The sequence below is a fragment of the Conger conger genome, chromosome 5 (assembly GCF_963514075.1).
Source record: "Conger conger chromosome 5, fConCon1.1, whole genome shotgun sequence".
NCBI lineage: Eukaryota > Metazoa > Chordata > Actinopteri > Anguilliformes > Congridae > Conger > Conger conger.
The window spans coordinates 50139235-50211323 of record NC_083764.1 but is presented as its reverse complement, the minus strand read 5'-3'; the positions used below and the strand labels follow the sequence as shown (position 1 = coordinate 50211323).

General features: G+C 38.8%; 1 protein-coding gene across 1 annotated transcript; it reads right to left on the bottom strand.

Moving 5' to 3' along the window:
• Positions 1-34562: 34562 nt before the first annotated feature.
• plppr5a (phospholipid phosphatase related 5a) lies at positions 34563-71528 on the bottom strand. Its single transcript, XM_061243277.1, has 6 exons — positions 71123-71528; positions 54437-54569; positions 50851-51101; positions 44983-45159; positions 38621-38755; positions 34563-35233 (listed from the first exon to the last, which is right to left on the bottom strand). The coding sequence occupies exons 1-6, from the start codon at positions 71324-71326 to the stop codon at positions 35204-35206; spliced, it is 930 nt and encodes a 309-aa protein (XP_061099261.1). The 5' UTR covers positions 71327-71528; the 3' UTR covers positions 34563-35203.
• Positions 71529-72089: the final 561 nt, after the last annotated feature.

Genomic DNA, 72089 nt, shown 5'->3' with positions numbered 1-72089 from the left:
CAGGCTTGGCAGGAGACGAGGTCTGTCACGCCTCGCGTTTCGGGGGGTGCGGTGTGTTCCGCACCGGGTGTCATCAAATTCGTAATGTTGGATGAGCTGTTCGCCGTCTTCGCCTTTTTTTCACATAGACAGACAGATACTCAGAGATCTTTTCAAACTAACCAACAGTTGATTTTTTGTAGTTTTGTGTTGTGAGCTTCAACAAAGGCTAATCACACCTCCCCCCCAAAGATGATATTCTTGCTATACACAAGTTTGTTCCATGATATTAGTCAAAATATATCTGAAATTGAAAAGAAATATGAAAAGCCTCAAGCATAAAAGCTCTTGTATAAATGCCTCAAAGACAAAGGCTTGTTGCAGACAGACCGTGAAAAGTTTTCACTGAGGTTACTGAGAATCACACCCACATGCCATCAGTCAACAATCGTCCATGTTAAATTCTACCAAACAAAGTAGGGACTAATAGGTGAAAAAATCTGCACCAGAGAAATCAGCTTTACTACGGTATATATTTGCGTTCTGTTTTAGCTATGCATACATATGATTAGTGTCTGTCCTGACATTCCTGGGCTCTCTTTCTTTTCTTTTCAGAAGAACTCCAGTCTGCTATAATGATGGCTACTCATTACAGCTGCAGCGCTGCAAAGCTGGTATATTTATGATATCCTTCAACACAAATGCTCGGAATGCCACTCAGTTACCAACCTGCACAGCAAATCTGTCTCCCGCAGCATTCGACACAAGCTCTGGGTCACTGAGTTCACCAGAGTTGTAAACAAGAATTGGGAAGCTGCCCTGAACCACCCTGTGTGTGTGTGCGTCTGTGTGTGTATGTGTGTGTGTGCGGGGGGGATTAATATACATCCGTTTTTAGCCTTAAATACAAGGACAGGATAACGGTTAAAGCAAGTTTTGCTCAGCATTATACACACAGACCCATATGGGTTGTTGTCGAAATATGCATTCAAATTACTTTACTTATTATGGAGTCATCGCAATGCCGTTATTGTGGGCTTATACTATATAGCTGGATTTCAATTAAACAACAGGAAGAAACCCTGATAATAGTTTGTATGTATTTTATGAAAATGGTCCCTTCAATGACAAATAACACTGAACTTTCAGTCTTTATTTTCTGTCAGGCAGGACAGAACAGAACCTTGTATGTGTCCATTGCAGCCTGAAGTAGGTGATTAACGAATATAATGTATTTTATTGGTATTTTACATTTTGTGTGGCCACATTCCCCTCGCTAAACAGTCTGTCAGTGAAAACTCCTCTTGTGCACAACCTAGAAGGATATGCTTCAAATACATTTCACACATTTACTTTTCTCTGCTAATGAGCAAAATCATTTCCTATCCAAATGCGCCAGATAGGGCCACCTGATGCACCACTAGCTTATATTAATTTTGAATTCAACAGAGCAGAGTTCTGCATGCCCGTTTGCTGTTATCTCCACCATTCAGCAGTGTTGCTTGGCTTTCTGTTTTAATTTCTCTTATTTCTGGCTGATTAGCTCGTAATGTTGCGTCATGTTTGTTTCTTCTCGAGACTTAATTGGATTTCTCAGGTTAAAGGTCCACACACTGAAAGTTACAGATAATAAGTGGTTGTTATTCTTTTTTATGGGAAACTTACAATCCCTGCATATGATTGCTGTCATTGACATTTTGATAGAAAGTGGAAAGTTCCCGAGATAGAGTGCTGATGGAAATAATCATTAGTGGAGTGAGAAAAAATATGTGTTGTGTGTGTGTGTGTGTGTGTGTGTGTGTTAAGGTTACGGCTGTCAAACCACAAAAATGCACTTTTCATAACACTTTCCAAAAGCACTAGAATATATTTTAAGTAATTAAGGCTGTCGCAAAAAAAATTAAAAGCTGTCTTGAAAATATAATGAAAATAAATCATCCAAATTAACATCTGTCATAAACAGCTCTCAGTACAGTTGACTGTTTGTTTACAGAAGCAGGTATTAGAGGAGTGAGAAAGCTTCCCAAGTGTGCAAAACCGGCTTGAATCTCAAATATCCGTGAGAGTTGTATTAATGCAAGGCATGACTGTAAACTGTGTGGATGCAGCAGCTGTGAACGTGTTTTTCTCTATTATTGATGATGATGCATTCGCTGCAGTACTTATTTCTATTGAAAATGCTATTGCCTTTGGCTGCTTAACTGTTGACTGTGTTTCTAATAAGCAAGAACCTGACCTCTTTGTAGGTCATTTCTAATATCAATGTTATTACAGATTTATTTCCATGCTAGTGTACTGTGTTGTGATTGTGTTGTATAATCAGGTATGTGTTTCTGAGAAATTAAGCCTATTCAGTCATACAGTACATAGGTAATTACATGTTCACACTTCAATGATTGAGGTCACATTTCTTTCTAATTCTTATTCAATGATACACATATTAATAGACCCTTATAGCATATCATTTTAGAAGGAATACACGCACAGTCATCACATTGACAGTTGTGCTGCTGGGATTACGAGGGCGACCAGAAAACTTTTTCGTTTTCATATGTGAAAATTGATGTTGACGTTTGAAAAAGTCAAATTCAAATGTTGAATTTCTTGTGATTTCATGGCACAATTTTTTTTTGCTGGTGGAAAATTTAATTCACGTTAAATCATAGATGGATGGATGTGAGAATTTGCATGTTCATTTTCTTTTCACGTGAATAATTTAATAATGTGAATATTGAAAAAAATTTGAAGTAACATGTCAAATTGTGATTTTTACTTGTGAAAGGTTCATTTCACATGATCTTTTTCATGAGGTTGGAACCACATTCAAAGCATGTGACCAGAATTAAGTTCAAGAGAACAAAATGCAATCAAACTGATCCAAAACTGGAATGTGTACCAAATTGGTAAAGACATCCTATTTTCACATGAAAGCTACACTTAGTGAGCACTTTATTAGGTTCTGCACTTTGTTGTACATCGCTCTGGATAAGAGCGTCTGCTAAATGCTTTGTAATGTAATGTAATATATTTATTTTACTCATTTTTCTTTACTTATTAAGTCCTCTGCTGCTGTAGCCTATCCACTTAGAAGTTTGACATGTTGTATGTGCAGAGATGCTCTTCTGCATACCACTGTTGTAACGTGTGGTTATTTGCTTTACTGTCACCCTTGACCCTTCCCCACTGACCTCTCATTAACAAGGCATTGAGTGTATATTGTACTGAAACAGAGACCACTGATGAAGATGCTGAAAACCGTTTGCAGTTTGGATGTTTATCGCACTAATCTGACAGTACTAATGGCACAGAGTCTGATCTGAAATGTAGTGTCTATAGCTTACCTACATGCCCCACATGCTCCAGATGCACAACTTCTGTTCATACAGTAAGATTATGAATAGACTCATGCGCAGCTCAGGGTTATTTTAAGATCTCACTTGCTTCTTATAGCAAAGAGCCTATGGTCTTTACAGTTTTCCTCAGATTTCAATTTCAATGCTAGACGATGTCAATGCATTGGTTCATGTAGCTCTTTGGGTCAGGTCTAAATTTTACATTTTATTTTTAAACAAGAGTGCAAGGTGCCCCTGCAAGACTGTGAGAAGTCTCGCTGTTTGCTTGCCATTAGTTTTGATATTATCCCAGATTATTTTTATATTAACCCAAAGCCAGAATGTAATATATAATATTATTATCTGGAGGGAGACTGCCAGTAAAATTATCCGGTGAAATTGGCAGGGAGATTGATTACAATGAGTGACATAACTGTATCCAGTATCCAGACTGTATGGTAGCAAAACATGAACTCATCATCAATAAGATCCACCACAATATGAATATGAATATGAATACAAATATGAAACTGTGTTGTTCACACTGAAATTTGCCACCAGTGTCAAGTACAATGTCAAGTGGGAATGTTTTAAAAGCCTAAGATACCTTAGAAGACTGTGATTTGCTGCTATACTCATTCCCCTCCGGTCAGCATGTCTTTTTTCCAAATAAGATATCCATATCTCTGAGTTTCTATTTAGAGATATGAAGAAGGGCTGCTAGCTTCAGCCAAGCTGTTCTTTTTCACAGTGGTTTCTTCAAAACATGCTCTTAGCTGAACTGCTTCTTTTCTCCTTTTCCGTGTTTTTTGTAAATCATTGAAGTTTTGTGAAAAGCAAAGCCCGTCTTTTTCCTTTGTCTCGCTGCAAACGCTTTCTACGTGTTGTGTGACCTTTGTAGGCTTTGAAATGTTAATGCTCCTGCTTCCCAGGAAAACACCGCATTTCCTAATTTCCTATAATCCACGTGAGCGAATCTCACCCTTGCCGAGGAACATCAAATGCAGATCGTCAAGTTTCCTGCAGTACCTGTGCAGTGCAAACTCGGAGATGCCTTACTTCCACGTTTCCATGGTAACCAACAGCTGACTGCCAAAGCAGAGTGAATATTAGTGTGGCTCCGGAGAGAGGGCTAGATATGACGGGAAATGGGAATGAAAGAGCCGGGATCACAGAGGGGATTAAGTGAATATGATCACATGAAATGAACTGAGAGATTTAAGAGGAAAACTAGTGCAGAGAGAGGGACAGGGCTGAATGAAAAGAAGAATATAGGAGGACATACATCGCATGTGGCAGTGTTCTACTTTTCTGTAGGCTGCATCGAATGTCATGATATCTGCAGGCTATAACCATTGAAGAGAAGAAGATGTGTGACTAATGTTGACCAATTTCTCATCCTGGTCATGCAAGCAGATGTACTGTATATAGGCTAGTAAGTGGACAGTAGGCCCAACGGCAGTGTGGATCTAATTGTGGCTATTTGAATTTAAACCACCAACCTTGCGTGTCCCAGTCATGTACCTTAACCACTACGCTACAGGCCACCCCTTTGCGGTTTATTTACAACAGTCTGAACATTTTGAGGGCTGCTATAGTCGGGGCACATGTAGAGGCGGGGGGATTTCACGAGGGTACAGGGCAAGTACTCCACAATTAAACGGCACGGTCAGTGGCAACAACACGAGCATGTCACCCTTTCCAGTTCAGGAGTCTGCATTGGAAAAAAAACAGCTGCTGTAGCAAGTTTTTTTTCTTTCAGAAAGGCAGCCTGGTTTGCAACTCTAATGGATATAACAGGGAGGAAATGTAATTTGGAAGTAGGGCTGATCTATGTAACCTATTGTTGAACGGAGCAGCGCTGATCCGATTATGAGCTGTCAGTGATGGAGCAGCGGTAGGCCTCACCCTCGGGCCAGACAGGGGGACTCGGTGCCGGGCCGCAGGACGGAACAAGAGGGCGGGATACACGGCTTCCCCGCCCGGTATTGGCATGTGCAGCTCCACTGTCCGGGGCGCGTCCGTCTCAGTGTCGTTTGACGTGAATTTATTACGATGTCAAAGCGTCCCCGGGGAAGACGATTTCCATCCATTTCCAGCTTATTAGGGAAATTCGTTTTGGAAGGGATTTTCCGGCGGAATTTATGAGGTGCCAAATGAAAGCCGACCCCCGTCTTAAATCAAAGGTGATACAAATGATGGCATTGCTAAAGCAAATTGTCCACCCAGCCTGCGCGACATGGGTTTTATAATAGTTTCACAGCCCAAAGGTCCCCCTTCTGTCTGTGGATGTCATCATCGCTTGCTTGGTACCGACCAGTGAGTGGTTCTTAAGGGGTTTGGTCCTGAATTAAGGCCCTGTATTTCTGTAGCAATTTTTAAAAAGTAAAAAAAACTCTTGATCTCTCATCACCATTCATGTAACACTGGTCAAGAAACAACAGTATTTACGTAGTGATCACTAGATTTTTAATCTGATTTTTTTATTCCCATGTTTACATTTTTTTTTACCAATAGTTTCAAGCAAAGTAAGCTGAATTGTTCAAGTAAGTGTCCAGTTAAATGAAAATTGATAATATAGCAAATAGACATTTTCAACTCACCTATACAATGTCTGTTTGACAATTAATACTAAATTATGATTTACATCTCCCTCCTTTATGGAAAAGAAAACTTTTGATATATAAAGTTTAAATATATCAGGCAAACATTCTATTATAAGGCAGTAAGATTACATGATTTGGCTGAAGTGACCTTTTCTGCATTCTGTGGCTCTCCAATTTGGAATGCAGTCAGTATAAGACCTGACCTTTGTAGAATTATAATAATACTGACTGATCTGAAATGCAGCAGAACATGTTCTCCACCTTGTATCAAAGGTCACACCATCCGCATGATAATGAAAATATGTGATGGGTTTTTACATGCATGGATCCAAGTCAAACAGGGGCACGTTTTCAAGTGGCATCGTTATATATATATAACTTGTTATATATATATATATATAACAAAGAATGTCTTTATGGAGTCAGTTTCGTCTCTACTTCACCATTTCAATGAAAATATTTACTGGAGACAAGTTTCACTCAGTACATCATTTTAAAAATGCCAAAATACGTGGAATGTAATTTACTTCTGGTTATTACCTTACATGGGCTTAAATAATATTAATGTTTAATGTCAGTACCCAGCAATAAGGAAGCCAATTTAATTGGAATTATGAGTTTAAATTTACATCCTTAAAAAAGTAAAAATACCCTTTATCCACATTCACTCAAATTTTCACTACCACAGTATCGAGTGTTCATATAACTGAATAAATAAGTTTAAAATTTGTATAGATTAATCTTATTTGATTAGACATGTGGGTTGAAATTCATTTTTAAAGTGATGTAAGACAGGATTTTGAAACTTCAGGTGGGCTTATTCTGTACCATAGCTGTTTCCATAATTACTCATTTAATTATCTGAATTTCTTTATTTTTTTACATATATAAACAAAAGATTAGTCATCTGATGTTTGACATTTGTGGGATAGATGTATGAGGGTGCAGTAATTATGAGGTATTTTTAGATGCACACAAAATCTCATTTTGGCATCTCACCAGGAAGTACTGGTAAGTAGATTTTTGGGCAACAGTGACATCTACAGGTTCATATTGAATGCTTATATTGAATTTGGTGGTTTTGTTCTGCTAAACTAATACATATTTTGATAATAATCGATTCATTTGATTTATATATTCTATCGAATGAACCTGACTTCATTGATACACCTTTTTGATTTTCATGCTTCCTGTGGTTTCAAATATTGCCTATGAGCTGATACCTCAAGTTTTTTTAGATTGCATGTACAGCTACAACTTTCAGGTCAAAATCTTTGGAGGATTTTTTTTTTTTCTTTTTTGTATTTTGTAGAATCCTGAACATTTGGAACACAATGTTATTGTTGCCATTGTTTGACATTCTCAGTCCAGGAGAAGCATGCATAGCAGGAAGTGTGAAGAGAGATAATTGGGTCTCCACTGAGTAGGCAGGAAGGTTGCTTTCCAAACCTCCTTCTAAAAACTGTCTTAATGTTCTCATCAGGGTCATTTCATTCTCACCCTCAGTGGGACCAGTGTCCGAGGCTTCACTGGTGTGAGAGACTGGCCAAACCAGCGCGAGTGCTGTCCCTGTCATCCTACTCAGATGTATGGTAGATACAAAGCATCCCAACTGAAAGAAAAATGAACAGTTTTAGGTTTGTTAAAATGAATCTTGAATTTTTCATTTGGGAAAACCTAAAAATATAGGTGTAACCAACTCATGTCAAAAATGTTTGCTTTATCCAATGAAGGATTTCTTTTAGTGTATAGTTCAATTAAATTCAGTTGCATTGAATTTCATTAATTCTTGCATTGAACCAGATGTTATGAATGTTGAATGACTAAATTGAACTTTATAATAGCTAACCAGCCAACAGTGGAGGCATCTATAATGGGAGTTGTCTTTTATCACCATGGCCTGTAACTGGTTCCGTTAAAGGTTTCTGACTATCGAACAGGGTATCAGTTGGAATATGACAGTAAGTAAATATCCAGCAGTATACAGTAAAGCTGATGACGTGTGTGTGTATACACATACACATATGGGGAGATGTTGACTTTGATCTTGAGTGTAGAGTGCGTTGTAAATGTTAAAATGAAAACATTTGTTTTTAGATAGATAATTACATTTCTATAGTGCTTTTCTGGACACTCAAAGCACTAACAGTGATGAGGGGTAAGCTCACCTCAACCACCACCGATGTGTAGCACTCACCTGGGTGATGTACTGCTGCCATTTTGCACTGCGTCACGGGATCTTTAATGACCACAGTGAGTCAGGCCCTCAGTTTAACGTATCAGCAGAAAGATGGCATCTCCTATAGCACATGGCAGGCTGGGGATAATTTGACCAAAAGGAAGATCACCCCCTACTGGCCCACCAATAACACTTCCTGCAGCAACTTAGTTTTCCCAGGAGGTCTCCCATCCAAATACTAATCACGCCTAGCAATACTAGCTTCAGCCAGGGGGGGTCCCTCCCTGTGTTCCCTCATAGTTCTCCAGTAGTGCAGGCATTTTAAAGACATATTTTTCAATCATTATTTATGAGCGGAACAGTGTTCATAGAGCTAAGTGGGTGGAAGAGTTTATTCCCAATGAGGAAACGGCAGTTGAGCGAGGCTTGGTTAAACATTCCGCAGTGCAGGACTGTGCGCTCCTTCTTTTATTCACTTTCCCATTAAAACAGCCATTCAGTGCAAGTTTTTAGTGTCAGGAAATAATGCAGCAAACATGTTTAATGCAGAATTACACAGAAGCACACATCTACATTGCTGTGAAAATATTTGCCGCCTTCGTGATTTTCTGTATTATTGTATATTCGTCACACTGAATGTGAAAATATAATGTGACCCAGCACAAGCTTCAGATACATGTCTTACAGTCAGCCATTTCACAGAGGAGGTGAAAAACTTTACAAAATCACTATCCGGTCAAAATTGAGTTAATACCAGAATACCAGAATATTAGACAAAGACACAAAACAATTTTTTACCATTATTTCATTTATTTCATGAAAAAAGTTATCGAACACCCATATCACCGATGTGAAAAAGTAAATAAGTATTCAGTATTAAGTGTGTCAATTTATGCAATAGTGTTGCCTTTATTGCAGCTTTCATTCTTTATAAACAAATATACATGCAGGGATATTTTTCCATGCTTGTAAACACAGTATCAGACATTCAGCCTCAAAAGTTGGTTCCATTTTCTGTTTCTGTGGAACCCCAACTTGATCTTCTTAGTAATGTGCTTGTGGTCATTATATTGGTGGAGGATGAATTTGCTCCCACACCCAAATAAATCCAAGTGTCACATATTTGCATTTTGTCAATTAGAGCTGAGGACAAATGTTGATTGATTAAAAAGTTGTGTAAGAAATGAAAAAATGTTGCATCCTCAAATAACAAAATTACAGTTGCCAACTCTCACACTTTTGGAACAAGATACTTTCAGGCTGTGTCTCACACCATCACATTGTGAATTTTTGTACATAGAGGGCAATGCATCTCACGCTAAAAATACGATTTATTTCAGAGCAGAGTGTTTAATCTCACGCCAAGACAGCTCTGAAAGTTGCCAACTCTGCAAAGTAATCAGACATACTCGGACGTATTAATGAGGAACCTGGGTCATTTTTGTTTGTTATTCATTCTAAACCATCATCATACTTTTTACGCAATGTTTGCGTAATGCTGAGTTTAGCTGTGACTGGTGACATTTAGGCCTGGAGTGTGTGATGGGGTGGCAGGCTTCCAGCATCTGGCCGCACAAATTCTCCGTGGTTCAGACTTAATGAGCTGTGGCGGAAGCCTTTGTCAGAGCCCTGTGGTGACTCTTCCCAGGATGCCGAGCCATGGAGTCGCTGATGTGCCTTGTGTGGGCACCAGAGAGTTTTATCAGAGAGAAGTAAAAAAGTGTTAAAATATTAGTTATTCGTCATTAGTCATCCCAAGCTTTCCTCACTATAGTTTAGTACTGTAATGTGAAATGTGGCTTTAGCCATCCTTACAATTGTTTAATTGCCATAAACAGTACCGTTCTCTTTTGGGGCAGCGGTTCTGTGTACATCTGTATTGGTACGGTATTCATTTGATTAAAAAATGCTAGATCATGAAATTAGTATGTTTGAAGCAATTACTGCAAGGGTCCAACTGTCGGGTGTCGGACAGGCAACATAGTTCTTGTTGAGAACAAATCGAATGCTATCATCAACAGGAACAGTACTGGGGAATCAAGCAGCTCTATGAAAACATATTGCACCTTGTACATGTGGGTACTAGGCTATGTACAATGCATTTACATAAAAGTAATTGAAGCCCAACCGCAAAAGTCACTCTACAATCAGTAACCTTCCTGGCAAACGAATATGGTGGTAAGGAACATCCAGCAAGCAACTCACAATCAATTCAACAGAACTGGTAAAAACAAGCCTCCCACAGATATGAACTAGAAATTCTTAAATTATAGTTCACAAAAGTTCAGAAATGAACTATGCCATCTGCTTTCATGTACTGTACTCTCTGGCACATGCCAATACATGAATTGGGCAGATAACGGCCTGTTGGGAATAAAGCAGTGATCTTGAACGAGGGCATGTCTTTGTGTGGGTTTCTTTCCAGTGACCAGTTAGGTGGGCTTAATTACTGTGTCGATCGAAGGCTTAAAGACTGCGTTAGCTCCATCACAGAGTTCAACCAGAGAGACCTTTGGTGTCTTTATCATTGAACCATTGCTATGAAGAGGTGTTGACATTTGAGTGAGCTTTCAGTTTTCTCAGAGCATGAAATGGTTCATTCAAGCAGAGAGAGATGGCAAAAGTGAGGCTCAGACAAACTTGATGGTGAGCTAAGTAAAGTATTGACTCTATCATCACTCCTTTAAACTGTCTGATGCTCCTGAGTAATTTAATTGAGATTATTAGCTTATAAACCTCTTTATAGCCCTGAGATTCACTTTAATTTTAAGGAAATCCATTTTTAGTCCGGCACGACATTTTGCGATATTGGAAAATGTATTTTCCCTGAAAAATCTAAATATGTAGAGATAACAGCAATACCTTGTGAGTTTTCATCATCTTCATTAAATCAAATGGAGGCTGGTTATGACATATTGAAATTGCAGGGGTAGTAGAAGTTTCTGAGTTCAGTGAACATATGAGTTTTGGGGCAAAGCTGGCAGCATATGCAATATTGGGAACCACACTGCAAGCTTTATGAAAGCTTCTAGTTTTCCTAGCTTCTAGAATCCTCCAAGATAAATTAATTGCAAACGGAGATGCACTGTGCACTAGTAGAAAATAGGTAATTCATGTTTCCTTATCTCTTGAAAAAAGATGCCATGTTTAGGTATTTTATATTAATTACTTGTCTGCTGTTTGGTAGGCAAAAGGCCTCAACCAACATTGGACTGTACACTTTACACGTTTTTCTATTTGCGTTCATTGATTTCAGTGTTTAACAGCTGTGTTTAACTCAGGGAACTGAAGTTGTTAGGACAGAAATAATTAACTCATTATTTTGCGAGTTAATGCTGGTGGTTGCTGTACTCACCTATCAAACTGTTTATGCAGAAGAAATATCGTAATGTCGTGATATCGTCATGTTATGACATCACCAACTGCATCATTATTCCTTGGGCCTGAGTAAGAGTGAGAGTAAAACCCAGAGCAGTTCTTTTTACTCAGTCCAGTTAGCCAGCTAACTAAGTCATCCTGCCAGTAATGTAATTATTGCCATGGATACCCCAAAATAACCAATGTTGGAATTTGTTTTGGAAAGAATTCACAAGCCATGTTGCCCTAACAGAAGTTTAAGATTCATGGTAGTTAAATGAACAGATTGAGAGTGCATTTGGAGGACAGCCTTTGAGTTCATTTGTTCACAGTAATTTGTTATCCTCTGTTTGAGGGTGAGCAGTCCTTTGAGTAGATCTGATCCCAGCAGAAATGTGAAAATAGGGAGGTCGTAGTCATCCTCTCTCTTGATGGAAAGCCTGTGACGGCTGGATTTCGGAAAAGCCACCATCTGCCTTAATTCTTGCAGTTCCATTCTCATTAAGATCACTCACAGCCTGAGTGATCTAACGTCCACATAAAACACTTCCGTTAACTTTTTATGCCTGTTGTAACTCACGGAGCTTAAAGGTCACTTTTTCAAAGCAGTCCGCTGTACTTGATTGGTTACGGCCTGCCTTTGATGAAATTAGTAACACAACTTTAATGTCACAGTATAAACACGTATTAACTTCTGACATCAATTATGATTCAGATTTTCCTCTTTTAATGAGTGACACAATGGCAATTCGTACTGTCACAACAACTAGAAGAATCTCTATATAGAAAAAAATAATTAGAAATACAAAGCTGTAAGAATGATGTTTAAACCAGATATTACATATTAAATAAGATGGGAACGAAACTGCAGAGCCCTCTGTCCTCTCTGGGGAATGTCACCTTGATGTGGTTAAGAGGCTTGTGTGTTCCTGAGATATGGAGAGAAATGCCACCCGGAATATTAAAACTCTTGGTCAGGTCTCGCGTGTCGTCGAGTTCGAGTGGGAGGTTCCTGGCGAAGTATGATTCCAGAAAGATCTCAAGGGAGACAGTGGGAAATAGGCGGGCAGTCTGAAGCAGTGTATGCAAAAGTACAACAGCTGTGAAAGGAGATTAAGGCAGTCTTGGTTTACATGCCAGTGGACTCAGTCCTCTCTCTGTCAAGGATTGTGCGGTGCTTGTCTGTACATTTAAATACAACTTAAATACATTAGCTACAACCTGAAACATTTCAAATTTCTCATTTCTAATAAACTTGGTAAATAAAATAGATATGTAAACTAAAAAAATTTTCACATGGTTTTCACATGGTTGAAAAATGTTAATTATCTTATATTTCAAGACATAATGGTGATTGACTCTAGCTTTCAATAACAATATCAGAATAATATGTTTTTTCTAAATATGTTTAACATAATGTGATTTTCAGTGCCTTCCGGTGGGTTTATCACAAATGCAACAAAAATCTTCCCAAATTCCCCTCAAACCATAGAATTCAATCCTTAATGCTGTATTTATCTAGAAAATCCATTGTCATTTAGAAAATTGTGAATGTAATTTGGAAAATTATAAATATTGGTTTTCTATCAGACAATTTGAGTTCAATCTCCACCATTTAACACAATACATCATTTAAAAATGTGCAGGCTTGTTACAAACTCTACGCTTGAATATTCCTAATAATGATCAGGGCAAATATAACTGTTACTGAATCTTATGCACAAAAACAATATCAGGGAAGAAAGTAAAAGCAGTTGGGCATAGAGTGTTTCAGTATTTTTTCTTTTTTTCTTTAGCTTTTTTTATGCTGTTGAAATATGTATTCTGAAAGTCAACATAGAGAAAGGTAATTGCCTTCTAATTAACCTCCACATTTGTTGTGACATTAGCTGTGTATCATTTTGGCACCTGCATAAAACAATTTCACCAGTGAAGACAGTGTGCCCACACATTTTAAAGTTTCTGACCGTAGCTTAAATGAATGCAGAGCTTTTATGTTTTTATGGTATTAAGTGTTAGGAATGCAGAGAATTTATAGACCTGAATTGAGTCTGGAAAAGGAGCCCTTTAATCAGTAATAATCATGCATAACTTTTATTAAAGTGCCTATGAAGGGGGATCATTTCTATAAACATGACCCCTATCTCTCTGGAGAGAGAGAGAAAGAGGGAGAGAGATGCTGGATAGATATACGTACATCTTGGGTGATTATAGTTTTACAGAGTTCTGCTTTGGCCACATACTTCACCACCTGATTGAAGTAATCATCTACATGAGAGTTTCAAGTTTGAGCATGTATACTTCAAGTGAATTTTATTTTTAAGTTTTATTAGCTTTTTTCAAATTTAGCCTAAAAAGTGTTTGGGTTGCTTGGTTTGCTATTCAAATCCAAGTATGTCTATCGGTTTTAAAGGTAAACTAAAAGGAACCTGAACATAATTCAAATAAGCCTACATCCCTGAAAATTAATTCTGAAATTTCTATACTGTATGTTACTAATATTTTAATGTATTCTGCCATATGTTCCACTACATTCTAAACATATTTGAAAATATGTCTCTGAATATATTTAACAACTTCAAATTTAACATTACCTCATATATTTAAAAAATCTGAATTCCATTCCTCTTTATTTGGTGGAACAAGTATTTGGAAAGAGTTTAATTATTTTCCACCATATTGTAGCCTACATCTTTTTTCTATGATGTTCTCACAAGCATGCCTGGCACTGTTTTCAAGAGTATTACCCCTGGGCCTATGGATATGCCAAAACAATGTACAAGTACACCTATTTTGCTCATTATATATAAGCAAAGCCATGCATGTAAAAGTATATTATACATTCTTACACAATTAAAATGAGTCTTTTATTTCCATTTTCATGGCAAGAGCATACCAGCAGTATGACCCTTTTTCCAGTATCTCCAATAGATGGCAGTAATGTCACAGAAAAGAAATAATTCTCTCAGAATTATTTAAATTATCAATAAATGTGTGTCTGTTCTCAGTTTCATGTCACACAGACACACACACACACATACATGCACACATACAGTGCAGTCTGTATTTAGACTGTAACATATGTATTGATTTATATCCCTTATAATACATAGTCCCTCCATTTTAGGGGAAAAAAAAAAATTGAACAGTTGGCTTCTCAGCTGTTTCTGGTGAGACAGGTGTATTCAATCGTTTCCTCAGTGTAGGTATGAAAAAGCTTTCAGTTTTGTAAGTCTTTTATTGGCATTTAAGGACCAGCGTTGTCCCAATGAAAGTTAAGGAAGCCATTATAAGGCTGAGAAATAATTAGAAAACGTATTTCTAAGTAAACACATTCTTCAATAAAAGCCTAGAATCTGCACTTTAACCACAATTTGGGACTACATTGTCCTATATTTATAGGGGTGGGGAGGTGGGGCTAGACTAGAATATTCCCCCTCCGTATTATTGATGTTGGTACTGTCTTTAGGGGCATTCTATCCAGCATGCTTAGATTAGTCACTTAAAATATTGGCATTTGGCAAAGCCTTCCTGGATGTGTTTAGGAACGACAGCAAGACGCAGCCACTGTTACTAATGAGCTGCCCTGAGTGTCACCCAGAGAGATGGCAGACGTGCTCAGTGACTGATCGCTGCTGCAAGGCCTTGTAGCAGCAGGGTCCTTCCCTTCGGTCGTCATGGCAGTGTGACATCATCACCTCAGCTGCGATGTGCAGAGAGCCAGGAGTCAAACCGAGAGGAAATGAGAACATGCATGAACACTCACATACATATTCACACACGCATGTATATACATGTAAACACACTCAGGCATACATGCATGCACACACATATGCTCACACACTCATGCACGCTCACAAGCACACGTGTGTGTTAGTCAAAGTATTATAAAAAAGATTATAAAATCAGACCATTCGTCTTTCAGATATATGTGTGCCCACATGAAATAATGAATTCTAACGGCAGGAGTTCTTGCCTTGATCCTTTAAGGGAAATCCATATGAAGTTCTTCATCCAGTAAGGTTCCAGTGTTTGGCCTGATTCATGTTTGACTCCTGACTCCAAACAGCTGGAGACAGAATTTAAAGTTTGTGAGATTTCCTGAGATCTTGGTTTTACCAAGTTCTACTCAATGTTACTTAAGAGGTCTTTTACTGAGATGGCTTGAATCACCACATTCCTTTTGAACTGCAACTACTCAAGAACATGATTCGTTATTAAAGCATATTAGTAACAAGTTAATCTTTTGTATGGATTGGCCATGTTTCCAACGCAACTGAAAGACTTTGGAAAGGCCTACACCTATGAATTTCCATGTAGAGCTTTAAAAAGAGTGATCCTTCACAAATACTGGGTCTGTATATTCAGTTATCTTCCTTCTTTCCTGGGGCGAAATTGGCTCAGGAGGTAAGGCTCTTCTCAAGTTCATTGGGCAGATAGAGGGTTGCCGGTTCGATCCCGCCCTGGGTGTGTCGAAGTGTCTCTGAGCAAGACACCTACCCCCCAATTGCTCCTGACGAGCTGGTTGATGCCTTGCATGGCAGCTAATTGCTGTTGATGTGTGAATGTGAATGGGTGAATGAGAAACATCAATTGTACAGCGCTTTGGATGAAGGCACTATATAAATGCAGACCGTTTACCATTTACCATTCCTCCTAGATCGTCTCCAGGGATTGATTATTCATTTTCATTATTTTCATGAGGAAACTTTTATCCACACACTGTTGATATGCATAAAACAGAAATGTACAGGTTTACTTGTCATAGATAAAAATGTAATACCTGAACATACATAAATCAAATTTTTATAAATAATAGAATGAGAACATTTAGGAATGAGAAAGGTCACATTTGTTCTGCTCTGCATTTAAAAATGAAAAAGTATTTTAAGGTCATTCTCATGCCTCAACTTTCAGTACAATGAAAGTGAAATGTTGCTTTCACTCTTTAACTCTGATTTAATCTAATGGTTGGCATGAATATTGGCATTATTCTTTCCATAATCAACATATACTAACAGATGGTCTACATGGCAACTATTGTTTTCATCAGGGATCTTTGACTTCTGTCTGATATGCGCAGTTTCAAATAGCCAAAAGAAATGGGAGTGAAAATCAAATGCACCAGAAAATCAAAGGGTTGGGTATAAATCCAAGTGTCTTAATCAGGTTCATGACCTTACACTGATAGAGATAATCTTATAATGACATTTAGATGACCATTTCAATAATCAAAGTATTGCCATTATCAGATCAGAGTATTAGTGTGCATGTAAACAAACCATAGATAAATACGTCTCAACTTGATCTTACTCCAAAACAAAGATTGGCTAGTAAGGGATTACTGAACCTGCAAAGCTGTGTTTGTGAAAGGAAAATAATACTTTGCATGAGTGTTTTTGCTCTCACAAGGCAACATTGAGGACTCTGTTGACGGACATTAATACACTATTTGTACACTACATTTTTAAATGGCTGGCATTTCATTGCAAACAAGTTAAATTCTATGACTTCACATATCCATTCCATTTCAACTAATGGGCAGCACAGTCATTTATATGGGGCAGATTACCATTACTTAAACTGTCAATATGATTAATCATGAAAATGCAATTTATATGTTTCTAATGATAAGGGTTTATCATGTTATGTTTTCTCAATAGAGTGTCCAGAGGGGGTGTATGTTGCCACTTATTGTATCAGAACTTTCTGATATAAGCTTGGCTCAATAACTAGGCATCTTAGTATGGCACATATATAGCCTGTGCTCTGCATTTGGCCTCTTAATATGTAGATAATTTGGAGAACAAGGGTTAAATGTATTTTATATGAGACCACTAGTCCGGCCTTCCCAGGTGGTGAAACTTCAAACGTATACCACTAGGCCGCTGAAATCTGGAGCAGCTGTTCTTAATCTTGCAGATTGAGAGCAGCCAATTAGGAACGGTTTTCAGTGGTCTAGTTTTTAAAAAAACTCAAGGCTTAAACCCCAGCTAACGTGACTGCAACTGAACAAGCCTGTTTCCGTGGAGGCTGGTACTGTTGCGTCAGATTGTCCAATTCAAATAGTGTCCAATAGGGGGAGCCAAACTCTGAACAACAGGCTGGGCTGTGTGAAAGTGTCATCCTCACAATCATAAATGACCCTTTGCCAGACCCCCCTGTGTAGTCAGCAGAAACATGGTCCAATAAAGCTTCACCATGCTCCAGTTAGTACATCCAGGGCTGAAACAGGACATTATTATTTATATAATCTTCCACTGGTGCCTAATGGATCCAGAAGAAGACCACTGACTTTTCCTTCCAGAAGATAGTCAGCATCTTGCATGCAGGACTGTGACACGTGTACATTAATTCAAAGGAAAAAATATGTATAAATATATGAAACCGGGGAAAAGAATGGCCTATTTTTGATGTTATTGCAGCTTGATAGTTAATGTCTTGGGAGAGTGTGAACATCTTACTTTTGATATTGACATAATTCATGCACATCATTACAATACATCACTCCAGCGCACTGCAAAAGCACCCTTTCATTTTCTGAAGAAAGAAATGAGCCAGATGTGATAATATAGAGCAGGCCAGACAGAGCACAAAGAACATATTCATCAAGGCGCATAAATAAAATAAGATACTCATCTCTGAGATCCTGCCATGCTATGGGAATAACACGTTTTGTTTCTTTAAGTAGTAATGCGTGTTGTATTGTACAATGCAGTACAATGTTGTGTTGTACAATGTTGTTTCAGATAAATCCTCATTTTGCCAAGCCAGTGTCCTTCATGCACATGAAAACAAGCATAGCATATGCTTCCACTCTACGATGGCATATGCTACTGCCATTCCTCTCCCTCTCTGTATTCACCTCACTTTCCATGCTGCATTTTCCATTTCTTTCAATCTATTTGTCATTAATCCATTATGGACTAAGGCGCCCTATAGAAAACTCATAGAAAGGCCAAGGAATCACAATGCATTTCAATGAAAAACAGTCAAATGATCAAATATAATGCTGGCGTCGTATCCGTCTGTTAAGGGAGATGTAACACACAGGTCGCATCCATCTGTTAAGGGAGATGTAACGTGCAGGTCACATCCGTCTGTTAAGGGAGATGTAACACACATGTCACATCCGTCTGTTAAGGGAGATGTAACACACTGGTCACATCCATCTGTTAAGGGAGATGTAACACACAGGTTGCATCCATCTGTTAAGGGAGATGTAACGAGCAGGTCGCATTTGTCTGTTTAGGGAGATGTAACACGCAGGTCGGATCCGTCTGTTAAGGGATTAAAGTTTTTAATGCCAAACATGAGGAATCCTTCCCAAATTCAGATGTATCAATGTTGTAAATCTGCAGTATGTAGAACAAAGTAATTAAACACTTGTCACTGCATATTAGAGTGATGTGCCACAAGGAACAAAGGTATCTATTTTTTACACTATGTTAATTTGGTGCATATGCTATATTAGGACATCCCCAGGTATCAGGGAGCAAGCACTTACTGGATGAGGTGTGAAGGTTTCTGAAATAGTGATCGGCTGGATTTAATGACATTCCTTGAGCCAGTATCTTTTTGGCTGAGGATTGAGGGCTGATAGCTGATACTGGAGAATGCATGGGGGATTAGAATCACTGTCGGAGGTACCCTAGGTGCCCTAAACCACAGCAACAGCTGGAGATGCTTAATGATTTAGGGCTTTATTATCTGCCCCTAATAAAATAAAGAAATAATCAGCTTGTTTGGAAGCATGAAATATCTATTGGTTTGCTTTTTAACAACCATCAAACCCAAAGAGGAAGTACAATAATAAGGTGAAAAGGAACACAGGGTGAGGGAACACAGCACTTCCTGTTTGACCAAAAGCAGAGTGCAAGTGTGATGAGTGCCACTGGAAACATTTTTATGCCAAGCTTTCAGTTAGCAATCCTCTCAACACCTGGTATGCCCTAACAGTTATCTGTGTGCCTTGTCTTTACACCTGTTGTGATTTTAAAACAAACAGTTGGCTTCATCCCCCCAAAAATCCAGTTGATTGACACATTATTTCAAAGAAGTGTGAGCGTAGCAGATCCAATTTACGGCTATAAATGTGCATTACAGCTGTCAGTGCTCAAAACTGGTTTGGTGTTGTTTCTCAACGCCGAGACTTAGTTTGTTTCTTCTGAAAGCTAGACAAATCTTTTCAATCTCTCTGCACCTCAATGAACCACTCCCACAAGCTACAGGCGTATAATGAAACAATGCAAATCTTTTATCTGTTGTTGCTCCCTCATAACCAATATACATTACACTATATGATACAATTTTCAGGGGATTGCCATGGAGACTCCATAGCAACAAGCAACAGTGCTAAAAGAGGGGAATTTCCAAAATAAAAAATTAATTAAAGAAGATCATCATCATTAACTGAAGGCTTTATAGACTAATTTCATACTCTAGCTATATGAGGCAGGGTTTAAAGTAGAGAAGCAAAAGGTCTCACTATGCAAGTGCAATTTACTTTTAATTGTACTTTCTCAAATTAAGTGTGTGTGGGAAGAGTGTGTATGTGTTTGGGGGCATGAGCTCAATTTTCAGCAAATGAGACCCGGCTTAATGTAATTAATTTCCTTCAGAAAATGTCTTCTTTTCTTCTCTTTTATATTTAATCATTGAGCAGCCCTCATGGTGGGTGACAGCTGTTTGTCTGTGACAATCCAAGGAGAGGACACTGTGCATGCATCCAGGCAAAAGGCACTGCTGTAGATGTCAATTCATAGACCATACCAGCTAGCCAGCACTGTGGCAGGTTGGTCAAGATGTTGAACTTACAGAGTGAAGCTATGGCTTAGGCAGAGATTCAATCTATAATCGCAATAGAGTTAGTCTATAGCTTTGAGTCACGGAAATTAAGCATTTTAGATGTCACTATACTAATAAGAGATGTAGTCTTTGTATTTTTATTTAATATGAAGCTAAAGCTTTAGCAGCTGTTTCTCTGTATCATACACTGCTTCTAATTTCTATACTATGTATGTTTTCATTTACAGTCTGGCAGTTGCTAAAATGAGTAAAGAGTGAGAAATGCAATGCAAGGCTGCTGTTTAGTGGCTTGTCCTGCAAAACGTTGGTGCTGACATGGTCCCCAGTCTGATACTGAATCGAGGCAGATCTACTGTAGGGTGGGAGTGCACAGCAGGGGAGATCGGGGTATGTTATAACACAGGGTTGCTTGTTACACAATGTTTTCTGAGCACGAAACTGGTCTGTTGAAATCCAAGGCGAAAGAGGATATGTCTGGGGGTGTGCAATGTGATTTATAGCAGGCTAGCTTGTTTCTGATCAGGCAAATAAACATTGGGTAACAATGGACCCCGTGTCACAACAGACCAGGATCTCCCCTAATGGTTTGGGAACTGGGCTTGCAACCCCAAGGATGCATGGTGGATTCCCATAAATTGCTGAGATATTAAGTGCAAAAACAAAACTTAGGACACTTTTACTCAACAGAATAATGTTTAATGCATTACTCAGATTCAGTAAAAAGCACATTGAAATTGTGTTCAATATATTGACTCCTCAGTACGGAGCTTAATATTTTTTTGGGGAAAATACGGAGACTTTCTGTTTAAGATGCTGTGCATGCACCGAGGCATTATGAGTCTGCAGAAGCTCAGCGCATTCCTTCAGTGTGTCTCTGTCCCATATTGATTCAAAACACATTTTCCCTGTCTGTTGTAGGAATTATCTTGTCATAGGCTCGTCAGAAATTCTTTCTGTTGACTTTGAGAAAATGATGTTGTTCCTAACACTTTTTACATTCCAGAAAACAGAAAAACACTCAGATCACATCCATTTTACTGTCAGAGCACAAACAGTGAAGGTGAGGCCCTACATCAGACCTAGACATGCTCTAATATGCGCTCAGTTTTTAAAGGCTGGGAAAAGAAAGATAAACAACTTAAAACACATTTTTTTATTTCTTTTATTGAATTAATTATGTTTCAGATGTGGCATCAATTTTAATAGAAACATCTGATAATTAAGAGAACTCCAAGGGCTTGAATTAGCGCCATGAAAGTAATGTTTTTTTCACCAAAGTATTTTTAGAAAAACTGATGATATGTTACTGCCACAGAATCCAAATATACGTAATTTAAATCGCTGTCTTTTGGGTTATGAAAATGTATAGATTCAACACATATCACGCGCAAGCAGAAACTGTGAGTACAACTAATGCAGCCAGGGCATGTTGGAACACTGTGTTCCAACATGCTCCCGCCTGTTATAAATGCATCAGCCACAATAACGTTGTATATTCCATGAAGACCATGCATTTATTTTGTATGATTTAGCTCTCGATCTTATCAAATTCTTCTAAGACATCAATTTCATATAAATGGTAATATGCGGTTAGTACAGACAACATTATACACAATTCCTACGAGACAATTTTCAGATGAAAAATAGAAAAGGTAAGAAATGTTGGATTCATGAGTTTTTGCCTTATATTAAAACAGAGCTTTTTCCAGTTCGTTTCCTGACATTTTGGATGCTGTGTTAAACTTGCCCCAGAACTGTTTAAACTTGCCCCCTAGCCGGGTTGGATCAGTTTCACTCCCGCCCGCTACTTTTGACCAATCTGTAATCGCCAGGAATTTGCTAGAACTGTACCGATGGTCAATAGTCATAGCAAGGACATGTATCTTCTTTCTGGATGAAGAATATTTGCTCTAATGTGTGCATATACACTCACTGACAACCTAATTATTCATGAGACTATCTAATCAGCCAATCGTGTGGCAGCAGTGCAAATTTAAGCGAAAACTGTTTAATAAAGTGTTTTAATTGTTCTCCGGTCTCCCCTACTGTAAAACCAGACCGATAAGTCCGTTTAGTGATCAGCTCAGCTGTGCATACATACAGATGTACAGGTGGCCCCCATTTAGATGTACTCCCTGGCTTCCCATCTCAACTTTAGGCTACTAAAACATAGACATAGACTTCAAGTCATCACTTTGGCTTTCCACGACAGTCAATATGAATTAATCGGTTGTCAGAGGGCACAGCTGAAGTCCTTCACAATCAGCCAAGCAAACCATTCATGTGCTATATTTCATATTATTTTTATGTAGTGTTAGTAATGCGTTATTTTGTTTCGCGTCTTATGTTAGCTCTGATGTTTAGCGGAAACATATAGACAAGGTAGGCTACTGTATATCAGCGTCTGTCAGAAGTACATGCTGCAGGGTTACTGTGCTGTCATGTCATGCATGGAGGCATAGCTCATTAGACTAGGCGCAGTCAGATTAGGCATATGTGCCTTGTTCCAGATCTCATCTCAGCAGCTCAGATCTAATTTCCACCTGAGCAGGAGTCCGCGAACTAATCCCCTCACTCAAACGAAAATGAACCGGAGGAAGCACGCTTCCTTGTGTTTTACACAGCGGTAATGCTGTTAAAGTTCCGTCGATGTGAAGAATGTAAACCAGTTAAGACTTTTCTGTGCGTCATTCACTTTTAATGAGATGAGGTGCAATGAGGAACCCGGTCAATTCTCTCAATAATACGATTAGACAGTTATTTTCTGTAAACAGATTATGAGGGTGTGCATATGGATAGAATAGCCTTTCCCCAGGAATAAAACAAAAACAACTACAACAAAAAAGTATGGTTTAACAGACAGCTTGAGGTTTATAGCAATTAATGTATCTTGTAGCAAGTTTGTGTACAAGCACATCCCATAGCATGGCAGGTGCAAAGATGGTGGTTACCAGTTGTACAATTTGTTGTTCTGGTCTATAGGCAAACAACGTAGTAACCACTTGGACATGTTGGACTCATTGTAAAAATCCAGCTTTCTGAAATTGAATAATTATGTACGAGTACCTGCTTTTGAAGTGTTTGAAAAAAAACATTTGGTATTTGGTGGGGGGTGAATGAGTGTGTAGGTGGTTTTGCTGGCGTCCAAAACCCCATGGATCCACCCCTACTACACAGTATATTGTATACACACAAGACGCTTCCCTGCGCAATGTGCCATGGTTACCAATCTTTGGGGCTTTTATTTGTCATGGAATTGCAAGTGAACCTAAAAATCAATAAGGTGCTTTCATGCCTTGTTCCTGGAGTCCAAAATAAATAAATAATCTTATTTGAAACACACTGACTGCAAAACAATAATGCAGCTACAGTACCTCTAAGAATGACACCAGAGTAATTAGGATAATCGATAAAGAAGGGAAAGCTCTCAGACCTTATTGTCACCTCCTGGTGATTGCCCAGTGCATGGGATTGCTTATACATTACCTAAGTAGCATAATATTAGAAAGTTTGCGAGATTGCAATGAAAATAGTATGAAACAATGAGGTAAACAGTTATCCAACATGGATTAGAACAATATATACTGAACTGTAATTAATGATGTGACATGAGTTGGCCTACAACCTAATGAACATAAGAAAATCCAAAGAGACTCTGCACACTCAGTGCATTATGGAGAGTGTCCGAGTCATTGCAGGATGGTTGCTTTGTCCCTGATTATGCTTGAGAAAAGCCCTAGATACTACTCAGTGGCAATGGTGAGAGAGAGAGAGCGAGCTCTCTAATGTTAGCCACAGGGTAAAAATGTACTTTCATACCAGCTGTGTATTTCTAAGGCTTTCACACCATTTCCTTAGGGATCAACCTATTCATTTTGCTCGGCTTGAGGAAACGCTTACGCCTGGAAGTATCTGCGTATCTGCTTTCATGAACCGTTATGAGATGTTTTCATTTTTTGTTAATAGGTAAATAAAGCGATGAAGAAAAGTTTATACATTTTGGGTCAATCTGGTTCTGCTGAGTTTTATAAATAAAGAAATATGTGAAAATGTCAAGTAGCTCATATTTCAGTAATTACAACTTTTTAAATGTGGGAACATTTTAAAACATTTTCTCTCAGATACGTTACTGTTGTTTACCACATTAACAGAGTTTGGAAATAATATGAGGATCATGCATGGATAAACATGGAAAGGTGACACAATTAAACTGCATGTAACACGTAAATTAAAGCTTTCTTTATTTGTTTCTGTTCACCTTCAACTGTATTTTGTCAACAATAAATATGATAAGAAATGTAGAATATTTATCCAAAGAAAATATTTAGAAAACAGCTGAAATATTGGGCCAGTTTGAGTCAGAGTCTGTGTCCCATGCCTAACCTTTTGTACAGTAATTGATGTTTACCACAGACCCACTAAAATAACATAATTCAATAATATGGATCATCTTGTAGCCAGAGGGTCCCTGTGTTAATAAGATCTTGCATCAGAAATAGACATTATATTACATTTCTTGTCTATATTTATCCTTAATGTAATGATATTGTTAATTTGCAAAATTGCAGACAAATATTGCAGAGACAGACAGTTTTGTTACATCTGCCCACTGAACTGTCTGTCTACAAGGACTCAACAGATCCTGTATGACGGAAGCCTCTGTGCTGTCTTATAGGGTCATCTCTGGAAAGAAGTACAAGGTAATACGACCACATCATCACAGTCACAAATTAAGACAGTCTAACAGATGACTTTGAAAGCCAATAGATGGTAGGAATTTCATATCAAATAACTGGGTGACGATGAGGTGGCATTGCCTATACAGTATACCGTAGCCATTTGAACAATCCCTTTGATTATAATGGTCTTTTTAAGTATGCAGTTAAGCTGGACTGTATTGTGCATTGAAAGAGCCTGATGACAGATCTTCGTTCGCACTGTGCTGCACACCTGGTTCATTGTACAGTTCTTGAGCAACTATCCATGATTTTGGCCTTCTGTGATCACAGGTTTTTTTTGCAGATTGTAAAGCCGTTGTGATTTACAAAGCTATTGTGTTGCATATTTTATTCAAAATTATTCTGTGGTGGGTACCTGCCTTATTACAATCAAGCTTAACCAGTCAGGGCAGCCCTGACTATTTCATCCAGATTTCTGCAGAGAAGCCAATGGCATGTGCCTCCTGAATGTGGCGCTCCATAAGGACTGCATATTCTTATAACATCTGCTGCATCAAGCATCGACAGCAATATGCTTGAAATAACAGACAAATTAAAGAAATTGTGGATGAATTTGGTAAGCAAAAAAATGAAAGCTCAAGCATATACGTGCTCCTAGATCATGCCATTTCTTAGTTAAAGTTTTCATGACTAATGCAGTATTGCAAGGCTCTTGGTACCATGGAAGACAAGCAAATTGAAAATGAATTGAATTGCAAATTGTAAATGTTTATGAGTAATTACCAGATAATGTGACATTGAAAAATTGGTACTGTTATTCGTAGAAAGTTATTATAATTACGATATTGGAAAACCTAATGTAGAGGGACTTAATTAAAAAGCATTTCACCACTAATGAAGTTACAAGTGTAGCTTTGTATGTGCTGTAGAAACCTCTCTTTCCTCATGTGACCCTTTGTAGAATGCTTTGACATTGTAGCCATTCATTTTTATTGTTTTTCATTAAGATTTAATTTTATATAACCATTGGATAATTCAAAATAATAACACCTTTCTTTTTCTTTTTTTTTGCAGTATCTCTTAGAAAACAAAACATTTGTATGCATACCCAAGCGCCATAGCATCAGAACATAAAATAGTATGTTCAGATTTTGGATGTTAGGCTGATGAGGATTAAAACCTCACTGTTATCCGGCATCCCAGTAAACCTCAGATGTAGTGTAACCGAGGCACACTGGAGATGAAATGAGCACTGCTGTTGGAGGGCCACTGGAAAATTGGAAATTGAGAAGCTAGGAACTGTCCAAAAACGTTATAAAAAATAGCTCAGAGGCACTTGGAAACCATTCAGCTGCACAGTACATGGCTGTTCAGTTGCCTTAGGTCTATTTGTTATGTTTTTCAGGCTGAGCTTAAACACATGGGCTTATAGCATTGCAGAAATTACAAACATCACAGAGCACAAACTGCAGTTGTTTCCAACAGTGATCTGTGATGTCTGTCATTTCTGCTATGTTATAAACCCATTACCTTCCCCATTTTCATGTGAGCAATTGAATAATTATGTCATGGGAAAACAACATCTTAAACTCAAGGGTTAAATAATTACTGTTTGACCTCAATACTCTTAATTGACAGTTGCCATTCCCAGGCAAATAACAATAACGATCTCCCCAAATGGTTTCAGCTGTGAGAAATGTCAGTGTTTCTAACAACCCTATCAGTTGTACATTTACTTAATGATGTTTTGCTTTCAATTTGATTTCCGATTTTGCACAGACAAATACATCCTCTAGTCCAAGGCTGGAATATTATCTTACCCTTAAAACTGATATTTGAGAATAAATATATCAAAGGTAAGGTACCTTGTCGCTTTTTAAATGTAGTGGCCTTTTGGCGTCTGCACAAACTAAAATAAAAAGGTTCCATCCTACACTCTTTTTTCCGTGTTGAACACATACAGTCTTAATAAATAGGACAAGGAAGAAAAGGCTATCCATCAGGTTTTTGGATCCATGCCATAGCAACTCTGTTGCCAAGGTGACTCAGTTGTCTGGCCACAGGGCTCTGTGCCTGTCATAAGGACTATCGATCTGCTGGTAATCACTGAAGGAAAGAAGCCTCCTTGATTGAGCTGCTGATATGGAATGCATATAGTAAATGCCATCCAATATGGCCATTAAAAGAAGATAACTTTGTGCTGGCTGTGCAAGACAGCCCCAAAACTGGCTTATCAAGCCCCACTCAGGGTCTGATTTGAAAGTTAAGGGGGCCATTTTGTGGCGCAGGGAACTCATGCAAATCGCTCACCAATTCATACTTTCAGACTGCACTTGTTCAAGGGTCGCTAGCGAAAAGCTGGACATGCCTCAGGAAGTCTCGGTACTACAGACTGCCATGGGCATGTGACCCAGCTTCCATCAGCATTATTTTTACAGGGCAAAATATGGGGACAGCTCCATCGACTGTAAAGGAGCACTCACTGTTAACTTTCTATGCTCAGGCAAGGAGGCTGAAACCATGGCACCATGGCATAGGAAATTATTCATCCAACTACGGAGTATATACGTATATTTGGTGACATTTACATAGGCCAAGGAACATTTTTATATTTTATACTTTATCCAGCACACAAGGCTTTTAAAGGTAATTTTTTGTGATTCTATGAGGGGGGAAATAGATACAAAGGAAAGGGTAGGACAGAAAGATTTAAAACTCAAATCATTAGGGAGTTTGGGGGCCTTGGGGTGTGTATGGCCAATCCAGTGAAACACTTATTTTGGTTCATTTTTTTTAACTTTTTTAATTTCATAGATACAAATTAGAATCAAGCTGGTATGGTTACATTTTTCACAATAATGTGGTGGAGTCCAGAGTCAAAAGAACAGAAATTGTACCACTGTCCAAATACTTATGGACTGCACTGTATCTCGGACTCAACAGCTTCACACAATGAAAGGTGCTGCAGTAAGGTACAGTACATCATAAACAATTAAGTCTTATCAGTCTCCAGTTTATGTTTTCAAAATTAAGTCTTTCAGACTTAAATGCCGCAGAGGGGATTGGAAGCTAATATAGGATTAACCCTAGCACAGCCCCCCTTGATTGGTCAATTATTCTACAGTATTTATAGCAAAACTATAATTTTCATATACGTGGAAACATTCTGTCGGTCATCAGTGTTCAGCACCACTTACATGAATAAAGAAAAAATAAATGCTACTTTTGCAAATGTATCAGGCATGACGTTGGCAGGACTATTGTTTATCCCAGAAAAGTGGCTAACAAACAGTATATAATTAGAGGCTTACTTTGTGTTTTGTGCACAAAAAGAATCATTAGAAATAGAAAGACGAATAGAAACAGAAAATCTTCTTGGCAACCAAACAAGCATAAAAACCTGGCTCAGAAAGGAGGCTTTTCTCTGTATTGGCTTGAGTCTCATTCATTTACTACATTGTTTCTACTGTCAGATATTGCTAAAGGCATTGGAGCTCCGCCATATTTCCACCGTCTACAAAAGCAGTCTGTATTACCTGTGGGTTAAATGTCAGGTTCCTTACAGGATCAGGGACACACTCAAAGGGGTAATGGAACATTTTGCCCAGAGCTTGAAACTGTATTTGAAAAGCTATAGACTCCAATTCTCTTTATCCCCTTGGGTAGCTTTGCTAAGTGAATACACTATTTTTGTTATCATCCTTTTGGTATTATCCACGGATGTGTTCTACAGGCAAAATATTCTGTGCTCCTGCTGAGTAAACATTTCCAAAGCTTGAATGGTTCTCAGATTGTATTTATTCGTTTTATTTAATTAAATCTCTTTTTATACCCTTCTGCTTAACAGCAGCATATCACAACAAAAGCAGGATGTGCACATGCACTGCTCTGGTAGTATCTGGCATTCCATCAAGAGGTAAAAACAGGTCTTTCTGTTGCCGTGGTGACAACCTGTAACTTGGAAAAGAAAAGGGGAACAAATCTGAATTTGGATTACACACAGGTCTTTGGAGAGAAGAATGGTATTTAGCTGATTGTAGTGCACACATTATTTTTTAGAGGGTGGCAAAGTGAACTGGTTGGCAGGCACAGAGCCTTATAGGATGGAGGACATTTCAACAAGAGTACATTGTGATTTATTTTTGGGTTCTGAATGTAACCAGACCATTTGTATTGTTACAGAGCCTAACGGTCTGCTTCTTTTTAGCCTTGTGGGACACAGGGATGTGCATTGTGTGCTTTTACAGAAAGAAAAGCTTGTATCTGTACTGATGAAATGAGCCTGTGGAGGCAGGAAATTCAAAACTGTGAAGTACACTTCACAAACCTGGACCACGGATGTGTGCTTCCCTTCAATGCCTTTAGTATGGGGCGACATGGCTCAGGCAGTAAGAGCAATCATCTGGTGGTCGGGGGGTTGCCGGTTTGATCCCCCGCCCGTGCCGTGTCAAAGTATCCCTGAGCAAGACACCTAACCCCCAAATGCTCCTGACGAGCTGGTCGGTGCCTTGGCAGCCAATCGCCATTGGTGTGTGAGTGTGTGTATGAATGGGTGAATGAGAAGCATCAATTGTACAGTGCTTTGGATAAAGGCGCTATATTAATGCCAACCATTTACCATTTAGTAAAATTGTGTTTCACTAAGAAAATTGGAATTTGACTCAACCTTGGTCCACGAAAACCATGAACTGAAAAGGAAGCATAACATTTTCATGTGTTTTGTTTGCTTTTACAGTCAGACAATGCAAACTTGTTGCTGTTCATTTTCATTTTTATTCAAAGATGTTTCAGGTTGTATGGTTTTTTGGGGGGGGGGGTTTTCCAATTCTGGTCCTCTACAATGTAAAATGTGATGTATATACAGCTAATAAAGAAATGGGAAGATGTACAAAGATTGTGAAAGTCCAAATAAAGATTATTCAATAATGAATAATTCAATTCATACCGGGTAGAACTCACACAAAGTATATGGCCAAAACACTTGCATGGGCAATGTCTTTTCAGCACTGCCAAAAAAAAGTACAAAGGGAAAACTTTATTAAAAAAAAAAAACATTTTTGCAAATAAATACAGATTAATATTTCCCCTTTACATGAGTGTAGGCAAGTATAATTATCTGCAAAACCATAAGGACATTTGACAAGAAATTAAATCTCAAGGACAGTATATTTGTATGTTTTAACTTCGGAAATAATACAAATGTAAACAGTATGAATACTAATTGACATCAACATTTTTCATAATTCATCATAATAGATTATTTTTGTTATTTATCTTGGGTATTTAGTAGCCATATGTACTCATCTACTCATCAGTATGAGTAACATACTGTATATTGATGTGAAATGTAATCATAATAAAAAAGTATTTTGTATTTCCACCGTACAAATCAATACATTTGTCGTGTGAGCTGAAACCAAAGATTGTATTTCATGGGGAGGTGTTGCATGTGTTACACACACACTGCAGTTACTTTGATAAAGTACATTACACAGGCTTTGCTGCTGTAAACAAGAGCAAAACTTCAATCTTATGCTTAAAATAGCACAATTATATGAAAAGACAAAGTTAATCCAGAATTATGTCATACCGCTTGAAAAATTAGGACTACCTGTCCTTACATAAGTTATATTTTATGAGCAGGGAGTCAGCAATCATCAATATTATAAAAAAATGTGTGAAGCTATATTTGGTTTTATGCTATGCTATGCTTTTTACATTCCGGACAACTGTGCTACTTTTTCCTCATAAGAAGCATATTGGACTGTAATTAATAATTGGCTTTCTGCTCAGTGTTATGTCTTTAATGAGAGGTAATAATTTATTTGAGAGACTGGAGAATGGAGATTGCTATTTCCTGCTATTGATTAAGCCCACAGGGCATACAGTATATCAAATGGCCAGGGTAGTTATTGCTTTATAAATTGCTTTTGGGAAATATAGTGAAATCTTCATTGTGAAAATTTAAATTTGGAATACTGTTTGAGATTTGGATTGCAATGGTGAAATAAATTTAATATAATTGCAGTCCACAGGCATGCTACATACAGGTATATATCAATTAATATTGCATCTACATACGCAACCACACTGCTTCATATATTACACTAACCTTTTCAGAGATTTCTAATTCCACACTCAAATTCAGTTTCAGGTAATGTTGATGTAACTCTCTGCATTATTAAAAACTGCAATCCATCTTTAATCCTGATCTAATACTTCATATTTTACATATGAAGCTACATACTCTTGAGCTCTTTTGAAAATCTGCTACTTAACAGGTAAGGTGCATACTTATTGCCCCAGGCATTTCACATCTTTAAATAATTCCTTTAAGAGAATGAAAAAAATCATGCATAAACTCTTTTGATTCAAAAAGATCTCAATGCTAACCTGTGTTCCTGTTAAAAAAATAAAAAATAAAAAAATCCTCCAGAGACCTGAAAAGGAAAGTTTCAGCATTTTAATTTTGGTCATAATACAAGTGTCTTGGATGACAAAAACATGTAATTTCATGTCACAATGAAAATATTTTCAAAAATATTATTTATTTTATTTCCATAGAATGTCCCTTGTAGTGTACATTTCATCAGGGTTAAATATACAGTTCTTGAGATTAAGACCAGAGACTCAATGAATTGCTGGATCTCAGGAGGATATATAGTGGAGTGTGGGCACCCCTGGTTTAAATGTCTGTTACAATTAATCTGTGAGATAGAAAGCAAACCTGAACTCTAAATGATATGTCAAACATGAGACCTTTCTGCAAATTGTAAAGCAATTTTTTTTTAAACTGTTTTTAAATTATAAAAAGGGCAAAAGTTTGGGAACGCTTTTGGATTATTCTTTGTTACCTTTTAATAAGATGATTAATAAGGCCCAGACTCAGCTAGCGCTTCAATGAGTTAGTTGAGTGTAATTCCAGAGCTGAACATTTTATTCTGAAGTAACCTTCTAAAGTATCCAACTGCAGTAACTGTCTGGTGTCAATAACCATCTAAACAGTTATTAAAGGATTTCAGAATGAAGATGGTTAATTTCCACCAAGAAGGCTACAAAAACTCTCTCAATGATTTAAATTACCTATATGCACTGTTAGAAACATTATTAGAAAATGGAAGATGAATGGAACAGTTGAAGTCAAGGCAAGGTCTGGAAGAAGAACTGCAGAAAAGAGTAGGAAACACAGGTTTAGCTGTTCACAGGACAACAATTCAACTTACTTTAAACAACAAGAGCTACATGGCATAGTTGCCAGAAAGAACAATCTCAACACAAAGTACGAAGTACGCAAAATAAAATGTTGAGAAGCCTGAAGTCTTTGGGAACAATGTGCTTTGGACTGACAAAACCAAAATTGAACTTTTTGGCCACCACCAACGAAGGTATGTTTGGAGAAAAAAGGGTGAAGCCTTTGTAGATAAGAACACCTTGCCAATTGCTTTTGGTTTGTGTGGCAGCTGGGGGCACAGGAAATGTTGTGCGAGTGGAAGGTGAAATGGATTCCACCAAATATCAATACATTCTAGAGGCTAAAATCAGTCCAGACATTGAAGTTGAAGAGAGGTTGGGTATTTCAGCAAGACAATGATCCAAAGCATACCTCCAGGAAAGATGGTTGAAGGCTTTGGAATGGCCGCCACAGTCCCCACACTTGAATATTATTGAAAATCTGCAGAGAAATCTCAAAAATACCAAACATGCAAGGAAGCCAAATAATATTTCTGAGTTAGACGTGTTCTGCTGGGAAGAATGCAGAAAAATGTAAAGGCCCTTAGCTGGCTAGAGGAAGCATTTACAAGCTGTTATAGTTGCCAGAGAAGTTACAAAGTACTAACTGACAGGTTTCCCAAACATTTTTTATTATTTTGAAACTGTAAAAAGTTTAAATAAAATGAATCTTGCAAGAAATGTGTCATGTTTACTGTTGCACCACTTAGAGATCAGGTTCACTTCTGTTCAATTAGATATTAATTGCAGAAGGCTTTTTGACCAGGGGTGCCCACATTTTTGTAGACTACTATACTTCAGTAAAACATATCATCCATCAACCATATTCAATAAACAGAGAGCAAAACACATCTGAAGTATAGTCATTACACAACAAAGACACCAGGACTGGAATAGGAATGACAAATAAAGCTATCCCTGCATGTTTTGCATGGGAATGGTAATCAATACCACATCTTAAACTCAATTTAACCTTCCTCTACACAGTCCACTTTCGTTCACTTGTCATCTGCTGGAATTCCCTAGAATTCCCTCAGAACTGTTGATTGTCTGGTGCATTTAACCCATTCTCCATCTGCATCAAATATGCCAGAGATTGGAGCCTTGTCTTGTCTTGCCCCACTTTTCTGCATACTGTGTGCCTCTCACTCACACATTATGCCATAGGAAATCTTTCAAATGAAATTCAAATATCACAGTATTTGGAAACCCTAAAAGCTAATAACACCAGGGGAAAGGAATAACACCATTTAATCTACAATCTTTAAAAAAAAACAAAAAAACATGTTTATTGGAATTTGCTTTTGTTTAAAGGTTCACTTAGTTCACGCTAAACAAAAATTAGACTTCAATTTTAGCTTGAGTGTAATTAGATTTATCTCATAAATCTGTACAAGAAAACAAAATAGCCATAGCAAGTATTAAGCACTGTGCCATTTTCTTTATAATTAATAAAGAATGTGTCAGGGGTTTACTCTAAAACATTTTTGCAGAGGGCAAATTTTAAAAAGTATAACTGCAATTATTAAGCAAAACTGAAATAACTACCACATTTCTGGGGTTTTAATTTGTACATGAGGATAAGTATATTATTTATACAGCCATTCAAGCACTGATTAAGTTAATTCATCTCGCCTGGTTTCTTGTCTAAACTGGTTTCAGAGGTTTGAGCTGAAAAGACCCAGCAGTCAATGTGGCTTTCCAGGACCATGGTTATTTCCCAAGAGAAATCCAAAATGAGTTGAGCAAGGGAGCTTAGCATTCAGGATGTCACAGCCTTAACCCTCCTATTAAGTTTTACCAGTTAACCTTTGTTCCATTGATACTGTGTGATTTTTCTAATTTGGTGGGACTAAATAGTAAAAATGCAATAGATATAATGCTATGCAAAGGCCTGTACCAACCAATTCACAAATCTCAGAGTTCTGTCTGAATGATTCTGGGGACATATTCCCATACATGTGCTTACTATTCCTTAGGCTCTAAAATGAGATGTTTCTCACAGATGTTTCCGATTCGCAATTTGGAAGACAATACAAAGGTGACACACAAAACGTCGACATTTTTCTATTACAATATCTTTGTGTTTATTTCAGCTGTTGGGCTCAATTTGACTCCAAATGTAAAAGCGGTCATAAAATCTCTACATAATAGCTGGGTTAAATGGCTTCCTGGACCAATCAGCCTCTTCTCATCCAACCACTTTTCCAGAGTGAACAAGAGTGAATAAGGGTCTCCACACAGGCAGTGCTTTAATCTACTGGCAATCCAAAAAACACCACATCCCCTCCACTGGCATATCAATAACGCATTTATGTATAATGATGACTTACCCTCTAGAGCGCTCCTCACAGAATTTCAGTCAATTCATTAAAAGCTACTGGTGGGAATGTCCGAGCAAACCATCATTTTATGTAGAAATCAAAAATATAAAACAGAAAAACATCTCCAGAATGCCATTTACAGAATAAATAAAATGGAGCGTGCATTCTTCCTGGTTGAGTTCTAAACTAAATAAGACAGTGATTTTCATATTTTTACCTCTTCATTTTCATAAATTCTACAGCACATTGGTATAAATAAGTGCATATAAAAATAAAATAACACGTAAACACCCATGGTGAAATGCATGAACTTCAACAAAAAGTAAAACTTTGGAAAGACTTCACAATGTTTCTTTGCCGGTGCAGTCAACTACATTTAAATCCACTTATTTTGCCCACGAAACACAATGTGCAGGGATAAGCCATGAGAAGGTGTTTTTTTTAGTTTAGTTTAGTTTTTTTTTGTATAAAAATAGGGTCTTTGTGGGTATCCCAGTCTTGGACATGATCCATGTAATAAATGGGGGAAGAAGCAGGTGCTGTCACGGCGATGCATCATATTTCCTGCACAGAGGACGTGTAACACTGATGTGGTCAGATATACTGTACTGCAATGAAAATGTCAAACGACGGGATTAGCGCTGCACTCCAACTACGGGGACCGGACGGAGGAGAGCGATGGCGTCCGCAGTGCCGGGGCTTATCGCTGTCATGTGACCTCGGCGAAGGTGATGGGAGTCTGAGGAGAGGAGGGAGGGCGGGTCAGTGTCCTTCTTTTAATGCACAAACACACTTTCCTGGGTTCAGCAATCATGAAAAATATAAGAGTTAAGTCAAAGTTAAAGGTAGAATAGGTCATTTCAACTGTTAACGGTCAAGAGAGGAATTGCAACGAACACCCTCAAACCACAACACTGTTTATCCCTCCCCCTTCTCTGTGAACGCGCCGTCGGTGAACCCACACAATTGGCTGTGGCAATTGTGTCCAATCTCAAACCAATTAGCTTGAATTATTGTACAGCTTTTTTGCTTTAATACAGAGTGTGGGTCCGTCAACTGTATATTTTGAAACCCGAATTTAAGGACTAAGAACACAGGTAGATGGTGAGTCAACACATCAGTGAGCCCTTTTCAATGATATGAAGGGATTTAAAATGGTCTTGTAACAATGTTTTAGCACAAACATCTTACCTATTGTACCATTAAGGACAAATATTGCCTGAATCCTTGCTTTAGCTCTGTTCATTAACATGAACAACACTGCTAAGCTATGGGTCCTTATACAGTACGTGTGCCTTTAAGGAGGAGACCTAGCACCACAAGATTAATGATTCAGCCTTGAAATGACGTATAACAGCAATAGAGGCAGCCATGCATTACAGGAATGTCTTTCCAGCATGCTTATTGCCATATAACCCTTATCAGATCTCCTCATAAGAAAAAACAAATTCGCTCTCCCAAATCATTTGTCAAATCAATATGGGTGCCCTTCGAAAAACGTGAATTGTGTTGGGGAGGCAGTGGCAGAGGCAGGTTGACTTCAGGTTCCCAAAATGTCGGCCTGCATTCAATCAACATCTGTACATGACTGTATTCAATCAATATTTGTCATTGACAAGCACACAATTAAATTAATATGTCAAGACACTGTCTAGAGAGAAAAGCAGTCTATCACAGGGTGGTTTCCCTTAAATTAATAGATACCCCTATAATGGATACCCCTATATGACCCGGATCAATCCAAATTTTAAAATTCCAGGGCAAAATGTTTTTTTTTAACCCAAATTGAATATGGTTTTATTATAAATCAAGGCTCTTTTATCTTAAGACACTGACACAAGTCCATCCAATTACGTATAAATCTATGAATTGTATTGGTGGCATGGGATTTTTGACATAAAAGATATAGCATATGGAAATCCAATCGGGCATTATGGGAAAACACTGCATGTCTTATAGCCTTCAAAGCACAACTTGTACTTCTTTGAGGAAAGACTGAAATAGCTGAAATGAAGAGCTGAAAACTAATATAAATTGTACAGTGAAATTACACTGACATAATTACCTGAATTGCTAATTATTTCAGGTTTTACATTGGTTTTCCAGTAAAATGTTATTGAAGTATAAGCACTCCGCTGCTAAAAAAGCCTACTCTGGATCCCTCCATCATCCAGAACTACCGCCCGGTATATCTTCTTACTTTTCTTTCTAAAAACATAGAACGAGCTGCTTCTACTCAACTTTCTTCTTTCTTTTCTAACAACAACCTGCTAGACCCCCATCAGTCTGGCTTCAGATCGGGCCACTTGACAGAGACCGCGCTCCTCTCCGTCAGTGAGTCGCTCCGAGCAGCCTCCCTCTCCTCTGTCCTCATTCTTCTAGATCTCTCTGCTGCCTTCGACACTGTGGATCACTCCATCCTGTCAGCAACGGGCATCTGTGGCACAGCCCTGGACTGGATTGAGTCCTACCTCTCTGGTCGCTCCTTCCAGGTTGCCTGGGCTGGTATGGTATCGACACCTCGGCCCCTTGCCATAGGAGTTCCCCAGGGCTCAGTCCTAGACCCGCTTCTTTTTTCTCTTTACACTTGTTCCCTTGGCCCTGTGATCACTGCACATGGGCTATCCTACCACTGCTATGCGGATGATACCCAACTCTTCATCTCGTTCCCACTATCTGATAAACAGGTTTCTGCCCGTATCTCTGCTTGCCTGAGTGACATAAAGAGCTGGATGGACAACCACCATCTAAAGCTCAACCCAGGTAAGACTGAAATGATATTCATCCCTGCTAATACCTCTCCCCATCTGGATCTCTCCATTTCCCTCGGGGATACCACACTCACGCCATCACCCAGTGCAAGGAACCTCGGAGTGGTGATGGACAGCAGACTGTCCCTTTCCGAGAACATTGTGGCGGTGACCCGGTCATGCAGGTTCTTCCTACACAACATATGGAGAATCCGCCCCTTTCTCACCCCCTACTCGACCCAGCTCCTGGTCCAAGCAATGGTCCTGTCCCGCCTGGACTACTGCAATTCCCTCTTGGCTGGCCTCCCAGCGTCCGCCATCAGACCCCTCCAACTTATCCTGAATGCAGCAGCTCGTCTGGTCTTCAACCTTCCCAAATACTCACACGTCACCCCCCTGCTTACTTCCCTCCACTGGCTGCCTGTCATGGCTCGCATCAAATTCAAATAATTGGTGCTAGCCTTCCAAGCAGTTAAGGGGTCTTCCCCAGCTTACCTACAAAAAATCATCAGACCCTACACCCCTGCCAGACCTCTTCGTTCAGCCTCCACAGGTCGCTTGGCACCTCCCCCTCTCCGAACCTCCACCTCACGCTCACGACTACTGTCTGTTCTGGCTCCACGGTGGTGGAACGAACTCCCTGTTGAGGTCAGAACTGAAGAATCTCTCCCCACCTTCAAGCGCAAACTGAAGACGCACCTCTTCAAGCAGCACCTCTCCCCATCCCTCCCTACCTCCCTGTGAACCTTAATTGTTGTCTTTGTGATTTACGTAGTGTTTGGGTATTTTTAGTTGGCTAGGTAAGCAGTATTTGGATAGTTAAGTTTGGTCACTTTTGCTTTGTTGTCTGGATAAGAGCGTCTGCCAAATGCCAATAATGTAATGTAATGTAATGTAATGTAAGTATAACTGTCCGACTCACACTGGGGATATGTGACTGTGGTGCACAACACATTATGTTGAAAATTTCAACATAAGCTGCTGGACATGTGTTTGTTGTGCTTGCTCTTGCTACAACATACAAATGTAATTGTCATCAAACATCAAACACCTTTAAAACCTGACCACACATACACATACCATGCAGTTTATAAGTAATGCGGCCTGTAGCGTAGTGGTTAAGGTAAATGACTGGGACACGTAAGGTTGGTGGTTCTAATCCTGGTGTAGCCACAATAAGCCGTTAGGCCCTTGAGCAAGGCCCTTAACCCTGCATTGCTCCAGGGGAGGATTGTCTCCTGCTTAGTCTAATCAACTGTACTTCGCTCTGGATAAGAGCGTCGACCAAATGCCAATAATGTAATGTAATGTAATGTGAGGCAATACAGTGAAGCACAGTTCATGTGTATGAGAATCTAAGGAGCCACGGGCAGTACCTGGGTAGTTATGTACTTCTCCAGAGGGTTCTCCTCCCGAGGGTGGCCGATTATGGGCGAGCTGTCCAGGCTCTCCTCAGCAGGGATTTCACTGAGCAAGGGCTTCCCTTTGAACCTCTGCACCACACCCATCACCTTTCACGGCACAGAGACAAAAGAGGTGTGACAAACACATTTCGCAAGCTGTTAAACTGACACGAATCCTCAATGTACAAAATGCCACAAACCACTTCAAACCACTCTCACGGTCAGACCTGCCGTTTGGTAGTTCGGGCAGACGCTGATCACAATTCACCTGGATATTACAGAATGTTTACCTGGGGTGCCACAGGCCAGCCCCTGGGACTTGAACCCATGTCCCTGAACACCAGAACACAGGTCTAGACAGACTACATGACATGCTGTCTCAAACCCAGCACATCAGGCTTACGTAAACCTTTGTTGTGCGATGGCTCTTGCAGCTCTCAAATATGAGAAAGACTGATCTATAAGCAACATCACGGGTACCTCCTAGAGCTATTCTATCCATTTAAAGCCAGGCATAACAGAGGCCAATATTGCATAATCATGCTTCTCTTCAAGTCCATAGAAAACCAGAATGTTTCTTCTGAGACCTTTTTTGACATTTTGTTTTCCTCCCATTAGCTATAGAGCCTTGAGGAGTAACAGGGAATTGGGTAGACACATCATTATTTCACAGTGCACTCAATCCCTTTACCTGAATAACCTCTGTATGCTTAATGCCCTATTCAAATTCAACCTTCTGCCCCCAGCATTGTGAGCGGTTTTAAAATACGAGGCGCTGAAGGGATGATGCAATATGCATTCCCTGCATTCGACTCTCTATTTAAGACAGGAGCATACTTCCCATATCTATTGTCACTTGTTTTTCAGGCCCTTGTATTTTATAGCCTACCTTAATCTAGGGCTTTTTCATTTGTATTTGTCTCTGTATTGTAGTTCCTGAAGTTGTAGATGTCTTGGTATGATAGTTACACTGTTGGTGGTAACTTTTGTTGAATGACCTTGATTTGCAGCATTTTGTATGTTACTTTGGTGGGGATGCTTGTTTATGGTCCCTTAGACTGCTATCTGCTATAGATCTTATGGGTCATTTTCTGCCTGATAAATTTCATGTAACTCAGGCAAACATATAAACTGTGTCACTATACCTATTTAATTTGTATTCCTTGTGCAAAGCCTGAAATTAATATCAGATTACTAAATGTGGTGACTGTTGCAGAAAGCATATTTTAAGTTGTCTGAGCCAATGTCTTTTAGTGTTACTCCTTTCTAATTAAATATTTTATCTTTAAAGCAATTAAATGCCTTGATACAAACAGAAGAACTGACACTTCTCATTTGTGAAAAAAATATCCTGTGGAAAAACACTACATGGTCAGTGGCAAAATACAAATATAATATACAGATATTCTCAAAAGGAAAAGATGTGCAGGTCTGTTTACCCATTTATATTGAAAAAAAAACAGTAACATAGCAATAAAAAAGTAGCACACAGGTACTCATTCATTACTACAATTAACACGACTTCTGTAAAAGACTTGAACAAAAAAACATTGACTCAAAATGCAGAGAATGGCAAACGGATGGATGAAGGATGGGAGATATACCAAATGTAACAAGTGTTACGCAACATCTGTTAGCACTTAAATGGTAAACGGTTGGCATTTATATAGCGCCTTTATCCAAAGCGCTGTACAATTAATGCTTCTCATTCACCCATTCATAGACACACTCACACACCAACAGCGATTGGCTGCCACGCAAGGCGCCGACCAGCTCTTCAGGAGCATATGCTCAGGGACACTTTGATACAGCCCGGGCGGGGGAACGAACCGGCAACCCTCCAACTGCCAGACGACTGCTCTTACTGCCTGAGCCATGTCGCTTACACTTATACCAATAAGCAATCACATAAATAGAGTAAAATACTAAATCAGTATACATTTACAAAATACATAGGTGTGCAAATAGATAAGTCAGTGGTTTTGAGGCTTATGTCAATAACAGAAGAAGGCTTGTATAGTGACTGTGGTCGAGCAATGGAGAATCCAGGTTTGTTTATCACTGGTAATAACCATATACAATAACCGTTGACTGTTTAAGGAGATGTTTTTATTTCCCAGGGGCTTGTTTTTCTGGAACTTCGTCAAATTGCTTCAGACGATGCATATTTCACCAAAGTGTGTGCCTTTTATTGAGAAATATGCCACTGTGGGTTTGGATTTGTGGGAGTTTTTTTATTTAAGGAAAACAGAATCGGTAGCAGATCAGGCATTACAACTGGTGATGGGGAGGTGCAGGCTTACATCGATATGCTGTGGTAAAACAAAATAAACTAAGTATCTTGTCATGTCGAAAGGCACATGGAGATGCTTTTGATGTTTCAAACATATGTATTCAGTGGGTCCCATAATTATTGCCTCCCCTAATAAAAATGGAGAAGAAAAGCTGCAGATAATAAACAACATGGATAATTATGCTTTTTTATATTTTAGATATTGTTTCATATATTACACATTTTATATATTATATATTATATACTTTTTTATATTTTATGCTCAAACATATGAAAAAACCGTATACTTTCATTTCAATACATCAACTGTCATGTTTCAATGTTTCTGATTTAGTAATCACATTTTTTCTAGAAAACCACAGGTGCTAAAATTATTAGCACCCTTAACAATGATTGGAAGTAGAATCAAAGTTAAGTTGGCAATACAAATGTACTTAATTCAGTTCATCTCTAAGGAACTATATTGAATATCATATCATTCCAACAAACAATGAAAAATGTAATAAGCATGCGAAATCCCTTTGTGAACCATCAACATGGGAAAAGCCAAATAACACAGAAGGCACAGATGGTATTTCACCATCAGGTAAATGGTAATTGCAAGATATTCACAAAGAGAACATTGTATAGTACTTGCGGTGTTCAAATTAAAAGAACACTATGCAATTTTAATAAAACACGGATATTTATCAAGGGTGCCAATAATTCTGAAGCCCATTGTTTGTATATGCGTGTGATCTTTCTTACAGAAGTGGCAGTGGTATAAGCACTTAATAATACATACAATACAACCACCCTATGAACTGTGACAGATGTTTAAGATTTTATCACTGACATCATTTCAGTATTATTTTTTTATTTTTTTAATATATTTTTTTTAAACAGCGGAAGAGGACTGAATATAAGAGCTGGGTTACAACACCCAATGTTTAAATATACTGTAAATCACTCTCACTCAGTCATCCTATATGGCAGATGGAAACTCACAGCACAACCTTTGGGCATTCTGACAACTTTTTAAATACTGGACACAGTCTGTTGCACAATATTTGGCATACATGACACATACGTACAAACACACACACACCCTATGCAGTACTGTACCCTTACATTCCAGTTTATTATATTTTTTCTTAACTGCTAGTGACGTTGGTGCCCCGTTCGGATGCGGTCGGGATTGATGTCCAACACACATTCTTTTCCCCATTTCCTTCCCTGTCCATTATCTGAGTCAGGAGATGATTGCAGCCTTATCTCGCATGTGTTCCACAGACATATGCATGTACATGAATAATGCATTGTTTGACGCAGTCAATGTTAAATACATGCTGCCCTACAGTTACAGATGTCAAACCAGTTCATGTATTGCATTTTCTCTATTCCTCCCCCTTCTTTTTTCTTTTCTCTTTTTTCCCTACACTTGAAACTGGGTTACATAAAGTGTCATAATAATTAATCGTGTAAACACTGACTAAGAGGAACTGCGAAGACACGATGAGGTTGCGTCCAGCTAAAGGTATGGAAGCGTAACAAAAGACGATTAATGATCAGACTGACTCCGGGAAAATGTTTCTGACCTAATTAATTAATGGTGTAACTAATTACTGTGCCCCTTGATGTGGCGGTCTCCCGGTCCATTTGGCGGCAAAGAGGCCCTGGGGTCCCGCACATGCCTTTCTGAGCCAGATCAAGCACAGGGATACACAGTTACTGGGTCAACAAGATGCTAATCTCCCTTCCTCTTCAGTGAAAGAAAAGTATAAAAAAATACTGCGAGTATTCATCATCTACCATGGCCCTAAGCTCACAGCTTATAGGAGGCTGAAAGGAAAATTATCACATTGGTTGTTTTAAAGTCACTGATTGGCTGTGCAAGGCTGTTTATATATCATTTGTGTATTACAATTTTTTTTTTTACAATCGCTAACAAGCATTTTTCAACACTTCAACATGCAGTTTGCCCAAAACGCACTACCAAAACACTGCAAACATGACTCAAAATAAAATCATTCTACAGCACTATTTTTCTTCCAACAACAATACTTTGTCAATCATAGCACAATGATCTGAAAAACACTAAGAACGAGTGGCATTACAGTTGACACACTTTTATTTCTTCTGTCAGTCTTTGATGTACTGACTAATGTCGTGCTCTTTAGTTTTTCTTTTGTTTTTGTCATTTTGTTAAAGGATTACTTTGTTCTTTGATTTTTTACAAGCTTTCCATTACAAAGCAGAATGGCACACCTTTATTGTGTGGGATGTGCCACAGTATATGCAGCAGGGATGACAGAAATGCTGCAGTCCAGGTTTTATTGGCATACTCTAATCCAGTAAAATTGATGTTTCCAGTGAAAAGGAGAAGTCTATTTTATTTGGTCACGTTCTCTTCAACATCACACCTTATGCCCTCTCTTGCTAAACACTGGGGAAAGAACCTCATGCCTGATCCATCCCCGGCAATCTTCAACTGATATATCCAGCTGTTCGGCCCCCGTTCCCTGTTGGAATAGCACCCTGCATTCATTAGTTATGTTATTGTCATGTCACGTATTATGTTAGTCTAGTCTCACCATGTTTTTATGTTTTATTTCTTGTTACGTCTCATAGTCTTGCCATGTCATGTTATATAGTTTATTGTCATAATTTCGCAAACTTGTTATGTCATGATTTATGTTTGTTTCATGTTATGTGATTCTGTTCATTGTTTAGCATACACTTTTTCGTGTCTTTCTGCAAACCTTGCATTCCTGCTTTCTCTCTCTCCCTTTCTGTCACTCACACCCTAATTGTTTCAATTTCCCTTGTCTTCTTACTAATCTACTAACTTTAGATCAGGATTGGGTAATACTGACATTCTAACCATGTGTTCATGTTACCTTACGTTTCTTGTGCATGTCATTTACTAACGCTAGGGCAGGATACGTTTATTACTAATGATTACTAATTACCTTGTTAACTTGTCAATCCTCCACACTTGATTTCCTTTCTCATGCTGCTCTCAAGCTAATTGTCTACCTGTTACGATCCAAGCCTGTTTATTGACCAAAGATTATTGACTTCTGTTTTGTTGACCATTGCCTGCCTGTACCACGACTTTGCCTGCTGTCTTTGTGCTTTTGCCCCGCGGAGCAGACTTCGGTCTTGACTCTTGTGCCGTCATCGACCCTGAGCCTGCCTCTTGCCCGCCTGTACTTCTGACAGCTTTCCTGGCTCCCGGACTTTTTGCATGGTGTACCGATTACGAGACTGCCTTCTCCCTCGGTACTGTACTTTGGTTTTGGCTGGATTTTACGTGTATGAACATTGCTTGTTTTTTGACGTTTTTTTACGCTCACTGGACACTCCCTGAATAAAGCCCTGATGGGACTTTATTACACCCCTGTTTCTGATTTGTGCATTTTGGGTCCAACCCCCCACGCACCCGTCTCAGAGTTCCCCTTTTTATTGATGGTCCGGTCTCCAACTGAATCAGTATGTCTATAAAACCATTATAAAAACCTTTTGTAGGGTTTTGAGTGCATTTTAATATAATATTTTTGGCTTAGCAAATTTACATCTGCTTGAATTTTAGGCTGTATGTTTGGTTTTGAACACAAGTGTATAAGTTTTGAAATGGAGTGTGCAAACATTTGCAAATTGGGCACATTTGCACAGTGTTTTTGGAGGTTGAGTGTGAGCGAGAAATATATCCCAAGATTTTCGGAAAATTGAATGCATTTTTTGTCAAAACAATGAGCGCTGTTGTCCTCACTGTCTGAGCTTTCAAAACATAACTTCATCAAACTTTATCATTATCAAAAAATGCTTCTTAGCTTTTGTAAAAAAAACTGTTGTGCAGTTAAAGTACCATTCATTCACCAAAAGCAATTAACACAAAGAGGTCAAAGGATATGATAAACATTTCCATTTTCCAGAACTTGTTACTGTCTGTGTAGGTGAATGAATCCAGTGAAGTGAATATCAAGATGTTTAAATGGACAAAATGGTGTCTACATTATGACTTTGTTGATAGATCTCTGAAGATGATCAAATTCCTTACCATGAATGTTGCTATAGCTCCTCCTATGATGAAGCCGGCGATGACATCAGACCAGTGGTTCCTGTACTCTACCACTCTGTTTATTCCAGTCAGGAAGGCTAGACACAGCAGGCCCAGAGACAGAGCGGGCTTAGCCAGCCTGGTGCCTTTGTTCTTCACAGTGCATGTGATGTACATCTACAGGACATAAAAACACACACACACAGACACAAGAGATTAGCACTGCTCTTTTAGCGCCATGCATTATCAAAAATGTGTGTGAGCACATTAGTGTGTGTGTGCCCTATGTACCTGCGCATGCGCATCTGTGTATGTTTGTCTATCTGTTCATTTGTGTGTTTGTATATGTGTAGGCGCACGCCTGTGTGCGTGTTCGTGAGAGGGGCACTGCAACCTTTCAGAATGGCTCACTGTGTCATTGTTTGTCCCAACTCCCCCAACCATCTGTGCCTGTACTGTGAGGACAACCACAAGGCCAGCTGGGATAGAGCACCCATCTTCCCTTCATGTTGAAGAACTTTCTGAAGCCTTTCATGTTTTAGAAAATAGTTTCGACAAAGGCTTGGACAGAACAAGCAACACAAAACATGACCTCCATCAAGGTACTCCTTCATTTATCAGGTCCATGGTCCTCAATGACCAATACCAAGTTCTCCAACTGTGCCCAGTATAATAAGTATTTTTGTTACCATGATTAAACACAATAACACAATCATTCAAAATAAACACAATAGCAAATTATTCATATAACTGCCTTCAATTTGGGACTATTAAAAATGTATGAAAATAATACAAAAAATTATTCACCACAATATGTCTTCACTAGAGTGTGATGAAATGAAAACAATAAAATAAAATGTAAAGGGGAAAAATATCAAAACCTAAATTTTAAAGAGTCCAACTACTCTTGTAGAGTGCAGGGGATTGCAATCTACAACTGAAATAAAAATTAAAAAATAAAAAGCAGTGCTATGAGCAAGGCAGACTGACTTCAGCAGGCTGTAAAAGCTTTTGAAGGCAGAGCTGTCTCATGTCTTATGCCTCAGTAATGCTGCCTTTAGTTTCCTACTCTCATTCATTGAACCAGGCCCTGTACTTTTTCATCTTTCCATCTGAAGAGAAGTGTCACATTATCTCACAACAAAGAATCAAACCCTTAAAAGTGTCAGAGTAGGGTACACACAAACATTTGCCTTACTTTCACATTCTGTACTCGGATGAAACACACTGCATAAAAGAAGTAGGCATAAGTGATATTTTACATTATAATAACCTTGGAAGTCCTACAACAAAGATTATCCATTACAGCCTCTTACACCAGTACCAGCACACATGAATGTGTTATGTTGACGTTTAATGTTCAACTGTACTACATGCAAGGTTCCAGCTGTCACACATCCACAGCGCATAATGTACATGTCATGAACATAAGAATCTATATATTCAAGGCTGCAATGCTAGCCTAGCAATAATTACTCAAATATATCACCTTATTATTCTTCTTCATCTGTCCCCTCAAGGTATCTGTATGTGACACCAATAAGTTTAAAATGTTATTTATGCATCAAAGTGTCAAATGCAAAAGGCATTTGGGAATATACTACTTTTTCTATCAATTCCCCAGTCTGAACATGAAAAGAATACATTTCACAGAGCATGTGCTTGTCTTGTAAGTTGCTTCACTCTGCACCCTTCCAAGTCCTAAAATATTACCATATAGAACAAACACTAACAGTTATAATAATACCACAACATATGAAGGCGCTCTCTATATCCTTTAGATTTCAGGTACTTTGCTTCCCTATTTACATCTGTCTCTATCATGCAACTAGACAGAAAGTCAGTGGAGGATTTTCATGATTAAGATGAATTAATTAGCTCAGACCTTAGTGGAAGATATACCTAGATTCCATCAACCTGGTTCTGCATAGACTGCAGTGTTTAAATCATACTTTGCAAAGTGCACTCTGTGGCTGTTGATTTAAATAGTTCAGGGGCATTAAAAGCTCACTGAAATATTTATGACTTTTGCCTTGTTGCAGATGAACAGTGTTGTCTCTCACCGTGAACTGGTTAAAAGAATGCACTCAGTGTGAAGTGGGAACAGGCACTTAGTTGCCGGGGTGTGTCAAACATGTCACCTCCCCTTTAACACCCTGTTCCTCACCTTCAGTAGGGCATGATATTTTTCACTAAATTGTACCTCAAGGAGGAACCATCCAACATTTTATGAATTTATGATTAATTATTTATAAAGTCCGGGTGAGCAGGAGCCATCCATTGTTGTGGAATGAGGTGACAAGAGAACAGAAAAGATGCACATTACCAAGACAAGGCAATGTAGCATTTCAATGTTTCTATGCGTTAAGTGGGGATGTTAAGCACTATGTGGGAATGGCCAGCTGTGCATTTTCTTCATGGGACAATAGTATTAAGGACAACGATTGGATCTTGCGTTGCAAGTCTCCTCAACTCACATAAACAGAGGCTGCTTTAACACATTTATAAATCCACAAATTTGTGGAGAAACCTCTCAATTTCTAAAGGTATTAAGAAAAATACCTTTCATTCAGGTTAAATACAAACACCAATACCTTGTCATGTATTAATGTATTAATGGTACCATGCCAAAAGTAGTTGAACAATAGTTAAGGAATGCAAAGTAGCTCCCTTCCTCCATCTTGCCATTTTCTCCTTTGGTCAACATCAGGGAACCCCCGACTCTTTGCGATGAGTGTCATGGGATCTTTACTGACTACAGCGAGTCAGGACCTTGGTTTAACATTTCATCTGAAAGAAGGCATATCCTACAGCACAGTCTCCCAGTCATTGATCTGGGGCATTGGGGTTTATTTGACCAGAGGGAAGATCCCCCTACCTGTCAACCAACACCCCTTCCAGCAGCAACTTAGTTTTCGCAGGAGGTCTGCCATCCAAGTACTAAGCATGCCCACACCAGCTTAGCTTCAGCCATTCAGCAGGAGCAGGGTGCGTGGTGGTAAAGCTGCTTCCCATGGCCTAGACGAGATGGCATCCATTAAAAATTATTATGATGGTGCCCAGTCAATATCAGTTTTCATATAATGGTTGACTTGTAACAGAAGAAAACAAAGATCTAAGGGGGGACTTCACTACTGCAGCAACCATCTGCATGCCCCCTGCTGCAGTACAGTTGGTAAAAACATGTTTATGAGAGAGGTCAGAGGAGAAGGGCCAGAGTTGTCAAAGCTGACGGGAAGGTGACAGTAATGCAAATAACCACACATTACAACAGTGGTATGCAGAAGAGCATCTCTGAACACATGTGTCAAACCACTAAGTGGATAGGTTACAGCAGCAGAAGACCAAAAAATTAAATAAAATAAGACTAAGAAATACTTAATAAAGTGCTCACTGAGTGTAATTTAATTTCTTTTCTGCACACAGCATAATTTTTCAGTAACACCATGGCGTTTTGCAACTAGGTTATCAAGTAGAGGTTTGATAACCACAAAACAATGACTGAATTACAGTGATGCCATTTTCAGAATTTGACAGCTGCGCTTTGTACAGTTAAGTGTCGTGCCTACACCATCATCACCCTTCACAAAACAGAACAACAGTGTATGGCAGCTATTGTTCTATTGAAGTGCTGCATCCAACATTCATTCCGCCCATTTTACTTTGACTGAAACACTTATTCTTCCAAAACATACAACACACTGTATTTTATTAATGTCTAAATTCTCCAAAGTGAATTATTGTGTAATTAATGAAGTCATGGTCGAAGGTCCTTATACTGTATAGAGTCCTACTATAGAGATCCTAATGTCCACCTACAGCTAATGTAAGGCAGATATGAAATTGACATCAGTAAGCATATATAACAAACATAATATAATATGGTTCACGTACAGATAGCTTGAAAATGTAATTCATACGTATAGTGATAGTATATCTCCGTAAGCTGAACTACAAGGGCAGAATTGTATATACAAGCCTTGATTGTTGTGCAGTCACAAAAAAAATGTCTTCTGACAGCCCTCTGACATAAAGCAGAAAATCTGATTTCTTCGGATTTTTTCACGCCAATTTTTCTGAGACATCATTATCAGTTTTTTGAAGCACCACATCAAACTATCATCTGCCCACAGGATTTTGAACAATGGCTTTGAATGAGAAGCAATTACTCCTAAGTACTGGATAATCTTGAAAGGCCTACATTCTCCAGCTGAAACTGGAAATAAGAGAAGACAAAATGAGGATTCTCTTCTTCACAGGGAATGTCTTTAGTTCTGCAGTCTCTAATGTCGCCTAACTGGTATTGAATCCACAAAGCATCAATATGCTCTTACGTTCTGCTTGTGATTCAAAAACAAAATCTGAGGAGCATGTTAATTAAAAATCCCACACCACTCAAATGCATTTGTTTGAAGAACAAATAGTGATAATGCTGTGGAATTGTAGTTCTGAACTTCATTGACTTTCCGCAACCGAATATCATCAGCTATTATTCATTCAACTCATCAGTGTCTGGCCTGTCGAGGGCATATCCGGCTAAAGCACCATGCTGGTATAGTATTTTGATGACCACAACGGTCTCAGATAGAATCCAGACTGTGGCAGTGCTGACTGTGACCAGTAGCCCCACAGAATGCCATGCTATCGCCAATTTCTCCACCCAATGATGGGGGGGTTCAGTTAGCACAATCAGTCGCACATCTCTCTGTGCAAGCGTGGCTGTGGGCTGCAGTGTCAAAAAAGAAGCAGTCAGGGGCACAACCATGTCTTCACTCTTCCAAACCGGCAGCAGGGATCACTGCATTAATGTGGCTGTGAATAGCCAATTGAACATTCCAAATTATGGAGGGAAGTAGTCTTGTCAGAATTGGGCAGACATGGTGATTGCACTTAGATGAAAAAAAAGGTTCGCGCAGGTACATCGAATCATACTGGAATCATACAAAATAGAAGGAAGAATCTGCACGAGACAAAATGGCTGGGACAAAGTTGAAATAATTACATTTTATTCCATAGTGCCCAAATTAAAAGTGCAGCTGTAAAAACATCAAACAAGAAAGAACTAGAAAGCAAATATTTCAGCTATTGCTTTCTTCAGTGCTGATAGCGTGGTGCTTCATATCATGAGAGAATAATGTACATTCCATCAAAACCAGGGAGCCACATTCAGAAGAGAATTCAACAAAATGAAAACTTTCCCTACTTCTCCATCATAACAATAAAGTGAATTTTCTTAATCGCAGCAAGCTTCGGCACAAAAGAGGACAGGACAAATCTACCTGTCAGTAATGCCAATTTGCCAGTGCAGGTTTTGACTGATTCTGCAATCAGTAGTAAATGCGCCAAGCAAACCAGAGGTTCCAAATTCCCCACTTGACATTTTCTGAGAAGGATAAAATAAATTCACTACCCGCATGTGAAGTATTAAAGTTACAATACAAGAAAAGTGTTTCTTAGGGCCTGTGTCCACAACGCTTCTTTCTACAAGCGGCAGCCGGTTTTTTCAGTTGTTTTCCACGGGAAGAGTGCGCATGCGGTCGCCTCGAAAGCGCTGCAGCTGGAGTCTTTTTTCACAGCGCTCTGCCTTTATCGTGCGGCTGCTTCAGCCGCTTCAACCTCAAAATAGTTCAACTTTTCAGAAAGACGCGGAGCTTGTCAATGTCACTTTTCACGATCCGGCCAATCACATCTTAGATGGGCCGGATTAAGCTTCTGGTATCATCAACATTCCACGTGTGAATCATATCAGGAGGTCATTCGACTATCCAACTCGGATTGTCGTGTTTTGGACCATGGAAAATATGACCGCTTAACAGAACAAATGCATCTCTGCCGGTTTGAATACGAGCAGCTAGCGTTTATACTTACAGCTATGTACAGCGCGGCGTAGAGGCTAAGAGCCGCCTCTTTGGATGGGAAGGATTTGCGGGCGCGTATGACGTCGTCCTCGTTTCCTGTGCACGCCTCCTGTTGGTTGATGAAGATGGCATTCGGCTGGCAGCCCAGGGCTGTGTAATTGGGCCGGCACACTGTGAGGAAGTGAGGAGCCAGGTTCCCCGTCACAACCTGACCAGCATTCACAAAGATGTCCGTGGCAAAAAGACCAAAGGCGTACACACCTACAGAAAAAAAGAGCACAATTCTGGCAACTCATACATTGTAGTTGTCTTGTTTCTTCAGAGGTGTTCATACCCTCAATAGCTGGTGGGGAAATAACATTGCTACACACAAAAATAACACATACGTAGTTATGAAAGTGGAAAATTAAAAACTCATTGGTGGTTAGGTATCTTTCAATTTATAGGATAAATCATATGCAGTACAAATACACAGAATCACATAGTTCCGTCTACTCATCATGTAGTAAAGATTCCCCAAAAAAGCTTTGTGATGAGTTAAATTCTAAACCAGCGGGGACTCAAATTTTTCCATGTGTTCCGCTGCATACCAGCTATGCTACGCTAACTGCTAAGTGCCTGACCTCATTGTGAAAGACTATGAGGTAGGCACTTAGAATTGTCGAAATATGTCATAGAGAGTTACTTAAATTCATCCTACTTCAAGGCATGAAATTATAATGAGTCACATAATGGGGCTTGGAGCCTGTGGGTCCAGAGCTCTAACAAAGTGTTGTTGGTGGCCATGCATTAAAACAAGCAGGAGTCATTAAATCATAGGAATCCCTATAGGAGCACCATCAGTGTCACATTGAGTCCACAAGCAAGCCCTGACGACTGGAGAGCAGTGATCTTTTATTCGCTGTTCTGCTTGAAGCTTTTTCCAGTCTTCCAATCAGGGGCCTCTGTTTTTAAGCACAGCTGTTCCACAAAGTCAGTTTAACTAGAAGCATCTGGCATTAAGCACCTTGGAGGATATAGTGTTGAGAGGGCCATGACGGCATCCATTATAGATGCAAAATGTCAAATTTGAGGCATGGCTTTTTTAAGAAAAAAGGGGCAAAGGGGAGTGAAGACAGATTTGTGGTGTGTGTTTTCATTCTTGGTTTTGATGAGGACATTTAAAGTAGTGCTTCTAATTTGCAAATTAATGTTCTGTGAATCTCTTTGAACATTATACTGATGATATGGAAGCGTTGAAAAAGTAAGGCACCTTAACTGCCGTTAATGCAAACTAAAACTGAAACATAGTAGTGGTTTCTTCATTACAAGAAACTGGGGAAACCTCGGTTCAATTAGGTTGATAAATTTAATGCGGCCACAGCGCTTCAAATAAACACTAAATGCCACCTCAGGTGGGAAGATCCTTCGTGCAACCACCTGGGAAGCGTTGATAGCTTTGAAGCTAAATATTTCAGCTACATCATAGTGGTGCACTGCAGGCAGAGTTTGTATCAATTACCCACTGGCATTACCACTCCCTTTACTGGCTCTTTTAAAACTGCGGTACTATATAAAATATAGCAACCTCATTGCCATAGTTCCACACACAGCATAACTGGTTTTTCCTTACATAAAGCCAAAAAATACATTCTGTGTGATATTATATCAGAAATGTTTAGTATTTGCTCTCCCACAAAGAAGGGGAAATTTGGGCTTTACGCTACTGCGAAGGTCAGCTGGAAAAAACATTGTTATATACTGTCACACCACTCAATATGTTAATATAGCAGTGTGCTTATTTGAGCTCCTTTGTTTATTTGGCTATAATGAAATTCTGGTGGTTCTAAAGTACAGCATGTTTCCTAAGTTTATTTCCTGAGTTCACCTGTACCCTTTGAGAAACCAATCAAGCAACAGTAAGAATGCTCAAAGAGTTTGATTCGATTTTCATATAGGCTATATTCCTCAGTTAGTGACTCATAGTTTTTTAAGCCGGAGCCATCTTCAACTTAAAGCAACTCCTTGGAAAACCACCCAAGATAAAGAAACAATGCATCAGGATGCTGTTTTTACAGCAGAAAATTACAACAGAAACATCAGTCATTATGCAAAAATGTGAAGATCCTAGGTCATGAAGTTGCAGGGGTATCACATGAGTAAAGCAGTCCCTCAGATTCAGGATCATTGAGTTTGAGCAGGGATATAAAGTCACAGAGTGCAGAGCTTTGTGCAAGGGAGGTATGTCCTGGGAGGAAAAGTTGTCCAGTCTATCATAGGAATGTTAGCATCCACGTAACAGCAGATTTATAACATTTTTTAAATTGATGATTCGAAACATAATTAGGTTCAGCTTGGGTCCTGCTCAATATTTACTGCCAAATCTTGGGTTGCGTATCACTATATAATTTATTTTAGATGAAATTCAATTCATATGGCTTTATTTCAATGAGATGACTTGATAGCTTGTGAGCTCTATAATCCCGTGTTTGTGTGAATTGGTGAACACAAACACAGATCACCAATTCAAATGTTTGTTGAATTGGTGGGCATTACAGCTGCTGCAGCACATATTTTGGCAGGAAATTAAACAACAAAGCAAGACAGCAGTTGGCCACACACTAATGCAGCCGAATAAAGCTGTTTGTCCTGTAAGTCCTATAAAAGTATCAATATCTCAAAAACTATTTACTGCACACACATGTTTGAATACTTAAATTAAAGAAGAGGTTTGTACCAATCAGTGAATTGAGACAGAACAAATTTAAGTCATTGCATGTACATACAGTGTACACAAAAGTTACATTAAAATACAAAATAATTACAAAACACCTCATGCTTTTATAGTTGAATATCTCAAATATCTCAAAGTCAAGGACCAACCCAGACCTACTTTGATAGCATGCCTATGACATTCTATCATAGTTTCTCCGAGTTAGCACATTTTTAGAATGAGAAACTCTTTAGTCTGCTGGACACCTGTCATGAAAAGGACACTGACATTACCTTATTTCTAGTAGTATGTGGATTTGCAAAGAAAGTGAGACTTAAGGGGTTAATAATCTGGCATCGCCAGATACTTTAGAAATATGAACGTGACAATAATTTGGGAAGTCGACGACTCAAACACAAGGGGGCAAAGTTGATAGGGTTAACATTATGTTATGTAATGTTATAAATTCTCCAGCTGTATAAATATGTAATAAATAAAAATGTGAGCTAAACCACTGTGTGCAAATACAGTAGGGTTAAGTTATACTATACAATTATACACACATTATTCATATATTATAGCCTTAAAATTATGTAATGACTCTGTTTATTATTGAGGGGGCTCTGGAGTTTCGCACATGAATGACCCACTGTGCCATCTGGTGTTTGCAGACTGCCTGCATCAGCTGCACATGAAGCATATTCCTCCACTGCAGTCCTTCCTCACTCAGACCACTGGATATGTGTAACTATCTGTTATGTTTGATTAAAGCAATGGGAGTCATAACTGTGTCTGTCCATCTATGTGAGTCATTAAACCTGCGAGTTTACCTCCACGGATAGCTATTAACAGGATTAAGAATACAACGATATTAAATAAAGACCGCTCGGTCACAGAGACCTACCCAAAAACCGGAAAGTCCTGCGAACCAGAGGGTTGAGGTAACAGCAGTCCCCCATCACGATGATCTTCTCGCGGTTATCCAGATCCTCAGAAACATACTGCAGCAGAAACAGCACAGACTCTGTGGCCGTGATCTAAGATTAAATAAACAAAAAGGGTACATTATGATCAGAAAACTGCTACAGATTTATACTCTACTGTAAATCTGCATCCCCCCTCCCCACACACAGACACACACAGTTTGGTACAAGAGAAAGTCTTATGTTTTGAGACCTAGAAATCTCAAATGTGCTTAAAGTGCAAGGCCTTGTGCCTCTAGCATTAGCAACATGCTGTTGAACCCTTGATGAATAATTGAATATAAAAAAATTACAAGTACGCAATCTGCTGATGCGTCCATGAGAAGAACCAAAAAAATGTTTCCTGAATTTAATGGGTAAAACGATCTCTCTGGAAAACCATGCAACTGAACTAGCACTGCAGCACACTGGTAGCACTTTGGTGGGAGTGCAGTATAAAGTCCCGGTTTGGGAAATGGGCCTGAAACTCAAAGGTTCTTAGCTGGGGTGCTGCTGTTGTACCCCTGAGCAAGACACTTAATCTGAATTGCTGCAGTAAATGTATCCAGCTGTGTATATGCAACTGTGTACTGTGTTTAAAAATGTCATCTGTGTAAATCGCTCTTGATAAGACCATCTGCTAAACGCGGAGAAGTAAATAAGCTGTGGAAGACCACCATGGTAAAGTCAGACCAGAATTCACTAAAATCTTAACTCCTTAACTCTGGATTACTCATGAATGTAATCCTTCCAAACGGTAATTGAAAGTAACTGAAAAGTAGAGGCCCCAGTCACTCGATTTAAACCAGGCAGAAATCCCACTGGAAAGTCAATAGTACTCAACACACCTACAGCTAATTAAGGATTACTTTCAAGGTATGTTTCTGAATCCAATTCTACTGACTAAATATTGTAAATTAGTAATTCCCCATTAACAATTTTAAATACAGTTCAACATACAGTGAAACGATTCTCTGTCATACAGACAGATTAGAAACTGCTATTTTGTAGGTGCAGCCTTAGTGATTTCCGTACTGTCATACCCTACTCAGGGGCTATGGGCTGGAAACTGCCAACAAGTGGAAATTGATTCTCCCTTTTGAACAGCCTTGAGATTGAGCTTCCGCCTTCCATCACACACACCAAGATGCAGACGTCTCCTGACGCACGATTGAGGTTGGCACAGCTGTCTGATTTTTAACAGCAGTGACATGAGTGCAGACCATTTCAGGTCACAAACTCGATAGGATATTTACTACAGGACTTAAATAGAGCCAAGGGGTCCTATGAGATGACAAAACCCATCAGCTGCTCTGACTGTTCACTCTGCCCTTTTGCTGTCTTTTGTATTTGGTTGGCTCCATAACCCCTTTGTGATTATTTTAAATCAGGATGAGGGGACAAATGGGAACTGACTTTATATCCAGAGGATCCAAGTTGTAAAGCTACTGCTATACATATCCTATTGCTGTAATCAACACATTACTATTGAAACTGTTTTCATGTGGTAACACAACCCCCTTAATCCATTTAAGCACAAACCACAAATATTTATATTAAGCATATGTAATGGCATTCAACTTAGATATATATAAGATAAGATAATATAGATTTTGTTCATGATTTTAAGACATTATCATTCTGATTGGTGTGATACAGTTACACCATACAGCTAACTGCCTAGCTATATCTTACAGAGAACAAGTTAAGTGTCAATAGTTGCTAAGATTAAATAGTTATGTTACTGGCAAATGATAAAAAGCTACATCGCTTTGCTATCAAAAAGGAAATGAATTCAGAGCATTTTGTCCAAGCATTTAATGCCTCCATTGCAATTACCATTTCAATTCACTAAAAGCATTCAACAAAAAGCCATCCTCACAATGCATTCAACTAGATAGCTGTCACCAGAGATTAATAACTCTGTCAATGTGTCCGCTTGGAGATCAACATATAAAAAAACCCTTCAAAAAAAAAAACATGTATTAAATACAAGGTGACTGTCAGGTAATTATGTTGTTATATTCTACCTCAGTATAGATTAGACAGCTGTGCTCTTGCCAGCTCAACAATGAGGTGAGCATCTCACTTAAGATGCATACTGAAGACAACCAACTGTGACACCTCTCCAAAGAAGGTGAAACAGCCAAAAACAAATAAGAGTCAAATATTTCAGATGACATGAAGAAAAATACTAACTGAAGAATGTGGGACTAAGAGAGGCTTTCAATTCTGTATTCATTTTTCATGGAGCTCCAATCCCCTTCAAAGTCTCCTCTAGACAAGTTTGTATTAAACATTTGTACTGTAGATTCACTGTGCAGAATTGACATATTTCTTTCAAGAAAAAGCCCATAAAATGCTTCATATTTTTCTTCTTCACAGGTAGTTATCACCAAATATTCATATCAAGTTATAGTTGTGCTAACCACACCTGCAGAAAGATCACCGCAGGAGAAGTACACTTGTGCACTCATTTAACCCACCCAATCCTGGGCAGGGCAAGGCCAATTATGTTCCAACACTTCAACATCTGCCAAGTGCTATATTAGACTTCATGAATATTCATGAAAACATAGCACATCCTTTGACATAGCACTGTCTTTTTTACATCTAATCATGATTATTCATATGGTGCATCAAATTGGAACATGGCAAAAACAACTACAAAGTTACTTGGAATTACAGGGATTCATATTTTTGGGGAAAATCATCATTCTAAATATAAAAAATGCATCACAATATATATCAGTACTCTGCTATAGTACTATGTATCAGAGAACATAATTAAAGTCAATTCAATTGTATTTGTATCGTGCTTTTTACAATGAAAATGGTCAGAAAGCAGCTTAAAAAGAGTCCACACCTGAAACCTCCTCAGAGCAAGCCTAGGGCGACAGTGGCAAGGAAAAATTCCCTGACTAACAGGAAGAAACCTTGAGCAGAACCAAGCTCAGAGGGGGTGCCCACCTGCTTCTGACCGCCACTGAGCAAACAGTGAGTTTAACAGTAGCATTATATGTCATATATAAATACATTAAATTAAGTGAATACCTTAAATCAATAATTATACAAATAATGAATTATGCAAATAATAATTATGCGGATGACAATTCCTGGCACAAGTAGGGCAGAAGTATTTTGAAGTAGTAGTAAAAACATTTCAATGAGCTGAAGGGGCTTTAAGGAGGCATTTGCACATCCTGTCAAGAGGGCATTACAATAATCCAATCTGGATGTAACAAAAGCATGGACTAACTTTTCGCCATGTACCAACAGAATTTCCCTAATTTTGGCTATATTCCTCAAGTTAAAGAAAGCAATCCTATCAGTGTTTTTTTTGTGCTTCAAAAGAGAACTCAGGATCAGAATCAGGACACCCCAGTTTTTGATGACTGCACTCAAAGCCAGAGAGAGTCCATCAAGTTGTAATGTAATGTCAGGCATTTTGTTTCTGATGGACTTTGGTTCAAACAACCAATATTTCTGTTAAGTTAAGGAGGAGGAAATTTCCAGGCCTTCCATATTTGATAGTTTCACAATGGTGTCAGATTTGGCAAATGTGTACAGCTGGGTATCATCTACATAACAGTGGAAGTGAATGTCATAATTGCGCATGATGTTGCCAAGAAGTAACATATGTAAGGAGAAGAGCAGAGGTCTGACCACTGATCCTTTTGGTATTCCAAATCTTACTCTAGAGTGATATGAGGACTCACTGGTAATATAAATGAATTGATGATAGATAGGACCTGAGAGGGTCTGGCCAACACAATTTTTGAGTCAGCCTATGAGAATAAAATGATCAATAGTATCACTTAGGTTTAGAAGTGAATAACAATTCTAGAAAATTTAGCCAGCACTTTCAAATATGCTTCAATTTTGGTTGCTCTGGCCCCAGGAATACAATTTACTATCATCAAGAAAGTAACAAATCAGGCAACAAGTGAAATAATAATTTTAATCATATACACTGAATCAACACAAGTGTTTTTCTCCCATGCCATATCCTTTGGCTGGAATCTCTATGACATATCAAGAGATATCCTCCAGAGGACATAGAAGATAGCTTGCAAAGATAGCCAGTTGATATTCTGAAACTAAGGCATCATGTTATAGGTGCCTATTTCGACCCCAGCAAGATATGTATCTCCTTTGGCAAGGCAAGATATGTATCTCCTTTGGCAAGGCTAGCTGCTATATTTCTGCTGTATTATACTGATGGATGAAATTCATCCCTGCTTCAAGTGCTGCCAGGTTGCTCAGTACAGCCACTTCAAGCAGTACAATATAGAAGAAACTGCAATAGAAATCCAGTTCATTCTCAGAGGTACTTGGCTTCCTTGCACCACACAGGGTACATAAGATTATGGGCAGAAGGAAAAAAAGAAATGGCAACTATTTACTAATAGATAGAAGCAATTTATGAATTGCAACAAAATTATGTTATAGGTATAGTCAGGTCATCCCATTATTGCTTTGTACTTTGGGCAAACATGGGATGACTTGATTACACCTGCAAAACAGGTTACAACCACATTTCTATGAGCAAAAGCAAATGAAGAAAAAAAAAAGAAGAAAAAAAGCAATGCTATTTGTAAATTAGAAAGTTCTTGTGAAGTTCTTGCAATTGGCTGCAATACATTTTCACAAGAGAGAGAAAAGAGGAGCAAAGCACAAAAATGCAGCAATAAAATGTTAGCCAGTTGCATTCTGTTTCACACACGGGATTTTTTTAAATGTATGCTCAAAGACAAAAGTCAACACTGCACTTATAACTGACCATACTCACAATGGTCCCCTAAGGCCTATGGATCTCAGCTCTGTATCCCTGGCAGCTAAATAGCACATCATATCCCACAATAATAGAACACAAGAGAACAATTCAAAGAGTTCTTCATGATTCAAGCGTTTCTCGCATATAGGGAAAAAATGAAAATTCTATGCCATTGTAAAAATGAATATCGGTGCTCGAGGCAGTACTCTAAACAGCATAGCCTTCTGCGGGACACTACACAACCCAATGCACAGAGCAAGTCATTTACATTCTGGCATTTCATGAACTTTTGAACTTTTATTGAACATTCATATGACGTGTATACTGTACGCACCATATTTTAGGAAGGCAGTATTTTCTGTCGGAAAATGCAAGTTATCTGTATCAAACGGATAGCAAATATTTTGACATATAGCAATTACATATATACTTATGTTTGAATGTTTTCATACTTTGCTTTATAATGACTTGCTCACCAATAAATGCTTACTAAATCCAAACAAAAATAAATAGAAACGATATTTTTGAATTGCCATTTCCTAAAAAAGATTACATTAAAAAAATAGTGACTAGGATTGCAAGTACAATAATCAGAAAACAAAACATTTGTAGAAGAAATATGCGAAGGATTAGAGAAGGAACATCAGTGGATTACACATCAGGGTAAGCATCACAAAGAGTAAGCAAGCATTAGAAAATCCATTCATAATTTCAAAGCGTCTCACCACCGGTATTTGAATAAATCACATTTAGAAATCCGTAAACCGACGAACTGGATATGTGTTAAACGTAACCAATGCGATGCATATGCTACGGCACGTATTTAAATTAAGCTTTAGGATTGTTAAGCCTTGGCATTGTATTGAGCAAGCAAAAGACACGGAAACTAATTTGTTCACGATTCAGCGAGAACTCATCCAGGCTCACAGGGCTGTGAAGAGGAACGAGCATTACTCACTGCTCACTAATAATAGCAATCATAGCATCCTGGCCCACAAATGTCAGACAATATAACCCTGATGAGAAACTGCACTCTCTGAGCTGTCGGGGGAAGAGTGCGGCCTCCCCGTGTGAGGAGAGCCAATGCGCTCGTTAAAAAAATATAAATACAAAAATGTTTGCGGGTTTGACAATGATATCATATCGATCACGGTTTTTCATGAGGGAGCTACTTCTGCACTAAAAAATCTAAATCTACTCTTTCAGTATTTGAGAGGAAAAGGAATCCGAAATGACCACTAAAAGCCTCTTTTTTTGTTGGTCCGTTATTTAGAGGAAAGTTTATATTTGTCTTCTTTTCTGAGGAGATCCTCAATTTTCTGTTGACATGTTGACATTGTGAACATGTCAACAGGGTATTGTTCTTAATGACTTGTAACATAGAGTACAACTATGCAGTCATAAACTTGTGGCCTAAAAATCCCATAGTTCTTAAAATCTTAAATAACTTTCTAATCTAAAGTATGAGCGTGACTCAGATAATTGGTTTTAAAAAACACTGTGAAATCCAAAACTCTCTAGGGCTTGATTAATTTGCATGACAGAGGACAGCAAAGGTTGGCCTTTTTATCAGTAATGAAAATAATGATGGAACATTCAATTAAAATGTGTAACTAATTTAACAGCAACATGCAATTTTAACAGAGATGTTTTAGGGACATCAAAAATAATGTATTTCGGTGATTCAATTATCAAAATTCTCATCGATCAAAAATAAAGTTTCTGCCAGCTGTTTTATAAATGTCAGCATTTTCAAAGTATAATTTACATTACCTATTATCCAAGAGTATCAATGTCATTCCTCCTTGCGGAATACTACAAGTACAGTCACTTCATCACCCATCCCCTCAGCAATGCCCCATCACGGTATTACCGTATCTCGACTGAGCCATCTTGAAGCAAAACGTTCTCTCGCCCATTTAAATTTAAAGCCAAAGCTTGCCACATAGTTATCAGGAGGAGAGGGAGTACACTGAAAGTGAGGGCTGAAGCTCATTAGGCAGGTTGCTCATAGACAGGATAGAGATCAACTTGATTGTCAGGCTGAAGCAAATTCAAGTCATTTACAGTGTGGCTACAAACCATTGCTTCAAAAATAAATAAAGCTTTGCTTCAGACGTCATGTCAGTCACAGGCATAAGTCAATGTGTTTTTGTGCACTTCAAGTTTTTCCAACCCCACTAGGACTATATATAGAACTATATTATGTGATGACACAGATGATGGATAGGACCTGAGTACAACTACCATGAAAACAGCACTCACTGTGAATTTATCTTGCCAGAAATTTCTGACTCAAACCAACACTTTTAGCATGAAAAGGTAGGTACAGTAAGTTATCTACTAACTGAAAAATCGGATGCAACCACCAGTTTCAATTACTCAGTGTAAACTAGCTTTCATTTAATAAAGCCTCTGACTTCTGACTTTAGATCTCTCAACAGCTCCAGAAATTGCCTGCAATAACCTGTGAAATGGCTGTATTGGTCCTGTGAAGTGCTATTGTTAGAAACAGTACCAATCTGTTGGCACTTTATACTATCCACTTATTTTCTCCCCTTTACAACGAGAAGAACCATCTCTGCAGTCAGTAGACAATATTTGTTTGTGTGTTGTTTATCTTTCTGGAATGCAATTGGGATGGACTTCTTAATCACTCTAAGCCAATCAGCACTTATTAATCATTTTGCAAACAGGGTCCCAACACACACAGTTGAATGTTGCAGTGTTATGTAATTCTAGCGTTGCACTCTGAAGCTCTTCTAACAGGAACAGACTATGCCCTGGAAAAAAACATGGGATTTGCCAAAGATTGGAGGAACTAAAAGATTTTCTGTCGATGTGCCAACAGCATTATGAAGATTAAGTAATATTACAGGCTGGATAGGAATCAATGGCATCTTTTCTTGTCACGTGAAATCTTTTTGTCACACACAAAACAAGTGATATTTTTGGAATAATACCAAGGCAGTGAATAGGGGTAACAATTGTATGAAAAATTGTGTGAAAAGTAAATTGTATGAGAACATTTGTTGGTTACTGCACCCAGTACACAGTGCTTTCTTTTGTATATTTATTAAGTACTTTTGACATTTGTTAAGAAAGTTACCTTGCTGGATTGAATAACAGCAAATGCATCAATGTTCTAATAACAAACAACTGACTGGGTAACTAACTAGCTTGCTTTCTCTTTACTCCCACATTTTGCTGATGCATGTAAAGTTTTGAAAGCTTTCAAATAAAAAGGGCAGAATTGAAATTTCATATTATGCACGACTAGTTGAGCAGATGGGAACAATACGTCAGTTCTGCGAAGATAACTCCAGGAAAGAGCAAATATTTGACTATTATCATTTATCTTTCAGAAGCAAAATACACCTTTTCTTTCTTTGTGTACAGCTATTGGCCAGCTGCCTCACAGATGTGCAGATGTATGATTGGACAGTACAGAACCCACCAATGATACACTGTAGGTTGGCTGAATTGTTCTTTGTGAGGGGATCAACTGTGGGATTTTTAAAGTTGCACAGTGTCTGGCTGGCAGAAGTTTGAGGTTTAAGAGATAGGCTTTAGTGAGAAACCCAAACCAGGAGGACTTTGCAAAAAACAGGAAAGTGATGTAGGGTTGGCTACAGTCACAAAAACAAGATCTCTTTGGTTTCTTCTACACCACAGCTGAGGAAAAATACATGACCTGCATCTGAATTACACGTTGATATATCACTTATAAAGCTTGAGTCTGCTTGCAAGCCCAGGAGTTCAGTGGTTCACCCGTGCAATATGCCTAGGACAGGACCTCATTTATCCAGGTCAACGGCTTCAAAATATTACCTGTACTATCTCATTTATTGTAATGGCTTTCATTAGAACAGAAGCGCAGTTCAGATAATACATCCTACAGAAACAAGAGAAACAAAGCTGTCCAGAATACCAGCAAAAAACACTATTACTGACATAAATAAATAATAAAGTGGGAACAATAAATGCATGCAGATTTTGACTGGCCAGCTTAGAGGTCGGAAAGCCAAATTGATTTGCTTTTACAGATCTGACTGATAGAATGAACGGACCTCGAGGAATGAATTATTCATAGGGTCTATCAACGTGAAGGGCTGAGGAACCAAGTAAGCTCTTAAGAGCAGCCATCCACACATTATTAAGCACCCTAGATAATATTGTCATCTCTCTTGCAAGAGAGCTCCACATCAAATCAGATGTGCCTAAGCACCAGCAAGATAAATAAACAGGAACTGACACAAGAGAGAGGCGATAGAAGAAATATTCTCCCACTGCACCTCTTATGTAGAGAAACAGCATGTCCTCTATCTCAGTGACAACAGCCTTCAAAATGTTCTCTTCCCGTGCACTGCCTTTAATGTAGGCCAAGACACAACATGGTCCTAAATTCAGACTCAATTAAATGCAATTGCGTATACAGTGTTTTACTGCGCAGGGTTCAGTCAGTCAGGTGGCCGCCTTTCTTCGCTCACTAACACGAAAACCGCATCCAAAAGCTCTTCCTCCGACTCCACACTATGTGAGCTTAGCTGTAGAGTAGTGACAGCACATGTTTCAGGGGAGAACCACAGATGTCTACACTCTCCTGAATTGGCAGTGTGGTTTGTACATGAACACAGCTGCAGTTGGGGATAGTTGGACATTAAGGGTAAGATTGGACATGTTCAGCCGCATGTCGGCTGCAAAATTTGAAATTTATATTTAAAAGAGAAAAGGTTTTTATTTTATTTTATAAGAATTTTATCGGGTTTACATGTCCTTGGTATATAATTTGAATTACAGTTACTTATTGGAAATATACCAGGGTTTGGACTGCAGTCCATTTTTGTCCTTTTCTCCATCCTGTCTGTTTTCTCATTCTGTTTAACATACACACAGACAATAGACACAAGGCCCACTTTGGCAAGTCACATCAGTGTTTATGTCAGCTGCACAGTCCAGATGTACCCATCAGTAAGTCAACCTCCCTTTCAAATAATAATTTCTACAGCTACAAATTACTGCTGTAGGTCACAGCTTGTACGCTTGTAGCACAGGTCATAATTTATGTATCAGAGAGCTCCACTGCACCTGCTGCAGACACCTGCTAAAGCTATAACTCTCATGTTCTGCATTTCCCTCTATGGTACTTGCCTTCAGGGTTTTGTCTATATCCTCCGGAGACCCTGCACAAAAGCTTTAAGTATTTTACATTTCTGACACAATACAAGTGTCTTGGATGACATGTTGTCTTGGAAACATGCTGCAGTGAATATTTTCAAAAATATTATTTATTTTATTTTTTATTGAAAGTCTCTTGTAGTATAGCTTCAGTATAGTAGAATATATGCTTCTTGAGAAAAAGACCAGAGACACAGTATATCCTTCGGCAGTGTGTAGCACTGTCACCTCACATCAAGAAGTAGCAGGTTTGAATCCTGACTAAGGGCCTTTCTAAGTGGAGTTTGCATGTTCTCCCTGTGATTAGGCTGGAGAGTCTAAATTTGAGTTATGAGCATATGAGTGTGTGTCCACTGTATGGTGGAATAGGCTTCAGATATGTTAGAAGAAGATTATGCCATATGTTAATTTACATATTTGAGTGACATCATTGGGTTAATGAGCATATCATTTGATTTATATTACATTCAATTATTACATCATTATTACATTATAATGTATTACATTACATTACCCTGCTCAGAAAAAGGATCTGGGCAGCATTCAGACTGATTTAGGTAAACTATTTAGAGAAAACTGCACAAAAAATCATCTGTAAATTGAATGTGATTTTATTTTAACTACGATTAAAAGCACCATGGATAGGCAGAGTGATGCAAGTTAAATCTGTCGGTTAGCCAGCATATGCCAGACAGACTCTAGCCTTCACCATCCACTATCCACGCAGCTGGATATCTCTCGTGGGGAAGGGCACAACATTATATCACATTTTTCCATTTGGCAGACACTTTCATCAAAGCAATATACAAAAAGTTTATACCAAACCTCATTGGAACAACTACAGAACACAGGTCAGATAAGGGGCAATTATCATAAGTATCAGGTATCCATAGCCATGACCAACAAGGCTAGGTCACACAGTAAGCATAGGCTAACTCAGTAAAATTATTGTAAATGATAAACTAAAGTGAGGCATGATTACAAGATGAGAGGTGAAGATGTACAATAAGTGCCACATTAAAGTGTTAGATGAAGATAAAGTGCAACACGAGGTGCTAGAATCTCAAGATACAAGTGATAAATGAGTGTTTAACTTTTTGAATTAATTAAATTACTGTAGTATAAATCCAGCAATATAAATGAATACCACGTAAAATATAGGTCTTGCAAGTCTCTCTGAATAAGATCGGCTGCTAATTGGCTACAGTGCAAAACATGCAGGCCTTCATATGTGATATTGCAGTACATAAAAAGCGATGTGAGGTCCAAGAAGTCAATGCAATTCACATATGAGACATGATCAGTGTAGATCAGTTGCAGAGAAGGGTTGTTTTAATTGATTAAAAAAAGAAAACTCCATCGATACGGTCCTCATCAAGGATTCCCTCTTGGGGCTTAGATGCAGTAGAAAGTTCTCACTGCACTCCACTTTGAGCATAGCTGCAGGTCACACCATCATCACCGTAGCTACGTCAGACCACTGTGTCCAACACACAGTGTAGAGGCCTTCACCGGACCTTGACATGCTGAACAGGGGCCTGTTCCAGAAAGCAGGATTACTGAGTTAGCCCGATATCTGCCCTCAGTAAAACTACCCCAATCTGGAACATGTATATGAAGAAAAAAAGGGCTTTCCAGGTTGTACTTTGTGCAGCTATCTGGATAACTCTGTTATCCTGCTTTGTGGAACAGGCCCCTGCAGGCAGACTGCAGATGAACAAATACACTGTATTGAAGGCATTGAGCTTTTGATTTTCATACTATAGAGAAGATATTGACCGGTTTAGTGCAATGGGAAATGTGGAAACTTGATACTGTCATCATATTATAAATGCTTTAATGGTTTATCCCTGTGTAAAAGAAAAAATGTGACTTTGTCGTACCTATGAAATCACCTCAATGAAGCCAAGCGCTTACTCAATGGGAGAGTCAGCAGTTTATTCCAGGATATTTCTAAACATGGCAATAACCTGAAACCCATCAGTGACCATGATGATTGACAGCCACACACCTGCGATGGTCATAGAGCCTGCAGAGGCAAGTGGGCTGAGCTGTGCTTTGCTGGCTGTATGGTGTATTATTCAAGCTAAGGATGTGATTTCTTTATCAGTTGAGTGATGAACAAAAACATGCAAAACTGTAAGAAAATGCCTGCAATGAAGAGCAATGGCCATTATGCCTTTTCATAACACTGTAACTTGTTTTTTAATGATCATATTAATTATTTCTGTTTTTCCAATTGTCATTTTCTCATACCTCAAAAGAAATTTCCCCAATATTTTATCTCATGTGCCCCTCCGGTTTGGGAATTTCCACCATCTTAATATACGAGTGGAAAAACACTACCTCTTATGTAATTTTTTAATTAACCTATTCATCACTGGTATTTGTCTCCCTGTCATAATCTCTCCTTGGACTCTCTCCAAACTTTGACTTCATACAAGCCAGAAGTTAGTGCCCTCCACCATCTCAACACACTCTTCAGGTGCCCCTCTCTGCGGCGCCTTAAGGGATCTACAAAGGACATCCAGCCAATAGCTGAGTGTAAATCATCCACCAACTCTTCTATAGTCAGTCCTTTGAATCTATCTGATAAATTATTTGTGCTATAATCAGGAAGGCCCTTGAAGCCTCTTAATTTTCTTTCGGTATTGACATCCCTTCCATTTTCCTTATTTTTGTTTTTCTTTAGCCAGGCATTGTGCCCCTCCCCTGTAGGGTTGGGGTATTCTCAGTCAGAACTTTAACCTTGCTCCTTAAAACCCTAAATCTAAGTCCCCCGACTTCAGACTCCTCTACTGACAAGTATGGCTGCTCATTATCTGTGAACCACATATTTTTCTTCTTACAGGCGTTCTTACTACCACCTCGATGGCGTGTGCGAGGGGTTAACAATGCATTCCTTTCTAACCCATCCCCCGTCAATCTCTCATCAGGGGGGCCTAGGGCCGGGTCCTCGACAACACCATTGCAAAAGAACATACGTGGTGACTCAACACAGAAATCAGATTGAATGGCTTTATAACAGGCTGTGCCCATAGAAAAACAAAGTAAGTGACATCTTCACTTTTTTTCAGAAAATTACTCATTTTTTAATGAGTAAATCTAGTGTTTGCATATGGTAGCATTAGACAAGTAAGTAACAAGCCTGATGTTGGCAGCCCTACCCACACAATTTGGCTGACATGCAAAATACTCCACAATACCAAATCAGATCTAGTGTATATGATTAAAAACATTGTGGACTATTCTGCATGTGAGCCAAATTTAATTATTAAACATTATCAATTTAATGTTTAACAGAAAATAATTGGCCCCTCTAACCCATAAGCAAATCTGAATCAATGCACATTCATAGATAAGCCACTGGGCTTGCAACCTTGAAGTTTACCACATAAGTTTATGGTTAGAAGTTGGGTGTTGGGTACAATCCCAGTGCTCTGATAAAGCACTTCTACTGTACCACTGAGCAACACATACCCAAAGTGTACAATGGTACCTAACCAGCTTCAGTACATAAGCAGTGATACGACTGATGCATAATTCTCTTCAGATAGTGGTGTCTATGAAGCAAATGTGTGAAACATGAAGTTTGTCCAAACTGCAGTCACATTGTACATGGTACTGTATATGCACCTGCTTGCTCTGGCCTCATTTTTATGTTGGCCTGCTCTTTAGGTTCCTTTACCAGACAGACCAGACCAAATGTTACAGTATATAGAGTGGGGCTCACTAACCTGTACATTGATGTTCCTGTCAAGACCAGGTATCAATGAGACTGTTATGGTCAACTTTTTCATGCTTATGTGATGTGCCTTTCTTTAACAGATACTGATATAGTGTCATTTTCTATGTCATTCTGACCAGTGCACACACTGCAGTTCAGGACCTGCAGACAACTTTGGGTTTACGTTCGAACCAGCTGGCCATTACTTGCAAATGTTGACATGACAGTTGGTTCTGGATAAAACCCATCATATTTAGAAGGCTGACTGTGAGACAATGAGATAGTCATGCACTACGGCAGCACTCCAAACAGACACAAAACACATGCTGTAATAGTGTGTTATGCTCAGGTAATGCAATGCAAAGTAATCAACAAAAATATTTTGGTCTTATGATTTTTCATAATTGTGGCAGTAGAAAAACATTGTATGGAATTGTATGGTATTACACTTTTTCGAGTATGTTTCTTCAAGCTGAATAATGGAGTGTGATTCTCACTCTAGCTAAATGGGAAAAAAATAATGTATTAGTTGCTTATCCCGGGTGGTTTGGATGCATTTCCTTGTAGGTGGCAGGGGGAGCCGCCATCCAGGGCAGCTGACCTGCTGAAGATAGCTTACGCCCTGCTCCCATGCTCGGAAGACTCACTTGACTTTCTGCTATTACATCCAGCTGACCTTCCACATCCATTTCCAGCAGACACTGCAATTGAGTTGTGCTCAGTCACCGTACAGATGTGAACATATTAGATTCTGATGAATGCAACAGTCACAATGTACTGTAGCTGGCTGGTCTATGGGTAGGCACAATTTTTAGAAATGGCATGTGCATAATTGCACTTTATACCCTCTCCTACTGGTAGGTAGAGTATATTTTACTTGCCTCTGCTGGTTCCTTTTTGCCTTGATTAGTTTGATTATGTGTGCCAGGGGTGTCACATGTTAGCACTGTGTAGATATTCATTAGCACAATTTGCTGGAAGCGTAATGATGCTCCCTCAGTCTTTTATACTGATAAGATCACAGCACAGCCCAAATTACCTATGTGACATTGAGAAACCTCTGGAAGAATATAATTATCGCAATTTAAGCTGCGCTGGGGAGCATAACTTCGCGAAGCTTGATAAATTTGTGTAAATGGCTGTCTGCAGCACCATTTTGCCCTTGTACCCAAATTTCTAGTCTTGGTTATTTGTTTTTGTAAAGAAAAACAAGAACCACACAAATTGTAATATGTATGAATACAATATGGGACATCCCTGCATTGTCCATTTTGCTCTTTGTTTGCACTTACCAAAATACAAAACGATTTACAAGGATAAGCTAAAATATATCTATCACTTGCCTACTGTGGCACAATAAACTGAACTGAATAGTCTACTGTTTCTGTGACTTCAACTGAAAAAACATGCTTAAGAAAAGAACTTCAGTACTTCAGTACATAATACTTCAGTACATAATACTGGTGTGCTGTGTGCACATTTTTCCTACTTAATGGAATGGAAGCCAAGCACATGAAGATGTTATTTTTAGTCATTATGAACGCTTGCTTATGGTAATAAACAGACACAGAAAATGATGAGTGAAATAAGAAATGAATATTTACCACGCTAAGAGAGACACATGAAAGAGTGTGTCCCAAAGGGTAACAAGCAAAGCACCGTCTAATGTGTTACCACCTAACCAATTTTATTGCAATTTTACAGCTCAACTGTTTGATCAGATATCATAAGCATGCAATTTTTTGATGTCTCCCTCCTCTTATGGAACACCTACTGGATTGGTTAATGCACAGGTCAAGAGTAAAATCTGATTCAAATAAATTAACCAGATGACTAGCTGTATGTTGCTAACATGGGGGGCAAAATTCTACCACAAAGACTATGCATCTTAAGAGGTTAGGACGAAAAATAAGGACAGCCCAACCTATGTCAGAAACTCCCAGGTGATAAACACTAAGAGGTGCTGAAGAGTACATTGCGGAAACAACGACAGCCTTCAGAAAGTCCTAACAATTGTAATTAAGCATGCAGCGTGAATTGATGCCTTAAAAGCAAAGTAACATGTAGGACAACGCACATGAAATATTTTGCACGGGTAGTAGATTTTGAAGGCGGAAATTAACGATATAGCCTACACACCAGACACTAACCATGAAAGTGAAGAGATGGAGTAGGAGGGAATGGGTGATATTTGTCTGCAGGGCGATGCACTTTGATTCTGCCGTAGATAACCACTGCCGCCGATTTATGTCTGAACAGATTGAATGTATATTCGCACACACCCCCCTTACCAACACAACCCTATTAACCCACTCCGTGTTGCTTCTACTCATAAGCATAGACTGAATATTTATTTGATTAAAATGCAAGAAAAGCTGTAAAACTATTCTGCTTCTTTTTTCTTCTTCTTTTTTTTTTTGGCTTGCATTATTAAAACGAAATGGCAGTGGACGTCTGGAACGTTGAATTATGGGTTCACTTCACAATAAATTACGTTGCTATAGTCTACACCTCAAACGCTATCAGGAAATAGTAGCTGCTGCATGACGACTTTAAATGTTATTAAACAAACTGTCAATATTTTCTCCAAAATGGAATTGGACCGCTTTTATGGAGAGAAATGCACATAACAACGCACTTGCAATTAGGCTACATAATTGATAATTATACGAAGGCATTTGATTTTGTATGTTTAACTCGTAACTGTAGTATATACATTTTATAATAAATAGTATTTAAAGCTATACGTCTATTTAAAACAAATGCCTAAAGTTGACAGATGGCACGATTGCTCTTGTTGATATTGAATTGCCATGATGGGTCTCATAATCCAGACTGATATTAAAACTTAAGTAGGCTATGTAAGGAGCCTTGTTGTAGGCTATGGCATGGTCCATCGCGGCGCACTGTTCGCACACTACAGGTAACATATAGAACACAACTCACCACAAGTGCGGGCACTCCAGTGACCACTGCATATAGGACCGCTGGGGGTATAGCGCTCGACTCTTCCGGTCCAAGATAGGGCTTCGTGTAGGAACTGTCATAGCAGAAAAATCCCTGCACACGCACGCTGAAAGTGTCGGTGTACTCAAAGTAATAAGCTAGCATGACTGTCCCAGCCATTATTACCAACTGAAAATAAAGCATGGTCGTTACAGAGAAAGGAACGGGCGATGGAGACCCGCTGTCATCAAAAACGCTCTGCTGCCTCCCTCCTCTTTCTTCCTACTGCAAAATCGGCATAATATCCCTTCTGCCTCGTGTTCCTTCTTCATGTATCGACAGTTTGAGGGGATAATCCGTAAAGCATCGAATTGCGTGCGACAGCGCGCTCTCTGTCCGGATCCGCTCAGGCGCTCAGCTAGAATGAACGCTGAGAATAAAAGCGTGAGTCAAAAAACCGCTCACGTGTGCGCGTGTTGAGAACGCCTCTGGTCATGGGAGAGACACTTGCTTAGAGCGAAGCGACTATAACCTTTACGCTCAGAAAAATACTTTAACAACTTGTCAGAACGATTGTCTCTCACAGCGCTCGATGACATAGAGTTGTAGACCACTATAGCTCGACTGTTTCTTAGATCTTACAGCTGCCAGATGAGTCTAACTATTTCAAGGATTGCGCGTGTTTGTCTCCGGATTAGCGACACATATTTGCAGCAAAACCTCACCATGTGCACCATCACTGCTATGGCTGCAAAAGTATAAAGAATACACGTAAATAACTGACAATAATAGTAGCAATACAGATGGAATGAGTTGGAAAGAAAATGTATAGTTCAAAAGTAAAGTGCATGTGGCATGTGTCTTCTGAAATGTCAGCCAAAAGATGTTGAGGATTCCCATGTTTAGGTGAATATCCCAACAATAACTCCACGCAATATGAATTAATTTCCAGTGCCATTTTAAACGA

Bases quoted from the DNA above. Each gene is read 5' to 3' on its own strand.
- plppr5a (XM_061243277.1), bottom strand. From the start codon at position 71,326: ATGCTTTATTTTCAGTTGGTAATAATGGCTGGGACAGTCATGCTAGCT. The intron at 51,102-54,436 runs GTAGGTCTCTGT...TTTTTTCTGTAG, and splicing joins CAGGACTTTCCGGTTTTTGG to GTGTGTACGCCTTTGGTCTT. The intron at 45,160-50,850 runs GTAAGTATAAAC...TATGTCCTGTAG, and splicing joins ACGCCGCGCTGTACATAGCT to ATGTACATCACATGCACTGT.